General features: G+C 45.0%; 2 protein-coding genes across 3 annotated transcripts; one reads left to right on the forward strand and one right to left on the reverse strand.

Annotated features, from left to right (window-relative positions):
• Nucleotides 1–1,806: 1,806 nt before the first annotated feature.
• On the reverse strand, nucleotides 1,807–52,664 carry gnai1 (guanine nucleotide binding protein (G protein), alpha inhibiting activity polypeptide 1). 2 transcript variants are annotated; one of them, XM_083631989.1, is made up of 9 exons: nucleotides 52,213–52,664; nucleotides 20,217–20,259; nucleotides 17,491–17,632; nucleotides 15,163–15,305; nucleotides 11,544–11,672; nucleotides 9,897–10,026; nucleotides 9,087–9,240; nucleotides 5,588–5,816; nucleotides 1,807–3,028 (listed from the first exon to the last, which is right to left on the reverse strand). In XM_083631989.1, exons 1-8 carry the CDS (start codon nucleotides 52,328–52,330, stop codon nucleotides 5,626–5,628), a joined length of 1,050 nt encoding a protein of 349 aa, XP_083488115.1. In that variant the 5' UTR covers nucleotides 52,331–52,664; the 3' UTR covers nucleotides 1,807–3,028; nucleotides 5,588–5,625. The 2 variants fall into 2 exon arrangements, with proteins under 2 accessions (XP_083488115.1, XP_083488114.1); XM_083631988.1 differs by having other exon boundaries at nucleotides 15,163–15,320.
• Nucleotides 52,665–63,564: 10,900 nt separating this feature from the next.
• cd36 (CD36 molecule (CD36 blood group)) lies at nucleotides 63,565–70,479 on the forward strand (the record flags this gene model as incomplete). The annotated part of the gene is made up of 12 exons (XM_083662557.1): nucleotides 63,565–63,687; nucleotides 64,434–64,594; nucleotides 64,821–64,965; nucleotides 65,808–65,954; nucleotides 66,064–66,155; nucleotides 66,294–66,343; nucleotides 66,466–66,535; nucleotides 68,464–68,648; nucleotides 69,116–69,234; nucleotides 69,910–69,983; nucleotides 70,059–70,113; nucleotides 70,309–70,479. The coding sequence occupies 12 exons, from the start codon at nucleotides 63,565–63,567 to the stop codon at nucleotides 70,477–70,479; spliced, it is 1,392 nt and encodes a 463-aa protein (XP_083518683.1).
• Between the last annotated feature and the right edge of the window lie 1,610 nt (nucleotides 70,480–72,089).

The following is a 72,089-nucleotide window of genomic DNA, read 5'->3' on the forward strand; positions in this document are numbered from 1 at the left end:
CAACAAGTCCATGCATTGGGTAATACTGCAAGCAATTTGGTTTTATAGACACGAGGGGAAAACGCATGCAAGGGTTGTAGAACTGAGAGTGATGTTTCTTGCAGGAATAGATTTGACTCAAAAATCCCTGTTTGGAGATAACAAGATTCCTTGTTCCACATGAGAAACGCCGATCACATCCCTAGACATGTGAACTGGCATGCACAAACAAAAACATAGACATGTGAACTGGCACAAACAAAAAATGTGTATTCTAAAGCAGCTTAAAGCCACGCTTAAAGGAGTTCTTACTGATCAAAGTGGCATCTAATGAAGTGGACTTTGTTTTTGAGATGTCTGGGGAAAGAAAACAGGACTCTTCTGTGATAAGGAAACCCTCTCAAATCCTTCACAGGCGTGACGTTGCCGACCACTCCGAGGTATGTAGAGCATGTGATACCAGCATGACATTTAAATAAAACACCAGAGATTGGGATGTAGAGTAGAATGAAATATATATATGTATATATATATATGTGTATATATATATGTGTACCGGTATATATATATATGTGTATATATATATCCCGCCCAAAATGTCTCCCAAATTGTACTTGGCCAATTCCCCCTGCTGTCCTGATCGTTGCTCCACCCCATTTGCTGATCTGGGCAGAGATGTAGACTAGCACATGGTTCCTCCGATACATGTGCAGTCAACAGCCGCTTCTTTTCACCTGACAGTGAGGAGTTTCACTGTCAGGACGTAGCGCGTGGGAGGATTTTGCTATTCTCCCCAGTTCTCCTCCCCCCAACCAGCGCCCCGACCAACCAGAGGAGCCACTAGACCAGGACTCATACCCCACTGGCCTCCCACCTGCAGACACGGCCAATTGCGTCTGTCGGAAGTACTGCTGCCGAGGATTAAACCCGGGTCTGTCTGCGGTGGTAGGCGAGTGCTTTTACCTCGACACTACCCAGACGCCCCCTGGTGGTAGGCGAATGCTTTTACCTCGACACTACCCAAACGCCTCTAATGAAAGATACGTAAGGGATAATGTATACTGAGCCGGTGATTACTGTGGAAATAATGACCGACAGGTGAGATTGAGCCCGACGCGCAGCGGAGGGCTTAATCATTCACCTGAAGGTCATTATTTCCAGTAATCACCGGCTCAGTATACATTATCCCGCTTAGAACACGGCCTACAACTAAATGATTCAATAATCTTACAAAAATAATTATTCAAATAGATTTTTTAATAGCGTTTTCAACACAAAGTGGTTTCATTCGTAATTGGCACACAAGACACCACAGCTGCAACTGGTTGGCCTAATTAGTAGTGTCTGCAGACAAAATGCTCTTATCAACTGATTAATCCAGGTGTGGCAGAGCAGCGGTCGGTTGTCGAGAAATAATGACCGGTGAATATTGTTGATTGACCAATCAGAATCGAGTATTCGAGAGAGCCGTGTTCTAATAGAAATATAGACCCTTTTCACGGGGGGCATTTTGTGTCGAGGCAGAATAAACACAGGTGCAAGCAAAACACTAATGAGGGTTTCCAAATTCCAATCATGGAAGTTGGAAACCCTCATTAGTGTTTTGCTTGCACCTGTGTTTACCCTGCCTTTTCGACACAAAATGGCCCCCGTGAGAAGGGTCTATTGCACGCTTTGCACGATCCTTTCTAGCGTCCCTCTCTGCCTCGCACCGTGCTTCGTCAGTTCGCCCTTGAGGTCGCAGACGCACGCCTCCCCCATCCTTGCACGCTGCCCCTAGTGAAAGATATTCATATAGCCATAATGATACAGTGACTTTGTGTGGTTTGTAAATGGTTTTTATTAGCAAAATAAGGGAGATGAGTCTACAAAGATTCTCCATCCGCGGAGAACATACACATACATTGACAGTTGTGGCAGTTTCTTTATGTGAGCAGACCCAAGACCGCATTTATCACATTTCTTGGCATAGCAGTGCTGATCCAGAATCACAGACCAGCCCCCCCCTCGACCATCTTTGTTACAATCATCAGAAAGACACACCTGATCCTAGAGCAGCACTTCTACTCAGAAATTCATGATAAATAGGATCTAAGAAAGGTGTTTGAACCCCACCAACATTTAACACCAACTCTTCATTTTAACGACCGTCTCATCTGCAGTTCCGTCTTTCTCTCTGACACCAAAGGCTCCGTAACGCTCCTCCGAATACATTAAAATATACAGTAAAATGTGCCTAGTCTGGTCTTTGTAGTTCTTTTCAACACTTGAGCATAATATAAGCTCAGCGCCTCAACTAACCATTTTCAGAATGGTTGAGAATGGATATTTTGTACACCGTTTAAAAACCAGAACCCCATATTGGCGGGGTAAATGTAGCAATATACACCTCAGTATTGTACTGACTGCGTGGCCATCCGTCGTCATGGCAGGTGGGGGGATGGGATAGGGGATTGTGGGCGGGGCTACATGTCGGTCACCATGGAGACCCATGTACCTTTAGACCAGAGGGAATCTTCCTCCTCCCACTATAGCTCAGTGGTGGTGTGCACATAGAAGATAGTGGGGACACCAACATTATGAAAACATTTTTACCTCTTTTATGTTTGGAACAATTCAGCAGGCAAAAGAACAAGCATTTTGGACTACGACCGCAGTAAAAGGCATGCGAAGGCACAAGTACCAACAAACTGGACTCAAAGTCTACCCCTTCCACCCCCCGAGCTGTAGGGAAGGAGGAAAGGGCGTATCTCCACCAACAGCAAAGTTTCCTTTTCCAGAGATGGCAAAAGGATCAGAAAAAAAAATCTCCTCAAAAAAGGGAAGAAAAGACAAAAAAGTGTCAAAAATTGCGGTGGCGCTTTTACAATGTAATGATACAAACAACCTACACAAATGTTGTGATGCTAGTTCAAAATGTTCCAAGACAAAAAAAAACATAAATAAAGCTGTTAAAAGTGGCATATAGTACAGCACTGGTCCGTGACTGACCCTCCCAACTCTTCTCATCTTCCCCACCAAAAGATGTTGAACACGCTGGCTCCGCAGCCTGAGGAGAAGAGAGAGAGGGAGAGAGAGAGAGAGGGGGGGGGGGGAGTGAGAGAGAGGGGGGAGAGAAAGAGAGAGAGAAGAAAGGAAGAAAAAGAGGTTGTCAGAGGTTTGGGAGAGCTCCGGGGAAGGGGGGGGAGGGGTTAGAGTTTAAATACTTCCATAATATTACATCATGAGACTATATAGTAACCTACCCCTAACAATAATTTTAGAGTTTATAGGCCACATAAATAACATTTCATTGGCCCTTCTACTGTATATTCTTGATCCATGTTTATGATAACGCTACTTTTCACTCACTAATACTCAGATTGTATTATCAGGGTTATTTCCCGCTTTTTTTGTCTTGTCTTTTGATACTTGATGTGTTAGATATCACATTAATTGTCTATCATGACATGACCACACCCACTGGTGGGCCCTAGATTAATTATGAGGAACACCTGAACTTGTTTAATCATTGCAAACCTGACCTGAGGGCTCAAAACTTTGTCATTTTTAATGTAAAATAAATCCGAAAAATATTGGGCGCTACCAACAGTGTTGCGAGTCTTCCTGAATCTCAAGAGCTCGACCTTGCCACTATCATTTCACAAACATCTAAATGGAGCAGAACATCTAATTGTGATTTCAGTGATTAAATTATGCAAGCATTTGATGATGATAGATTACGCTGTGTCCTTGTGGCCAACTGCAGCTATGCCGCAACTCTGCATAATTTCAAACGCTGAAGCAGTGGAAGCACGATCATTTGAAGCTTTAAGCACTTTGAAAAAGGGAAAACAGCCTCTTAGGGCGAGAATGACAGTTTCCTCAGCAACTCCCATTGAGTCCTCATACTATGGTGGACTTCAAGTGACCTCATCCATGATGGAAACTTTAATTGTGGCTCTTCACACTAGGGCATTCATGACTGTTGCATTTTAATAGTCCACGACTACTCCCAAAAAGTAGTCGACTATAGTCGCGGGAGATATATTATATATTTTTCACCCCCCAAAAAAAGATCAATGTTCAGCCCCCCACTTGCTACGTCCTGCTGGTGAAGCTCCCTGCTGTCAGGTGAAAAGAAGCAGCTGGCAACTGCACGTGTCAGAGGGAGCATGGTGCTAGTCTACGGCTCTGCCCAGATCGGCAGAGGGGGTGGAGCAGGGACCGGGTCAGCAGGGGGAAATTGGCCAAGTACAATTGGGGAGAAAATTGGGGGGATGGGTCACACACACAGAAAAAAAAGACAGATACATTTTCATCAAAAAGGTCCCAAATACTGCAGTACACTACAGTGTTAACTAATGTAGTTAACACTACCTGGGGGTAGGTGAAATAGCAGAGTTCTCCGATTGGCTACAGCAGGCCTGAGTTTGATTTAAAAAAAAAATTGGGGTGGGGGACAAAGATCTATGACTGGCCCGGGAGAAGCTTTTTTATTTCATTTTTCCATGTTTGTTACATTACAGTGTTTGATTTTCATCATAATCTGGTTTTCCATAATAATAATAATAAGTTCAGTGTTTATGCCTGTGTTGCTGTCTGTTTTAGTGTAAAACGACTAAAGGGAGAGCAGGTGGTTACATGAAAGTGAGTGAGAAAAGGAGAAGATACTGAATAATGACATCACAACAGTATAATCCTAATGTTAATTTAAAATGAAATATTCTTCTAAATATGGATAAAAGTCCAAAGAACATCAAATTTTCTTTGACGATGCCCGCTACACAGCACCCCCTGTGCACCCCCTTACAGGGGGTGCTGTAAGGGGGTCCTTACAGCACCCCCTAATTAATAATAGTTCCAGCACGGCTGCGAAAATGTGGTGGCGGGTTGTGTCAAGTGTACATATAATGGCTCGGGGTCCGGCCCTCGGCCCCTTAGGTTTCTGACAATGTGGCCCCCTGAACAATTGAGTTGAATAGCCCTGGGCTAGAGGATAAGCTGCGATCTGAGTGGACTAAACCCCAGCAAGCTTGTCTGAGCTGGAAATACTGTTTGATGCAGTAACAACGCGACCGCTTTCTCCGGGGATAGCGGGAGTCTTTCCTTCCTTAAATACCCTAAATTCTGTTTAATTAACATGACATAACGTAGAAATTACTGTTCAAACAAATCTATCTTGTCGTCTGCCTACTTTGTTCACTCTGTTGGCATTTTTGGTTTCTCCTCTGTAACGCCGCTAGCTGTATCTATACGACTACCGGGTGTAGCTAAAAATGGTTATCCATACGCTGGTACTGTTGTGGTACTTTAGGGTAATGTTAGCTTTACATATATTGCAGCTGATAGCATGCGAACGTACAGCCATGTTTCTCTCTGCCTCTTCCTCTTGCTTATTTGTTACTGCATTGTGCTAAACCCACATATGAACGATTAGTCCACGACGATGGATGTGTCAACTAGTGGTTTTGACAGTCGACTATTCTGTGAAACCCCTATTTCACGCATGTGCGCGCACACATGTCCGCCACATGTGAGCCAGGCCAGGGGTGAGGGGGCACGGGTGCGTTTTGGCAGTTATATGTCAGTGGAAAGATTGCGCAGGCGGTTGTAAAGGGTTCCTCACCAAGAAAAAAGTTGTCGTCGTCGGCATCATCGCCGGCTTTAGAAGAGACCGCAGTCCTTCAGGTTGTTCTTGATGATGACGTCGGTGACGGCATCAAAGACAAACTGCACATTCTTGGTGTCTGTGGCGCAGGTGAAGTGGGTGTAGATCTCCTTGGTGTCCTTCCTCTTATTCAGGTCCTCAAACTGACACTGGATGTAGGCGGCCGCTTCCTCGTACGTGTTCGAGCCTGGAGGAGAAGGGGGGGGGGGGTCAGGAAGCGGAATTGTCGGGAAGTCACAACATTGGAAAAGGCACTGAAAAGGGATAATCTTGTAGATTTATAGAGGACTGACAGACATGGGTAGACCGCTTCCTGCCGACTGGGCTTCCGTTCTTTGTTTTGATAAAAAGGTGGAATTATTAACAATTGTGTGAAATTTCTATGCTTTCCTTTCATCATATGAGATTCTAAGACAGGTTGCCATTTCCCATGAATTTCATTCAAACATATTGAGTTTCAGTGATTAACTTTAATGTATAAAACCTCAATAATGGGGCAATATGTCAATATTGTATCGTAATATAGCATATTATCTTTTCCTGGTTTTAAGGGCTGCATTACAGTAAAGTGATGTAATTTTATGAACTTACCAGACCATTCTAGCTGTTCTATTATTTGCCTTTACCCACTTAGTCATTACATCCACAGTACTGATGATGAATTTATCAGAAATATCATTGTGGAAATATTTTGTGAAAGCACCAATAGTCAGGGAAGGAAACCCTGTCTTTGCATTTTATTTTGATCACAGCCTTGTTTTAATAAAAGTGCTTGTGACATCTCACATGTGGCTTTGACCTTATAACTGAACATTTAGCCCACTTTGTAGAAAATACCAAGATAGATATTGTGTGTCGCCATTCAGCCTAGAAATACAGAGATATGATTTTTGGTCCATATTGCCCAACCCTCAGTTCTGATTGGCTGAACGCACACCTTTGAGGCATAACTTTTCATTTAAAGATGGACGACACGCAAATTTACCTGCCCCTGAAACGCACGGATGCAAACTCCCTAAACCCCTTGTTGAACTGTCTAAACGACATCAAAGCGTGGATGGCCTTAAACTTTTTAAATTTTAACGACAGTAAAACTGAAGTCCTGATGTTTGGTCCCAGTGGTTCCCCTCACATGGACTTGGGCCCCCTGGAACCATTTGTAAAACCCACCGTAACAAACCTAGGTGTGAAAATGGACAGTGATTTTAAACTCGACAAACAGATTAACTCTGTGGTAAAATCTAGCTTTTTCCAGCTGAGGCTTTTATCTAAGGTCAAGCCTTTTTTAACCTGGAAAAACTTATTCATGCTTTTATCTCGAGCAGACTCGACTACTGCAACGCCCTTTATGTTGGGGTGAGCCAGGCCTCCCTCTCACGCTTACAGCTGGTCCAGAACGCTGCAGCTCGCCTTTTAACAGGAACTCACAAGCGTGAACACATCACCCCTGTACTGGCCTCCCTCCACTGGCTGCCTGTTCGTTTTAGAATCCATTTTAAGATTTTATTGTTTGCTTTTAAATCGCTAAATGGACTAGCCCCAACCTATCTCTCTGAGCTTTTAACTCCGTATGCCCTGACTAGGTCACTCAGGTCCGCTGACCAGTCTCTTCTGGCCGTCCAGAAGGCAAGGCTCAAGCTCAGGGGAGATCGCGCCTTTGCAGTTGCAGCCCCCAAACTGTGGAACGAGCTCCCGCTGCATGTTAGGCTGGCCCCTACACTGCCCATCTTTAAATCTCGCCTCAAAACTCATTTTTACGACTTGCCGTTTAATTAGAACCTAGTATGGGAGTCGCGTTTTTTCTACTTTCTGTTTTTTGTCACTATTTTAACTTCTGTCTTATTTGTCTGTGCTGAGTATTTTCTTTTGTCACTGCTATTTTTGTTTGAGTGTACAGCACTTTGGTCAACTCTGTTGTTTTAAATGTGCTTTATAAATAAAGTGGATTGGATTGGATTGGATAAAGATGACTGCACTAATCAGAAATCACCACTCATAGTCACTTCAGTCATGCTTAAAGGCCCCCTTCAGTCAGCATTCCTACTGTACCTGTATAACCGTTGGTGTTAGGGATGTCAACGGTTAACCGTTAATCGATTAACCGTCGCTAACGTCGTTGTTCGGTTATTGCTGTCGGTCTATCAGTTAATATAAAAAAAAAAAAAAAAAAAATTAATCTTGAAACATTACAATGTTTACATAAACAGGAAATAAAGCTCTCAAAAATATATTTCCTTGTCATCCATATAAGAGCCAGAATGATTTTGGAATGATTACCTGATCAAAATGTGGCAATAAACTTATAAATTTCAGCAAAGCCAACAAAAAATATAGGCATAATTCTAACACAAAAAACATTAACATTTCAGCATCTAAATAGACACGCCTTGTTTGGGCATGAGCTCATTGAGTAAATAGACCAAAAAATAAAATAATAATAATAATAATAATAATAATAATAATATTAAAAAATTATGAATTAACCGATAGGTTAATCGATTATTAGCGTCGGTTAATCGAAAGTGAAATTAACCGAAAATTGACATCCCTAGTTGGTGTTCTATTAAAACATTTAATATCTATGTATCTTGTATATTTCTACGGCATCTGATTTGCTCCAAATAACTTACATTGATAAGAACCGAAGGCTAATAATTTGCTCCACTGCAACATCATGGCTGCAGCGCTGTTGTAAAAAAAGCAGAACAGCTTCGTCTCTTGCCTTCAATATACTCTTTGTCTGCGCTACAACGGAAGTGACCGGAAACAGTATGGCCGCCCTGTACCCCTGTAAAAAAACATTTGTTTATAAGCCACAATATTGCTATAATATCAACAAACCGGCCAACAAATATCAAAGATGATGGGCTTAATGGAAAGAGCGTGACTTGAACTAGTTAACTGCTATATCAAATTGGGTCATTCAGTGGCGTTTTGAGCCTGGTGAACAGTAGCTAACGAACGTAGCTAAGAGTTAGCTAACACCAGAAGCTAATGCCAGCTATTTATATCAGTATTAATATCAGTCATGACTTGATCTATGACATAGCATTCCATTGAGTCACATGCCATCACTAATTTTTAGCAACAGCCTTTTTCTTTCTTTCTTTCTTTCTTTCTTTCTTTCTTTCTTTCTTTCTTTCTTTCTTTCTTTCTTTCTTTCTTTCTTTCTTTCTTTCTTTCTTTCTTTCTTTCAAAACTTTGAGCACAAAATGAGGTTATTTGCTATATATATATATATATATATATATATATATAGCAAGCACTGGCGACTCAGCAACACATGAGATATCTTCTTAAGAATGACAGAATACACTGGAGGGGGGTTTTAATACCCCCTTGTCACTATTCTAAAATCACTACAAAGCTTCTCGCAGCTTACATGCTTGAGTGACCAATTTCCATCTGCCATCTTCAGAAATTAAATTTCCTGCCAAGTGCTGCCAGGCAGTCTTACCAGCGTACTCTGGGTAGCAGATGGTGAGAGGGCTCTTCTTGATCTTCTCCTCAAACAGGTCCTTCTTGTTGAGGAAGAGGATGATGGAGGTGTCTGTGAACCACTTGTTGTTGCAGATGCTGTCAAACAGCTTCATACTCTCGTGCATCCGGTTCTGGAGGAGAGAGCGAGGCGACATCGGTCACTGTGTGCTTTGCACTGGAGAGGCCAAGTCATCCAAAAACACAGATTCATACATTTGGAATGAGGCCTGAACTGGGCTTCTCCTATTGACCGAATAAAAAGGTTTGTTTACAATATCTTCTCAGTAGTAAATTCCTTTTATGAGGGGTGAGGAACAGCTGAGATAAAGAGAAAATGGTTAATCTAAAATGCATGTTTGGCACTTTCGTTAGTTTGGAGACCTAATTTACCTGTTGGGCCACAGACTAAAGAAAATTTGAACTTGAGTTTACCCAAAACTAGCAGTTACTCTGAGCAGCCTGTCGCTGCTGTTGGGTAGATTTGGTTAATCAAAGAAAAAGAGCACAGCAGAAACAACAGATTGGTTGGCCGACCGTGTTTAACTATGGTATATATCTTTAAACGTTACAGTTACGGCGGACAGAAATAAACAACAAACAAGTTTGCCGATATCTCCGCAATCTACCCTGAAGTGACTGTTGTTGTTAGCCCAATGTCACAGTGATACGGTCTATATTCCTACTTCCTTTACCCATCTCCATTTCAGCCGAATGTGATGTGTTCAATGACAAAAAAGAACAAGCCTGCTATCATCATTCTTCATATCTCAGTGACTGAACCACTCACCATCTCCTCGTCCTCAGCCAGCACCAGGTCATAGTCACTGAGGGCCACACAGAAGATGATGGCGGTGACGCCCTCAAAGCAGTGGATCCACTTCTTCCTCTCAGACCGCTGACCGCCAACATCAAACATTCTGTTTGGAGAAAAGCAGCAGCACAATGTAAACACGGCACGTTCCTCAGTGTGAATATAAGCAGCCTTTGTTAGGCCCAAGGGGGAAAATAAATGGTTGGAAACACGACTGCTGCTGTTAAGGGGGCTTCTGGTCTTGTTGTGGAACATCGTGTTAATGGCACAAACTGATTTCACCAAGTAACAGTTGTTCCTGGACCAACATTTCTTCCTAGTATGGGCTGGGAAAACCCCGTCCTGAACTCATTTGATTGGTCGCTGCAATTGCTTTTTCCTGAAAACGTTCGGCAAGTAAAAAATATGTGGGTAGGATTAGGGTTATCTTATCTAACCCAGTGTAGGAAATTTTAAAAATATTTTGGTGGCATCTTTTGCCCCTACTCTCTAAATTTTTAGAGTCTAAAAACTGGGGGCATTTACAAAATTTTGGGGGCACTTTAAAAAGTAGTAATTAGTGCATAAAGTTGCTAAAGCGTAGTGTGAATAACAGCCCTGTTTGTGTGAGTGTGTTCTTCGTCGTCGACGTTGTCTTCTGTCAACCAGCTGAGTGTGTGTTAGAGATGGAAATTAAATGAATTGAAGGAAAATTATTAAACTATTGGGGGCAATTTTTGCCCCTGGACCATGGTTTTTAGGAGCATACTGAGATTTCTTGGGGGCATTTTTGCCCTTGCTCCTGGCTAAATTCCTACACTGATTTAACCACGTGTGTGGTTTGACCGGGAATCAAACCCCAGGCCTCCGATTAGAAGGCAAGCACCTTACCCATTAAGCCACAGGACCGAGCACACCCTGAGCTGCACTTTTTTCACACCCTAATCCTAATCTTAACCAAATGTTTTACTTGTCACACATTTTCAGGAAGAAGCCGTTGCGGAGACCAATCAAATAAGTTTGGGACGGGTTTTCCGGGCCCGGAACAACTATTCCTTGGTGAAATCAGATCGTGTGGTGTGCACGAGTGAAAAATGGTGTTAGCATACACAGTGGCCAGCCAATGCTTGTGCACAGTGCACACAGATGACTGAGCAATAGCAGAGAACACAAGAGTCAGAGCAGCCGGGGCAGAACTTCACCCTATAAACTACATTTCCCATTTGCTCAGCTAAAAGGCATAAAGGTGGAGCATTTTATCGCCTGCTTTGAAATGTTTGATGTATGGCGGTTCTAAAGGTGTACCCAATTGAAATAGAGTATAATGCAGTCAGCCATGATGCAGATCTAGAAGCTGGCAACTCAAACTATTGAGCAAGGGCATTTTCAAATCAGATATCCATGAGGACAGGGTATGGAGCCTGTGCGACCTAACTGCTCCCACTTCCCGTCTGCGTTGGCCAATGGAGGGCCAGAAATGAAATGAGTCAGCGCTGCTATGCACAGCACCTTGGCAAGTTGTGTCACTATACCTCACATGGGAGTGTGTGAGTCAATAACAGGAAGGAAAACTAATTAAGTCATCCTGTGAAACACTCAGACGCTCTTAAGCGAACCCAGCGGTCACCAGGAGGCAGTTCTCACTTGAAGTGCAGGTCCTTGAATGTGAAGTGCGTCTCCACGATGCCTGTAGTCTTGACTCGGGTCCTCAGGACATCCTGCTGAGTGGGGATATACGTTGCCTGGGATATCCTGTCCAAATCGTTCAAGTAGCTGAGGAGGAGGACACGAGGAGAGAGAAGCAGCGGAGAGAGGAGGGGAGTGAGATAGAGAGCAGGAGAGGAGGTGATTGGGAGAGAGAGTCAACTTGTCAAAGAAGGTCAAGCATGTAACTGTCAGTCAAACAAACAGCTCCCCAACATCTTCTCAAGTATGACAAGATGATAGGGACTCAGAAGGCAGATAAAACCATTCCATATCAGACTGAAAACAAGGGATGTCTCATATTTTCTCCTGTAGTTTATACTACTTTACACTAGCATAAGCAGGCTAACTGCATGTTTCTGCCAGTTCAGTTCGAGAATTCTTTACACCTTTTTGATGGCAGTAACATGTTAGGACTGATCTCCCCCTAAATATCAGGCTGAAGAATACAAAAAGGTAAGGTATGTGAACTCTGAAATTGTATTTTAGATTCAAATGCAGTATTTGAGTGGACTGCATTTAGATGATTCAATCTAAAAAGGGTTTTCAAGCACCTGCAGACACCCCAGAGAGCAAGCTGCTGTGCTCACAGAGGTTACACCACATCACAATGCACACATGAGCCTAGCCTGGTAAAAACCACCCTGATCATCTGATCTCACTTTCTGTTTCACTCAAAGTATCAGTCTGGACTCTCGTCCACAGCGGTTTAAGTGGGTGGGAGTACTTGCCTTGACAGACAACTCCTTCAGCTAAGTGGGTGGGAGTACTTGCCTTGACAGACAACTGTTTCAGCCAATCAGCGTCCCAAAATGTAATCCAAATCCACTTGGAAGAACGCCGAAAACGTCTTTTCCGCCGAGAAACTCCCCTGGTGCATACTCTTGTTCTTGTTTACTTAAAGGAATAAGTCTGGAGCAGCTCGGATCCAATGATGCCTTTTATTTAAGGTGCAAAATAATCAGACAACGTTTCGACGTGCATACGTCTTCATCAGGTCTTCATCGGATCTATTTCTGTGATAACTGCACTTAGGGTATGGCTGTATTTACTAACGTTAACGTTCCCGCTCGTTGCTTCGGGAGCCGCCATAGAGAGCCAAAGTCGACCTCACTTCCTGCTTCAGCATGCGCACCAAGAGATTTCATCCGCAATTTATTTTCCCATAGACATTTCGTAAAATGCTTATAAAAATAGTTTTACTTGAGCAAACTAAGCGATTCAGCTATATTTAGAATCAGGAGAGACCATAGAGCATTTCACTCAGACAAAAAAAAGAAAAAGAAAAACAACTTTTTTATCAGGTCTTTTTTCTTTTTACGTTTTGGTCGGAGTGAAATGTTCTATGATTCTATTGGTTTGACTTAGTAAAACTATTTTTATAAGCATTTTATGAAAAATGTCTATGGGAAAATAAATGGCGGATGAAATCTCTTGGTGCGTGCCTTTGGCTCTCTATACCGTTTTGCCAATGGCGTCCCTGATTGGCCGGTTACGTTGTCAACTACGAGGCAGGTCCGATTGGTGCGTGCACTTTGTAATTTCTGGAAATGGCTTTGGGCGGGCTGGAGGCCAGACTGATCCACAGAATGCAACAGAATGTGAGTTCACGTGATCTGATCAGAATGGTTTACCAGCCTACATGTTCACACCAGTGGCCAATCCCCCCCGGCTTAATGGCCACATGCGGTCAGGGGCAGTAGGCATTCCCCCCATGTTAAAATGCCCGACTTTATAACAGGATTAAACATCTTTTTCCAGTGAGGGGCAAAACATGGTTTTGGTCTATATAGCTAATTTCCCCTTTTCATAACAACTGTAGGGGGGTAATTTTTTATATAACTCGCCCGTTTGGAGTAAAATAGATGATAGAAAAGGGGGTGATTGACAGGTTGCCTGTCCCGTGATCACGCAGCTTGCCAATCACGGACCAATAGCAGGCGGTGCTGCGGCTCTGCACCGTATCACGTGAGCTGCACAAGACTCAACCCATTCCCTCCCGCTCTGCTGACGAAAAATCAACATGGCGACGGCCAACGTTTCAACACCAAACGGGAGACCAAGATCAATGGGATAGATAGCTCTGTCCATATTATTTAGGTCAGTGGTTCACACACTCTGGATGCACTAGGAGTATCCGAGTATGACCCAAACTGAAACCTCAACGTTTCTGCAAATGAAATGCCATGGAAGGACGAGTGACCTCTGTATGCACGCGTGCACACACACGCACGCACGCACGCACGCACGCACACACACACACACACACACACACACACACACACACACACACACACACACACACACACACACACACACACACACACACACACACACACACACAAACAATCTCCCCTTCACTCAAACAAGCCTTTCGTTTGTCTTCCAAGGTATTAGTGAAAAAAAAAAGTTTGGTAATGGTGTTTCCTATTCATGAAAAGCTCCCAGACAGCAGGATTAGAAGAACCAATTAGAAAATGGCCAACAACTGCAGCTCTCTTGGCCAGCGTGGTAACTGGTGATGTTTGTTCTGCAACGGCAAAACAAGGCAAATGGGGTTTCTACCAACAAAAGACAGGAGGTGCCTTGTGATGACATCACTTGTTCCAATGCGACAGCCTCTTGCACAATATGTACACAATACACAATCCAAACTGCTCAAGACAAAGAAGTGAATAGCGCAGCAGGGGAGGGAAAATGCTCCAAAGGATCTTGCTGCTCTTTTGTCTTTGGTGTGATTTATATCTATTTCCAGGCAGGTGACCGTGTAGCAAAATGCTCCTAGCCCTTAAGTGTAAGGTCAGAGATTAAATACTTTGTCCAGCCAACACACTGCAGGCTTGGTAGGAGCAGACAAATATTGACAGTGTCAAACTCAAAGTCCAGACAGAGGTATGGTAGCTTTGTGCTTACTGAGCTTGGCTTGAGGCCAGACGAGCTTGTGTTTGGCTAGTTGTGGTACTGGCTGTGTGTGTGTGTGTGTGTGTGTGTGTGTGTGTGTGTGTGTGTGTGCAATAGAATAGCTCTAGCTGGGACTTTTGGTTCATGTGATGTGCTGCAAATGGACCTGCAAAGTACAGGTACTTCAGGTATGTGTGTGTAGGACTGCTGCTGACTGGGTCTTATGGGGATGATGATTCACAATTTTGGTGTCTTATAACTAGGGATGAAATGATTACTGGTTTAAAGGCCTGACCCAACACCCACCCACCCCCCAGCGACGCAGCAGGAGGCCCAACACCATATCAGTCCCAGATTACAGCGCTTTGAAAAACACAGTAAATATACTGTCCATTATCAACCAAAGCTAGCAACAGTCTTGGTGAAATTATTTCAGTAGTGTATCAGTACTTTTTGGGTCCGAGTTTTCAATATAAAACCTCATGAAATGATTTCAATGAGTGTATCACTACTTTTTGCAAATTCTCAGCACATTTGAACAATATTATGATAATACTGATAACCATGATCATTTTGGTCACTGTAATCGTGATATGAAATGTTCATACTGTTTCATCTGGAATTGCACCTACTGCTTGTGTCTGTGTGTCTGACTCACTATGCGGCCGAGTCGTTGAGCTGGTACTCCCGGGAGCGGCTGAAGCAGGCATGAACGCCACCATCTTTCCACAGACGCTTGATGACCCCGGCCAGCTCTGCCGTCATGAAGCCTTCCTCCGCCGAGCCCGCCAGCACAAACAGCTGCCGCGCGTCGTCCTGACACAGGAGGTGGGTCAGTGTCAACATCAGGAATGAACTAACAAAGTCACTATATCCATATCAGCAGCCACATGGATAGCCAAAATGCCAACATATTTATACATATATTTTGGAGACAGCTGGAGACATTATATGACGTAACATAATAAATCATTTGTGCTTTCTGCAAATTAAACTTATTTGTAAGGCATTATTAATGCCAATTTAAATTAGTAAGTAAAAAAACAAAATAAAAACAACAGTTAACAGTACACATCTGTAATACGTTGGGGTTGTCCTACAACCCAGGTCTTACGAGTGAGAAAGAGGAATTTCACACTCTGCCAAGCTGCTCCCTGCAGCGCACCAACTGGACAATGTCTATTTTCTCAAAATTTACCCCTATAAAACAATCCATTGCGCCTGAAGGCGTCATTGGCATCTGGCTATGAAGGGCCACACATTGGAGATTATACCTGCCAACACTACTGATTTTCACGGGAGTCTCCCTATTTTTAACCCTCTCTCCCATTGTGATTGGTAATTTCTTGTTAATCTCCTGATATAATAGTGATACAAGTCCAATGGCTGTAGCAGATGAGATTTATTAACATAAGTCTGCCTTTTATTGAGTTTTTTCTTCTTTTTTTTCTTTGAGTCCGGCCCTGGGGCCGCATTTTGCCCATGTGTGCTCTAGACTCCAGAGCACACATGGGCCATACTGCCACGGTATCCTCCAGTGGTGCCATGTCCACGTAGCCCAGGTTGGGCTCGCCATCCAAAGCCGACCACACGGCGAACCCCTGGGAAGGGGCCCTGGCCTCTTGCGGGCCTCCCCAGGATGTGCATACGGTGTCCTGTACGTCCGGTCACAGGGGCATGTGATGTTGAGGCTGGCAAGAGGGGGGCTGAAAAAAAATCGCCCACGCAACAGGGAGCTCGGGAGAGGGGGGGGGCCCAGGCGATGCTCAACTTCTCCACGGCCCTGGCCATCACCTCTCTGAACTGCCTCTGGTAAGGCTCACCAGCAGAGGCGCGGGCCTCGTCCTCGGCCGCAGGCTCCCACATGCCCTCGTGGTCCTCCTCGTCACTCAGTTGGACCTGTACGACGAGGTCCTCACGATCATAAATATGATCGTACTCCAGGTTGCCCATGTCAGCCTCGTCTGGCATCGAGGAGTCGCCCCACTGCGTTGGGTGAGACTCCAGCGAGCCCTGAGAGGCAGCGTGGCCCCCGAACCTAGCCGGGCGGGAGGCAACACGCTCCGTGGCCTGAGCGAGGGCTCGGCCTATGGTGGGCAAGCCAATGGGAGGCACCAGCACTGGGCTGCCGCTGCCCAGTCAGTAAGCGTAAGTTACAACGTAGCCAAAGGTTCAGTTCGATTTCACCTGTTAAACCAACATTTGTTACAAAATGAATTAAATCATAACGTTAATCAAATGCTACGGAAACAACCCAGAGCACCCCGGAGTCTGGCTGCTAGGAGCAATCTCCGACAACGAAATTCAGATTTCCGTACAGGCGTCATTTTGATAAACTGACCTCGTAGTGGGAATCTACATGGTTACTTTTGGCGAGACAAAAAATATTAGAACTTAAAGTGCCATATTTACAGAGGTAGAGAGGATTGACTACACAATGCACTGTGTGCAAATCTAGAAACAGCAGCTCTACATAAGAAAGTTTAGAGGGGATAGGGGGGGGGGCTCAGACTGAGGTTTCAACCCAAAAGAGCTACTGGGCAGACTGGTTCTCTGATCTGAGAAGATTTTGCCTTCAATAGACCATACAGGGAGGAGATAGGCACGCTCTCTCCATTCATATATATCTCAATGTTTTATAGGGGTCAATTTTGAGAAAATAGACATTGTCCAGTTGGTGCGCTGCAGGGAGCAGCTTGGCATAGTGTCAGATTCCGAAGTTCGAAACGAAGTAAAACCAGAGATTTCTCACGAGAGACTTTTTCCCTTACTGGGGACAAAGCACTATTTTAAAGACATCTGGAACCCATACTGAAGAATCAAAGGCAATATTTCACCTTATTTAAGAGTTTTAAGGCCTCTAATCTTAAAAAGTTTAAAAAATGTGTTTATACATTTTGCAGGACCAGCAAACACCCTGAAATAACATTGCTGTGATTGCATTCCAAAGTTGAGCTAAGAGATCATTTCCCTCTCCGTCACTCACAGCTCTCGCAGCGTCGCCAAAGTCGATCTTAAGGCGCCCCATGGCTCTGATGATGGCGATGATGGACTGGATGGTGTTGCTGTAGACAACAGCCTTGTACTGCTTACACTCCTCCTCTGAGTAGCCTGCCTCGTGGATGATCCTGCCAAGGGACAAAGGTGGCCAGTGGTCAAGAGATTTTCCTGGTTTCAATGAACTTGCAGTGGAAATCAACCAAACTGTTCCAAAATTATAAATGTTGCAAATAGTCATAGAACACATGTCCTAAATCTGTGTGATTTGGTTAGGGAGATATTTCGGAGATACAGTACAGTAGTTTTGGGGAATTTGACAGTTTTCCCCAACTTTCCCAGAGTCAGAGACAAATAAATGCCTTCAGACAGACCGTTTTTTTATGTATTTGGTGTAGTCTGACATATGTCAAACAGCAATATCAGCCTATCTTGGCTCAATTGAGTGTCTATGGCAGGGGTGCCCAATAGGTCGATCGCGATCGACCGGTCGATCGCGAAGGTAGTGTGGTCGATCGCATGGCATTGAGGAAGAAAAAAAAGAAAAGAAAAAAAAACTTTTTTTTTTTTTTTTTTACTGTTTTTCCACTGTTTCCACTGTTTCCACTGTTTTTCCACTGTTTCCACTGTTTTTCCACTGTTTTTCCACTGTTCCACTGTTTTCCACTGTATACTCAGTGTATATATATATAAATAAATATGTTTGGTAGATCACTTTGACTTGGTCATTTTAAAATTAGCTCCCAAGCTGAAAAAGTGTGGGCACCCCTGGTCTATGGGATCAATTAATATAATCATGATCCCATAGACATCCAGGAATTGAGCGAGGGGGGGTGCCTTTTTCCATGCTTTGTCTGGGGGGAGGCCCACAGCCTCAGCCTTGAAAACCCCTGACCTAAAGCATACATTGGTACCAACCATGTCATGCTAGCTTGTCGACAAGGGGTCTAAATAATGTTCCAAAGTTAAGCACAATCTTTGTGAGGGAAAACAGGCATGGCCATTTTCAAAGGGGTCCCTTGACCTCTCACCTCAAGATATCTGAATGAGAATGGGTTCTATCGGTCCCCACGAGTCCCCCCTTTACAGATAAGGTAGCATTGTTTGATAGGAAGGTAGCCAAACCCTTACTAAATGCATTGGAGTATGAAAAATAGAAATGTTGGTATAAATGAATAAACTTTGATTACCAGTATATACATGTATTTTGTTCTTTTCATCAAATTAGTTGCTATAATTATGTAATTGTGTGATGGGGTTAGTTCTAGAATACACCTCTTGGTGCTACTTGGACACATCATCAGTGATGGACCCAGGGTCATAGGGTGTTTCGGGTTACAGTATCATACTGATGGAAGTGCATGGTCACAATCTGGCCCTCTGGTAGTGGGGAATTTTGTGTGTGGCCCTCTCTATCATCAAAGTAAGTTCCCCATCTCTGTTTTAAATTAGTTAAATACAAATTCAGTTAATCACATTCATTAGCTTTCAGTATTACTTTATGTTTGTTTGGTGTTATTTAACACAACAACATTTGGATTTAAATATTTAAAAAGACAGAAAGTACTTCTGTTTTGCCAGCTGGCATAACGAAGATTTGATATGCTGCAATCTACCCTGATAGAGCCTCATAAAGTCTAAGCTCACAAAATGGAAATGGAAATCTGTCTGCTGTATTATGCTAGAAATGAGAACACACTATATTGCAAAGTATCCCCTAAAAAACAGACGTTCCTATGCGACACACTGGCGTTCCAGTCAATTTGTCACTGCCAGTGCCTACTAGTGTTTTTTTTACCGCTACAGCATGTTCGTCTTTCAGAAGTGAAGAACCAAAAGAGAAACAATGATGGCTCAAAAAGCTGCTAAAAATACAAGAAGCAAAAGCTGTGCTATGAACACGTGTAAGTCTGTTGATTGATGAGACTAGCCAAAAGGTGTTTATGAATAATATAACTCATATTCACAGTCATGACAAACAGTATTGATGATGAATGGGCTTTCACACAGAGTATACTGTCTGTCTTAATGTATTCTACTGGGTGGTCTGGCCTAAATTACTTATGATCACTGATGCATCATGCTTGTTTGTGTCATGATTCACAGAGCACAACATTACTGAGAAATAGAGGATCAAAACACTTGGTGTTTGACACTGTTTATCTTCTGCTAAATGATGAAAATGGCATCTAGTGCAGTGCCATTAATCATATCTGCTGAGAACAGTTCTTGTGGATTCATTGGGAGAAAAGAAAAAGAAAACAAAGTTTATTTTTGTAGTTCGGCGTGTAGAATGAGTAGATGAGATAACGGCAAGAGTGGGCGTCCGGGTAGCGCAGCGGTAGATTCTCTGCCTACCAACACGAGGTCGCAGGTTCGAGCCCCCGTGTTACTGTACCTCCGGCTTGATTGGGCGTCTATCCAGGCACAATTGGCTGTGTCTGAGGGTTGGAAGCCGGATTAAGGGTATGTGTCCTGGTCGCTGCACTAGTGCCTCCTCTGGTCAGTCGGGGTGCCTGTTCGGGGGGAGGGGAACTGGGGGAAATAGCGTGATCCTCCCACGTGCCACGTCCTGCCGGTGAAACTCCACGCTGTCAGGTGAAAAGAAGCGTCTGGCAACTGCGTGTGTCGGGGGAAGCATGTGCTAGTAGGAGGGGGAGGGGGATCAGAATAAAAAATAAAAAATTAGGTAATACTATAGCAAAATCAACTCACTTCATCTGCTTGACAATTGTACTTTTCCCCGACTCGCCAGCACCTGGGGAAGAGACAGAGAGAGACAGAGGGAGGTAGAGAGTGAGTGAAGAGAGAAGTATGAGAAAATGGAAATGTTCCAATTAGTTTATGTTGCCTATAAGTACTAAGTAGCCTGCTGTTTAATTACCCAACTTAGCATCAACATCGTCAGATATTCACTGCATCGAGCGAAGACGGTATGAAACAAAGATATAGCTACTGACAGAGAGACAAAACAATGTCATCAACTTGTGGCCAGTTGGTGGCCTGACAATTTCTCGGCCTGAGATCCTGCTCCTCTGACTCCGGAGACTGCAACTCTGATGCTAAACAGCTAGCCCAGTAGCACAATGAGCCCTCTCTCCATCTCCACATTTCAACAACAGCACTTTACAAAGGACCTATAAAATGATGCGATGTAGCCGAAAAAACATGAGCAGAAAGCATAACACGACAGAGTCTGAGCATAACTAGCCCAGACAGGACAGAACTGAGAGACATGTGTGTGAGCAGCATGTGTATCCCTGCAGGCCCATTTATGACTTGAGTGGTTAAGTCACGAGAGGCTTTAGCAGTCATTAAAGTGCTGATGTGGTCCCAGCTCCGGGCATTTAACAGTCAATCCCAGACTATTGATGATTCACTGCTGATCTCAGGTCAGTGAGCGAGCGAGCGAGAGAGAGGGAGGGGGAGCTAGAGAGAGGGAGAGAGAGAGGGAGGGAGAGGGAGAGAGTGGGGGGAGCTACAGAGAGAGAGAGAGGGTGAGAGAGAAAGAGGGAGAAAGAGATGGGGGAGCTAGAGAGAGGGAGAGAGAGAGAGTGGGAGGGAGAGAGAGGGGGGGGAGCTAGAGAGAGAGAGGGAGAGAGGGAGGGAGAGAGGGGGGAGCTAGAGAAAGAGAGGGAAAGAGAGAAAGAGGGAGAATGAGAGGGGGAGCTAGAGAGAGAGAGGGGGAGAGAAAAGATAGAGAGAGAGAGCTAGAGAGAGGGAGAAAGAGGGAGAGAGAGGGGGACTAGAGAGAGAGGGATAAAGGGGGGAGCTAGAGAGAGGGAGAGAGAGAAATAGAGAGAGAGAGACAGAGAAAGAGTAATCTGCCAATGTACAAGCACAATGTGCTTTTAGAATTTTAGGAGCAAGTACATCGTTCCCTCTTTGCATGAAGGGCTTTGGCCTTAACATGGTGCATGAGCAACGATAAAAGAGTTACTTAGTTACTATAGACAATGAATTACTTAGTTACTATATACAATGCTGCCAAGTGCAAATGGGTATCATGTCACTCCAGGAGGGGAATTACTCATTAATTAATTAGATTGAAGAAAGTGTTGTTGACTTGACGTGACAATACTGCAACGAGAGCAGCGGCGAGAGAGAGAGAGAGAGAGAGAGAGAGAGGGGCGGGTCATACCGTCAGCATGGCATTTGCTTGGCGACCAAACGTCACAGTGCCATGGCAACTGCTGTCGTTATACCCAAGCCATCTCGAGCATGAGGTCACAGTCACCCGAGGAGGGTTTGGGGTTGTGTGTAACATGCTGGCTTCCTGTAGGAGCATGTATTATGCATTCTGCTATGGTCCTGTTCAGACCCATGGGAGTTCTTACCGCAGATAGCTACGCTAACTACGTTACTGCATGCTGCAGATCTCTTTCTGGGTCTGAGACACTTTTAGCTCCAAACTGGTGTCGGAATCCTGGCCAGTGATATTGGTTCCCTCGAAATCCTAGGGGCGCGAATCAGTAACGACTTTAGCGATCAGGCGTGCCCACCCAACCTGACTTATGAAAATGAAGCACTCTCTCGTTGGTACAATTCATTCAATTTTTACCCCTAGACCCACCCTCAAAACAGCAGCTGTGGCTGAGAAGTAGTGCAGACTCTGGTCATATTTGAGTCTGGACTGGAGAGACTAGTTCAGACCAAGCTGCAACCTTCGGTTCTGAAAAAAAAGCCAACGTGTAAGTACCAAAACCTCCAGTTCCTTGAACAGCCACTTGAGGCTGGCTCCAGAAGGGAGTCATTCTCCATACGCCTATTTCACATCCCACCAAAATCAGCCATTTTGTGTCTAAAGCTGGTGACACACCAAAAACACTTGAAAGGATTAGCGGCAACTAGATGCTGACCGATACGTCACCTCATATCTCCTGTGTCGAGGCCAAAAAGTTAGATTTGAACACACCGCAAACACGACAGCCGACTGGCAGCTACCATGTACGTTCTGCACCTGTGTGAGACCTGATTCATGTAACACTAAAGAAAGTAGCATTTGCCTACCTGCCATTTTGCTCGCTTAAAGGGCTTCGTAATATCGCTACTTATAATCAAGAATATGTCTGATAAAAAGTTGCAAATGACACTGGTGTATGTCAGCCCTTGTCTGGTCTTTTGCTTGTGAGAATATCCGTGTTTTGGAATTATCAGAGATGAAGTTGGAGTGTTTTGCGTGTCCTCTCTCCAGTTTCGCTACTCCTGACCAGCCAATCAGAGTGATTTCTCTACTCCTGACCAGTCAATCAGAGTGATTTCTCTACTCCTGACCAGTCAATCAGAGTGATTTCTCTACTCCTGACCAGTCAATCAGAGTGATTTCTCTACTCCTGACCAGCCAATCAGAGTGATTTCTCTACTCCTGACCAGCCAATCAGAGTGATTTCTCTACTCCTGACCAGTCAATCAGAGTGATTTCTCTACTCCTGACCAGCCAATCAGAGTGATTTCTCTACTCCTGACCAGTCAATCAGAGTGATTTCTCTACCCCTGACCAGCCAATCAGAGTGATTTCTCTACCCCTGACCAGCCAATCAGAGTGATTTCTCTACCCCTGACCAGCCAATCAGAGTGATTTCTCTACCCCTGACCAGCCAATCAGAGTGATTTAGCTACCCCTGGTCAGCCAATCAGAGTGATTTCTCTACCCCTGACCAGCTAATCAGAGTGATTTCTCTCACCAATGCCAATCAACATGTGGAATCGGCCGGAGAAAGAGGCCAACCAGCCACTGTCAAAGCAGACTAGAGCACAGTGCGGGACACACCGCAAATACTAGAGTGACAGACACCCAGACATGGCCGACGGCTGACTTGGTGTGTCTGGGGCTTTAAAGGCAGGAAGTAAAGCAGGTGCAAGCAAGACATTGATTAGAGCCCCGGGACTGGACCCATTTATGGCTCATTTCCACCACATGGTACTGCATAGTACAGCTCGTCTCAACTCGGCTTTACTCGGCTCGACCTGAAGTAGTGTCTGCTTCCACCGCAAGTAGTACTCATCTCAATCTGCCCTTCGCCCACAACTGGTCATCATAGCGACACCGCATATCTGCCCTCTGTTTGTAACGTTAAAATGTAATCCCTAGACGGAACTTTTAAACTGGTTGCCTCTATATGACCTACACGAGCAAATGAGGCCATCGGCTAGGAGGAGATTGGATATTTATTTTATTCCGATCCGATCCAATATCGGGTGCCGATATTGGCACTAATTCACGAATCGGATCAGAATCAGATTTTTTTGTTTTTTGCAATTCCAGCGGGGGCCGCACAGGCCGTAATTTGCCCATGTATAATAGTATCCTTCTTTGTCTTGTATATTTTCTTAATTTTGTCTGCTTTTTGCAAGGTATATTTAAAAAAATATATATTTAACTGGCCAAATTTGCCTATATTGTATATTCAAGAAAAATATTGGTATCGGCATAATATCGGTATCTGCGAATCAGGTATCGGAATCGGATTGGATGTGAAAAAATGTGGATCGGTGCATCCCTAATTTCTTTGTTGTTATTTACATGCCTGCGTACCGCACCGCATGGCGGAGGATGGGGGGTACGCTACAGGGAGAAGAGAAGCTGGCTGCTCGGCCAGTAGCCAGGAAAACCTGTGTCATGTCCCGCGAAAACCCGCGTCATGTCATAACCGTCATGTTAAGGCTGAGCAAGGAGATCGATTTTATTTCACAAAAGGCTGAAGGCAGCAAGACAAAAGACTACTGGAAATAACAGGAGAGTTTGGGAAATAACATTACACACAACTGACACAAGAGAAGCTAAGCGTCACTAAACTGGGGTCCAGAGACACAGTAAACACGATTCTGCCTGACCAATCAGTCATCTGCAGTGTTTTCACATCACTGTATGGTACCGGGTCCACAGGCCTGGAACCTCGACAGAGGCGGTACTAGAAAAAGTACGACTCAACCCAAGTTGTCCCGGGTTTTGACTGGTGGAAAGCTACAAAAAAGGGAGTCGAGCGGGCGGAGCCGGGCCAATACCGGGCTTCTCTTATCACGGCTATGCTGATGACACCCAACTTTTCCTTTCCTTCCCCCCCTCTGACACTCAAATCGAGGCTCGCATCTCTGCATGTCTCAAGGACATTGGCGACTGGATGTCTGCCCACCACCTCAAGCTCAACCTTGGTAAGACAGAGCTACTCTTCCTCCCAGGGAAAGACTGTCCTCTCGCAGATCTCTCCATCTCCATCGACAACACCACTGTACTGCCCTCCCAAACAGCTAAGAACCTTGGGGTGATCCTCGACAACCAGCTGTCTTGCTCAGCCAACATAGCTGCGACAGCACGCTCCTGTAGGTTCTCCCTCTACAACATCCGCAAAATCCGTCCCTTCCTCACAAGAGAAGCGACTCAACTCCTGGTCCAGTCACTTATCATCCCTCGCCTGGACTACTGCAACGTGCTCCTGGCTGGCCTACCTGCCACCGACATCCGACCGCTTCAGCTCATTCAGAACGCTGCAGCCCGTCTGGTATTCAACCAACCCAAATGATCTCATGTCACTCCCCTCTTCCAGGACCTCTACTGGCTTCCCATCTCAGCTCGCATCAAATTCAAGACACTGGTACTGGCCTACAGGGCAGTCAGGGGTGTTGTCTACGTGCTACACAGGTATACGCAGTATACACACTGCGAAATGACTCAGATTTGCGTATGCGCACTGGGAAATGCGCTATGATACGTATCGTTTTCAATTTCCATTCATAAAATTCACCCTGTGCGCTCTGTGTGTTACCCTACGTTCACACACAGCACCCAAGCCTTGCCTTTACCCACGCTTTCAAATAGGCGTCCTTTTTAGTCAATGAGGCTGTGTACACAGGGCGCCTCAACGTGAACCTTCCGTGTACCCACGCCTCGCCTGCTGCGCCGATTTTTACGTGAGTTCTATTTTCAAGCCGACAAGGCGCGTGAAGGCAGACTTTTTCTGTCAAGCCAGGAAAGAAAAACGCGACAATATCCGTGGGAAATGGCAAAGTCAACTGAATTTCAAAATAATATTGGTGTTACAGCGTTGAGCAGAGAGAGAGAGAGAGATTGACGGGTGGCTATCACGTGGGGCTTTCTCCCCGTCGGCAAACAAATCTTCAGGAGACAGAATAGCGACCGAAGAAGCAAGATGAAGCTGATGGCTGAAGCTATTCGGCAAATTTGGGGAGGAACAACAACAAAAAATGGGTCGAATATCCGCCCACTTCCGGCCGAAACCACGCCCCCCCCCCCGTGAATATGCCGGGTCAGAGTCAGAGTATACCCTCTGAAAAAAGGTAGACTACACCACTGAGGGCAGAACACCAGTCAGCTCCCCTGTACCTGCAATCTATGGTCAGGTTCCAAACCTCTCACCGCTCCCTTCGCTCCTCCACCAGTGCAGGGCGCCTCGCTCCTCCTTCGCTACGGGCGCTCAAAAGTCGCTCATCCCGATCTCGACTCTTCTCGTCCCTGGCACCCCAATGGTGGAACGAGCTGCCACCTTCGGTCAGGACTGCTGAATCACTGCCGATCTTTCGGAAAAGACTAAAGACTCACCTTTTCAGGCTCCACCTGGGCCCTTCTTGATCTAACTTCTTTCTCTCTCTTTCTATTAACACATTGAATGCCAGCCATGTTTTCATTCCTGTAGGTAAGTTGTGCCAGGGGTGTTTTTGACGATTCTGGCTCATTTTAGAAACAGCCGAGGATTTTTTTCTGTTAAGAATTCATGAACACCAATCATCTAAAAATAACTAATAGAATGTGTGCTTTCTCTGTCTAAAAGAGTTAGTTTGCAGAGTTAGTAGTTATGTAGATATTAGCCGTTGAGTACAGCATGGTTTCAGCGTCTGGAAATTTATTCAGAGATAAATGGCTTTTTGTGAAACAGTCACTTTAACCATTCATTTTTGGCATCAGTAAGACCGTCAGACATTCTAAACAATAGTTTTGAACAGTAATTTCCTCCATAACAACAGGAAACACCCCTCTCATTCAAACTCCTCCCTCCGTGTGTCTTCTCCTCCTGGCTGTACAGCGGGCGTGTCAGAAGCGCTTTTGCTGCTGCCTGCCTGTGTGCCTGCCTGCCTGCTTGCCTGCGTGCAGACGCTCCTTGTGCGAGTCAAGATGGGCCGGGGAATGCGTGGGCGATGGGCAGATGTTGATTCTGGCCTTTCTGAGGTGTTTCAAAGTGTGTTTCACCTATGATCTATTTTGCAAATCGCTCTCCGCTCTCTGTGTGCTGCTGCCGGTGCGCGGCCGCTCTCAGGCAAGACAAGTCTTGAACGGATTACTGTAAAATCGCCACGGCATTTCCTTGAACGGCTTGGTCCCGCGGCAGTTTTTTCTTTGATTTCGGTCGTCTGGGGGAGCACTGTCAACACTTAGTGGGTCGGTAAAATAGATTATACACATTATCTTGCTCCAATAGTGATCTCGAAGATGTAAAAGTTGTTGATTGATGTACCACCGTCAAAAAAAAAAAAATGTTTATGTAAGACGAGTAAACTCGGCTCTGGCACTTAAGCGTTGGATTATGTAAGACGAATTATTTCGGCTATGGCACTTAAGGTGTTAAAAAAAAAAAAAAAAAAAAAAAAAAAAAAAAATCCTAAACTAAACTCATACCACTGTTCCTTCAGGATTTGTAGTTGTCATAGACTGTGCTCCATAGTTGATTGCTCTATTGCTGACAAAAAGTGTGTTATTGTAAGTCGCTTTGGATAAAAGCGTCTGCCAAATGACGAAATGTAATGTAATGTAAATGTAATGTAATACCAGCGGTGGAAATGGCCCATTAGGTGGTCAGGCTTCTACCTAACAAGCAGTCAACTGGATATTACAGGCAACTGAAGGTGTCAAATCCATGTCTTGCTTGCACCTGTTTTACTTCCTGCATTTTAGACACATAATGGCTGATTTGGGTGGGATGTGAAATCCATCTGTTACCTCTAGGGGCAAACCTGAATGACCGGAACCCAACTCAACTCGCCCGGCCGTGCCACTGCCTCTTCATGTTAATTGTATCAGCCACTCGCACTATTATGTGGATTTTCTTCGACCGTGCCTACTAGAGATGCGTGGATGAGCTTTTATGCCACCCTAATCCGTGTGTATGCATGAACTGTCCGCCTGCCATAAATCCGCGCAAATTATTTCGTACTATTTATAGATCCGCGCCCGCTGTGCACCCGACATTTCACAATGCTATAAATGAGCGATTTGGGTAGATTAACTTACTTTCTGCTGCCGTCAGTGCGATCACTGCAGTCAACTCCAAATAAACTTCCCTGCTGTATTATAATCCAGTCCAGCACTTGGCCATGTAGCATACTAGGCTAACGCTATAGCTTTAAGTTTAGATCAAGACTGGATTGACCTGTATGGGAAAATAATACGAGTGCGTCTTCTATTCCAACTATTCAGTGGAAACTCCTGTTTGACGTTTGTCGTTCTGGTGACATCATTGACCATATAAGGAGTAAGAGCAGGCATATCCCCATCGAACGTTGACACATGGTTATTTGTTGATACTGCTTTGGGTCCTTCGGGGGTACTTGCTTTCTGACTATATAGGCGGCTAACATGTCCCTGACTAAAAATAACGTAATTAATATTAATGTTCCTCATTAATGATACATCATTTCACCCGACGCAACCCATCCGCTATTAATCAGAATGTTTATTTTTATGATCAGCCCTGCCCGGGCAGGATATCTGCGGTCAGCACGGTTATAACTGCAGCCCGCGCATCTCTAATGCCTACAGATCTTCATGCAAATCAAAAATCTGTCTTGAGAGACAACTTTACAGCAGAAATAACCATGTTTACAGACTGGTTGAAAAAACTGTTTTGCTCTCTATAGCTAATTTCACCATTCATGACAACTGTACAACATTTTTATATAACTCACTAATTTACAGTCTATGGCTACAAAAAGAAGTCTGATTGCATAGAACTCAATGGGAAAATTACCCTACTTCTCACTTGATTTATTACCTTAGCAAACACTTTCCTAATGAGTTCAACTTTAGGGTCTCAATTGCTAGTTTCAAGTATTCTTCAATACAGCACGGTGCTCATTTCGTAAATTACGGCCCCATTTAGAGTCAAATAGAGACGATAAAACACACTGTGTTTTGGAGTGTGATTGACAGGTCGCCTGTCCAATGATCGCCCAGCTCGCCAATCACGAAGCAGCAGACGGCGCGGCATCTCTGTCTCGCTTTGTCTGTCAAACAAAAAAACAAAAAACAGAACAAAACAACAACATCAAACAAACAAAAAACAAGATGCCATGCCGACGCCAAAATGCCTAACTCCAAGCTTCAACCGGAGTCCATGAACCAACGAGTGATGTCACAGTGGCTCCATCCATATTTATATGCAGTCTATGGGTGAGATGATATCATAGATCTTCTATTACTATCTAGATGGGTCACCGCAGGCTCCGCCAATTCTAACAAGTGGTAGCAGCAAGCAGGGATTCCGTTAGCCGGCAATTGCCGGCTTTTAGCTGGGATTTGTTGCCGTGGGCCGGCAAATTAAAAGGTCACCGGCTCAAGTGGCTGGTTGTAAATATGCCAAATAAATAAATTCCTTATATAAAATAGCCTAATATTGTGTGACCTATAACCTAAGCGATGTTGCCAATAAGCTACAATTTAAATAGAGACTTACACAATATTTTTTCCGCTGTTATGTTGAGTGTTTGTGAAAAAGAAAAATATAGCAGACGCTTTCTTTACTGTAGCGCACCGCTCAAAAGCCGCACACGCAGCATCACCGGCCAGCGCTGGACCCGCTGTGACTTGAGAAGGAGGAAACCCAAATATCAAAACAGACAGGCCAGTCCTTTTTTTTTAATCTATGGTGCAACGACAAGTACTTCAGCCGAGGCCAGCAAGACAGTAGGAAAGCGTCAAGCACCTGCTATTCTTCCTCAAGAAACAGAAGCGTGCCTGCCGCCGTCAAAAGCGAAAGAGTTTGAGACCCGACGTAGGCTGTCAATTTAGCGGAGGTAAAAAACCTTTTTACCTACGTCCGGCGAATCAATCAATCAGTCGCTCGTGCTTATTGCCCAACGCTCGTATGATGAGGAGATGATATGAATCAAAATGTTTACCACAAATAAAGCCAAATGGGACCCGGGAACGAGTGCAGGAGAGTTGACGCAGGTGCCAGGTGTGGAGTGGGAGAGATTAAGGTGAGTAGCCTATTGCTGGAGATTCAAGTTGTGCGCTGTCTGCACTGACACTGTCGCACTTATTAGTTTTAGCTAACGCTACGTTGTTTTTTCATCAAGGCAATGTTCAGAAGATATGGGTTCAATCATGAGTGTCTGCAAATGCAGATAGATAGGCTACAGTAGGAGCATGTATGTTGTCTGTTTCAATAACGAAAGCGTCCTTACCGAGAATGATGTGCCAACCAATTAAATATTCATGCTACAAAATCGGCCTCTTAACACGTTCACTGCCATTGACGAGATATCTCGGCTTACAGAATCCAACGGTTGACTGCCAAAGACGAGATATCTCGGCTTAAAAAAAAAAAAAAAAAATTTGACGGTGGGACGTGGATCCAACCCTTTTACGTCTTTTATACAAATATTGGAGGTATTGAATGTGTATAATCTATTTTACCGACCCACCGAGTGGCGACATGTCTCTCCAGAGTAGGAAGAGGCGAGCCAAAACTGCAGGGAAAAGCGCGAGGAAGCCGTTCTCATATTGTAAAATGGATGGCGAAAACGCTTTCGCTTTCGCACTGACGCACAGCGGTGGCAACGGTGGGGGGTTCCAAGAATAGACTGGGTACACACTTTGAAACACGCAGCATAGATAAGCGCAGAATCGCAAGAGCTTCATCAGAGCTCTCAACCGAAATGCCAAGAAACGAGCGAGCCCCATCCAGCGAGCCCCATCCAGACTGCCAGGCAGCAGCCAGGCAGCAGCAACTCGTTTGTGACAGACCCGCTGCAGAGCCAAGGAGGGCGGAGGAGAACGCCCACGGAGGGAGGAGTTTGAAGCAGAGAGGGGTTTCCTGCTGTTATGGAGGAAATTACTGTTCAAAACTATTGTTTAGATGTCTGACGTCTTACTGATGCCAAAAATGAATGGTTAAAGTGACTGTTCTATCGAATTTCACAAAAAGCCGTTTATCTCAGAATAAATTTTCTGACGCTGAAACCATGCTGTATTCAACTGCTAATGCTTACATAACTACTAACTCTACAAACTAACTCTTTTAGACAGAGAAAGCACACATTCTATTAGTTCTTTTGAGATATTGTGTGTTCACAAAATAAATCCTAACAGAAACGAATCCTCGGCTCTTGAAAGATGAGCCAGAATCCTCAAAAAAAAACCTTGGCAGAAGCTAACTACAGTATTGAAAAATGGCTGGCAGTGAATGTGTTAATGACAACACTGAAATAAAGATGATCGACTATAGAGGCTATAAAGAATAGACTATAGAGAAATAAATGGATTCAAAACGTTTATTTAGGAAACAAGTATTTTATAGCATCCTTTTTTTAATAGTGGCCGGTAAATATTCGATATGGCCGGAATTCTGGAACGTTACCGGCTGCATTGGCCGTCTGAAAAAATGCCTAGCGGAATCCCTGGCAGCAAGTCTCCCAAATGGTCACCTCTCCCCTGAAATGTTGTGAGAGGACTGTGCCTGGTGACGCAGGGTTAGTGCTGACCTAGCAAGCTACTCCACACAAAGCTGCCAATTGTTAGCTCAATACAGAATATATTCCATTTAAAAAATATTTTTTCTAGCCACAGATTTAGCTACTACATTAACGAACTTCAGCTTTAGCTTTAGCTAATCGCTCCCTGCTAACATGAGTTCCTGTTGTCAAATCTCAGTCTATTTTCTGTTCAGGACACAACGATCACACGGACGGTAGCCAGCTGGTTTCGCCTGTTTGATGTTGTTTACTGTGAACATGAAAGCCAGATTATTGCCAATTCTGGGAGCAGCGGAGGTTGAAGATCCCTCCGGGAGGAGAAGAGGTAGAAGTGGAAAAGACGAGCAGCGCGGTCTTCCTCCAAATGTTCAACTTTTTTCAGCTTAAAACGCCCAGAGCGCTCCGCCAAAAGAACTAGACGCCACCAACGTTTATACGCCAGGTGCGTTCTTTGAAAGAGGAGCGTGCATAGCGCGTCCTTACATAGAGAATGAATTGCAGAAAGACGCTGTCAGCTCAAATGAGCACGTTGTGTGTGAACGCCGCTTTAGTGTCAGAATACTCTGGAGATACTGTATGTGGCCTCGGAGAATGGGCCAAATATTTACTTTAATGAATATGAGGGCGAAGGGCTCTGTCATAATCTGAGATCACGTTGACTTTTCCCATTGACTCCAATAGACTCAGACCTGCCAAAAACCTCCTAAGTGGGCGTGTCCGTGGAAGGCCATGGGCAAAATGTGCATGCCAAAATGACAGGAACTGAGTTGAAGATGGGCCATCTTGCTTGAAATCCCATTGTCTTTGATGATATCTCCAGAAACAGTTACTTGGATGAGCCGCTTTGTCGAAACGGTCCCCGAACCAGTTTTAGCCATCTGTGATGTCTTATTATGACCCACATACATTACCCTCATACTGCTGTGCACTAATGGACATTACCATAACCCATATTAGATCTGCTAATGTGCACTCAATGTCCTCATATTACAGCAGTGCAGACTTGGCCATAACCAGGCAATTGGCCGTTCCTCATTGACCTAAAGTTCTCTCACCAGGGGAGTTTTCAAACATTAGGGTTGTCCTACAACCCAGGTTTTACGAGTGAGAACGAGAGCTCTCACTAGTGCCTTAAACGCTGCAACGCAGCCCTATGGAAGACTGTTATTTTGCTCCAAAATTACTTTTCATTAAAACCTGACCACCCACCCGTAGGTGGCGTGGTACCCCCTGGGACTGACACGGATCCACGTGACTACGTCACGTCCTGCCAGCCCAGGGAATAATCACTCACTATTTCTTCCAGCCCGCTGAGATCCGACGCACCCCGTGACGCATCGAGACAGCAAGGCTGGGTAGTGAGAGCTCTCGTTCTCACTCGTAAAACCTGGGTTGTAGGACAACCCTAATGTTTTACTTCGTTTCGAACTCAAGCTCTCACTAGTGCCTCCATTCAACCGACCTTGCTGCCGGGAGCACCCCACAGGGCGACCCGAAAGGCACCGGTGAACCACGGCCATATGGCAACGTTTATGCCTAACCGTCTGACATATTAGAGTGGCAACGATACTACTTTCTTGCCACCGACAGCACCGCGCGCGAACTGCGCACCGGACACATCGAGACTGTAGTAGTACCTGACAAAAGTGTGATGAGAGGACCATGAGGCCGCGGCACACATGTCCTCCACCGACACACCGCGCAACAACGCAGAGGATGTCGCAACACCTCGCGTAGAAAGCGCCTTGATACCCTCCTGGGGAACCTTGCCCACGGCAGAGTATGCCAACGCGATCGCCTCCACTATCCAGTGTGATAAGCGATCCTTGGAAAGGGGTCCGCCCTGGGCCCTTTGCCCAAAGCAAACCAACAGCTGATCTGTAATGCGTAAAGAACGCGTCCTGGCCACATAGGCCGAGAGCGCCCTTACGGGGCACAGCATGAGCAAACGTCTCTCCTCGCCCGTCTCTAACTGAACGGTGGGTGACAGAATGCTGATAAGTCTATGACCATAGACCTAAAGCTGACATTAATAATCTTAGGTTGGTAAGTCGGGTTAGGTCGCAACGTAACCCTGCGCCCATCATTACCACACAGGCCTGCTGCACCGAGAGGGCAATCAGGTCACCAACTCTCTCTCCTGACGACAAGGCCAGCAGCAGCGCGGTCTTTAAAGACAGAACCCTTAAATCGCCGGAGTCCAAGGGCTCAAACGGATGGCCCGTCCAGCACCGTAACCAGGTCCGATTTGGGGGAAAAAACGCACCGCGACTGCGGGCGCAGTTTACGCGCCCCCTTCATGAGGCGCAAGACCAAAGGGTACGCCCCCACGGGGCTCCCTTCAATTCCCCTATGGCAAGCAGAATCGCGGCTACGTACACCTTAAACGACTGCGGGGACTGACCCGCGTCAAGCAGGCTCTGAAGGAAACAGAGAACTGGTCGCACACTGCAGTTCACTGGATCCACGCCCTTACTTGCTGCATAGTGCATCCCACATTATCAGGCAAGCCCTGGGCTAGCAACTGGTCCGGTTCAGGAGCCAGACCGCTAGCTTCCACCTGCCTGGGGAGGGGTGGAACACCTCCCCCTCCGCCTGGGATAGGAGATCGGCCCGTACCGGCAATGCCCAGGGCGGATCTTGCGCCAGGGAGACCAGGTCCGCAAACCATGTCTGCCTGTGCCAAACAGACTAAAACGAGCCGGAGGCGCTGTTCCCTCATCCTGTCCAACACCTGACGGATCAGGGGGGGGGTCGGGGGAAACGCATAGAGCCCCTCCCTCGGCCACGCGCGCGCTTTTAGCGCGTCATGACCTAACGGGGCCTGTCCTCCTGGATCGAGAACCACAGTGGGCAGTGTGTCGCGCGCCGCGATGCGAGAGATCGACGCAGGCGCGACCAACCCTGGCCCAAACCTGTTCCATCACCCGAGGGTGGAGGCACCACTCCGTATAACGGGGATTACCTCGAGACAGCAGGCCGGTCGTAACTCCGCCGTCCCGGCAGATAGACCGCTGACACTGAAAGGAGACGGGGATACACCCACAGGTGAATCCCCGCTATGGTTCAGCGCCCCCGACCGCACACCGCCCTGTTTGTTCAGGTGGGCGATCGCTGCCCTATTGTCCGAGCGAATCAGCACATGGTGCCCATGTGTGAGCCGCTGGAAGTGTTACCTCCGCAGGCCGGGGGGACTGCGGAGGCAACGTTCTCTTTCGAGTCTGGCCGCACGCGGACTTGTCCGGCAGTGCGGTCCCCAAGAGAGCTCCCAACCAACAATGGGCCCACGGCGCCATTGATGGTGGGCTTGTCCTGAGGCAGAGCCCGGCGAATCGCCTTCAGCTCTAGCACGTTTATGTGGCGAAGCTCCTGAGCCTCCCACCGGCCGTTCGCCGAAAAATGCCCGCAAATCGCACCCCCTCCCCAGAGGGAGGCGTCTGTGCGAATCACCATCCTGAGCGGGACAGGGCCCCACCGAGTACCTCTCGAGAGGTAACGGGGGTCCGCCCATATAGCCAGCGCCTGCCAGGCCTGACCCGTCAGAGGAACCCTGCGATGACGGTCCCCGGCCGAGTCCAGGCGAAGCCTGAGAACCATATTTGGACCACGAGAGCATGTGTAGCCTCCCTAGCGGGAGCACATGCAGTGCTGAGGCCATCAGGCCCAACATCACTGTGCACTGATGCACTGACACCGAGGGCACAGACCTAACGTCCTTGGCTTGCTGTCCGAACCGTGCTAGCCTGTCGCTCTGGTGAAAGGCTCGCAGGAAGTCTAGCTCGAGCCCCAGGAAGGTCGCCGCCTGCGCTGGGACGAGGCCACTCTTCTGCCAGTTCACCAAAAACCCTAAGGTTTGCCGGTGATCGGTCACCACCTTGGTATGTTCCGCGGCACAGACCCTCGAGTCGGCCGCTAAGAGAACGTCGTTGAGATATAGGAAGACGCGGATCCCCCTCGCGTGGAGGGGAGCCACGGCTGCCTCCACGCACCCCGTGAGGGTTCGCGGGCTCAAAGACATGCCGAATGGCAAGCCACAGAACTCGTAAGCCTTCCCCAGGAAGGAGAACCTCAGGTATTTCCTGTGTCTCCTGACCATGTGGACATGGAAGACCGCACCTTCCAGATCCCTGGAAGTAAGAAATCCCCCTGTCTCAACTTGAACAGGCGGGGAAGAGAGCATTCGGGATGGGACTTCCTCAGCGTCTTGTTGAGACGCCGAAGGTCCAATTTTGGACGCATGGATCTGTCCATGGCCTCCTCCTCCACGGCCAGATCGGGGGTCCCGTCGAACGTGGGTGGGCAAACTGTAGCGCGTATCCCCTCTGGAGTGTGCGCCGTAATGGGGACGGGGGAACATAGATGCTCCCAGGCATCGAGCCTGTTGGACAAGATGGTCTCTTGTGGCCAACGGAGCGGAACCCGTTCCACCACTCGGATCATACTCTCTCCCTCAATGTCCCCATAGGAGACAGTGAACGGTCATCAAAAGCAGAGAGCATATGAACTGAATCAAGTCTCTCTGCCCGCTTCGCGCTCAGAAAAGAGTATCACCGTCTCATCATCGTGGATAGCGAGACTGAACATTTTTAGAAACACATTTCTCAAGTTAGAAACTATAGAAATGATCCCTGAAATATAGTCATGAGCATACTGCTGGGCACCGGGACCTTTCGATCCGGTGCCCTGATGGGGGGGCGGGACGTGAGAGGCTACGCCCCCCTGCCGCATGGACAGTTCCGTAGAAGCTGTGCATGCTGGGGGAGAACTTCTTACGCACGCTCCGCCTACTGACGCGCTGTTGTATCGAAGTAACCCCCCCCCCCCCGCCGTGCACCTTTCGCAGGCTGGGGGGACTGCGGAGGTAACGTTCTCTCTCGAGACGGACGTGGACTTGTCCGACAGTGCGGCCCCCAGGCGAGCTCCCGACCAGCAATGAGCCGTTGGTGCCATTGATGGTGGGCTGTCCTAGGAGCCTCTAGCCGAGGCCAGGCCGTAGCCATGGACCAAGGCGAGCCTTGATGCTGGGTATGAGACCCTGGGCGAGCTCCCGACCGAACTCGGGCCTTGGGCACCGAGGACGGTAGGTCTAAAGCTACAAGCCGCAGGCTGGAACTAAGCCCAGCCTTGGTGAGCCAACCGGTGGGCTTGACCTGCTGCCAACCGAGGCCAGGCCGTGGCCATGGACCAAGGTGCGCTGTGCCCCCAGCCAGGCTCCCTGCACTTGCAGGGGGCGCCCCAACAAGGGAGTGCGACCCATGGAGAGCTCCCAACCACCCCGGGCCTTGGGCACCAAGGGCGGTGGGCTTGTCCTTAGAGCTACAAGCCAAAGGCTGGCACTGAGCCCAGACCTTGGCGAGCTGTAAGCCCTGCTGGACGCGTAGCGCCAGCAAGGAGCAGTATGTCTATTGTAGCGGAGGTATCTCGCGCCCAATGTACTTAGCACACAGGTACTAACTGCACGGGTGCACGCCAGCTATCTGCAAAACGCTATTGTTCTGTGCTAAACAGTACTAAATATTGCTATCTGCACCTATGCAAGGCAAGCTAGCTTTAACACTTCTTTGAGAGCGGACCTTGGTCAGCTCTAAAGAGCTTAGCTGCGGACAAAACCGAAGGTTCAAGGCGCCTGTGCAGCGTGCTCGTGCCCAAGGCCGAACACGCACTTAACGTGCTGATTCATACTCGGCCAAGTAGTTTTACACACGGCCCATCCCCTCCCTGACCTTCCCTGCTCAGTAGCAAGAGGAAGCAGGAAGCTAACCACTAATAGCAAGCTCCCGCAGGGCGCACCCTATTAGCGGGAGTACTGCTTAAGCAAGCTAGCAAGAAGCACAGGCTAGACAGTAAGCAACCCGGAGGCTAGCGAACGTGCGCGTGCAATGGTAACGTAAGCGGCAATAGCCCATCCCGAAGGGGGGGCACCAATACCCACAACCTGTTAACCCGAGAGAACAGACGTGGAAGCCACTAGCTAAGCTAGCATAAGCACTGAGAGACAAGCGTGCGCTAACACAAGCCTGCGCACAGGCCGGTGCAGCGCGTCTCTACCCTGAGTAACACGGGGAAGCAAGCGTGACCGCAAGCAAAGGCCAGCGGCCCGCGAAGCTAGTCAATCTCAGAAGAAACTCCTCAGCGGGAGTTGCAATCTAGTAGATGCTAATTGCACGAGGCAAGCAACACTTAGCAGACAAGCAAGCTGGCTAAGATGGCGTAAGTACTGAGAGAAGCGGCCCACACAAGGTGCGGGGCGAGCTCACCTAGCTAGCGAATCGCCCAGCTAAAATCTCAGACGCCAGTAAAGCTACACTACACTTATGTAGGTCCCAGCAACGCCTGTGCGGCGTGCTCCTGCCCGCATGCACACATCAAATTAATTGTGCCGGTCGTAACCGGTAGCCTCACAGCTAATACAGCACCTAGCTGTTCCCCCCTCTCTCTGCTAACAGGAAAACGGGGTTACACATCGCTAGATACTGGCTGCACGGGAGCAAGCTAGCTAACTAGCTATTTCACTGAAGAGCATGGCTACTAGCTACTACTCTCGCTTAAGGCGCGCACTACACAGAGGTAGCTGGCGCGAAGTACTTAGCACACAGACACTAACTGCACGTGTGCACGTTAGCTATCTGCCACAATAACCGGGTGCGTTACCCTGTCTGGGGACGCAGCCAGATTGCTACAAGGTAGTCCAAGCTAGCTGCACTGAGCAAACTAGCTAACTATCTAACGCGCGCGCTCTACAGCCGGCGTTCCTAAAGTACCTAGCAACAGAAACAACCGCACGGATGCAGCTAGCTATCTGTGACAACTGTGCTATTTAGCCTGTTGTTCTAGTGCTAACGGTACAAGCTATTCTGCATGTATGCAAACCTAGCTAGAGTTATGAGTGCAGACCTGAGTCATGCGCTCAAGCCTAACAACGTTACCCCGTTTCCGGGGAAACGTTTCAAATCAACTGCACGGCGGCAGCTAACAACAGTTAACTAAGGAAGATACTCTTAGCTTTTTAGATGACTTGTTCCGACGCCGCAGGGTGAAGGGTACAGGGTCGGGTCTCCGAAGCCTGCTTTATCCCGTCCACGCGACCCTCTTGAGGTGGGCAAGTCAGCCGGAACGAGCCTAGTATCTAAAGCTATATAATATAACTCCTCGTTAACCGCGGAGCTTTCAAAAACACGTCTTCACAGCGGCTGGAAGAAAGCGGAAGTGATTATTCCCTGGGCTGGCAGGACGTGACGTAGTCACGTGGATCCGTGTCAGTCCCAGGGGGTACCACGCCACCTACGGGTGGGTGGTCAGGTTTTAATGAAAAGTAATTTTGGAGCAAAATAACAGTCTTCCATAGGGCTGCGTTGCAGCGTTTAAGGCACTAGTGAGAGCTTGAGTTCGAAACGAAGTAAAACCACTGGAGAGAATGGCTCTTCCCCAAGTAACCCCACCCTCCCCTCTCAGCTCTAGAAAGAGAAAAAAGGGAAGTAGGATCACATCATGAAATCTAGCAATATCTGTTACCTCGTGAGTCATGATGATGTCCCTGGCTGTCAGCGGGGACATGCTGGGGTTTGCTGTTGCACAGTTTAGTGTTTGACACATACCACTCACCGTCAAGCCTGCTTAACACCATAAGTAATAGAGAGCCAAAGTGAATGTCACTTCCTGCTTGAGCACTGTACCAGAGATTTTCATCTGCCATTTATTTTCCCATAGACATTTCGTAAAATGCTTATACTAAACAACAAACTTCTGAGAGGAGGGGACAGGGAGAGAAAACTTCTCCAGAGAAAAGCGTATTGGATACACCACTTACAGACTGAGCATCCTAAGGGCTTAAATGAAGAATTATTGCTCTCTTGTTTCTTATAAGTGTTTTGATCCCATGTTTGATATGTGATTGGTCATGCTTACACATTTTGAGATGGGTTATCTGCTTTTGTCAAGCAGGTTTAGACTGAGGGTGCTTTCTTATATTTCTCTCATAGGCTACTTCTAATATGTGTTTTCGGTATTACTTATATTTTCGTGGCAGATACCGTTTATACAGATTGACACTTGTATATATCTACAGTTGTCCATATTTATCTACTTCATTTTATATGTTTGTGTCTTGGTACTTGAATTCCTTTTCACAGATTTATTTATTTTAGGATCTGTGAGTGATTTAATCAGTCATGTCGATGTATTCTGATTAGCTGTGTGGTCATCTTATTTATTTGTTATGTAGGTTCTTGGTACCTGTTGGCCACTCTGTCTGTTCTAGATATATCCTAATGTTTGGGATTGATTGATTGATTGATGCATGCATTTTCAACAGCTGCTTTCATTCAGCTTGGTCCTGGCTTCTACTTATATGGGTCACACCCACTGTCTGTAGTAACACTGAGGAAAGCCTAAAGCTTCTGGCATACTCTTCGCGCCCAGCCAAGCGCATAGGACGCGCGGCGATTATGACGTCATCGCACGGGGCGTGTCGGGGGGCGAGGCCTGAGCGCAGCGCGGTGCGTCCATGGAGATTTTTCTATCAGCGCGTCGGGTTTTGCTGCCTGTGCCTGTGAGATCTCCGTGGTAGGCTATCAGCGGATATCTGCTGTGATTGAGTCCTCACCGTCGTGAAGTCGCCTTCAAAGCATGATGTTCGATTATAACAAACTAGTTGTGTGGCTTAGCCTTCCCAAATGTTGAGGGTCGTTTTTTAGAATTTAATATATAGAATTGGGAACGTTACATTCAATTTCATTCAGACTGTCTGGCACTGATCACCACCATTTCTGGAGCACTCACTATGTTCTGTTTTGGCCCACGCAGAGTGCGCGCGCCCTCCGTGGAGCCCCGCCTCCAGCGCGTGCGCAAAGAGTATGCCAGAAGCTTTAGGCTGAAACGCGTCCGTTTTGCTGCTGCTGTGCGCATTAAAAGTTTGTACTTTGGACATCTGTGAGTGCTGTTTTTGATTTAATTATTGTAAAATGCTTATAAAAATAGTTTTACTTGTTCAAACCAAATGGTTCAGATCGCATAACATGTCAATCGGACCTTCAATCGGACCAAAAGAAAATATTTGTTCTATGTTGTTTTTTTTTGTTTTTGTCTGAGTGAAATGATCTATGGTCTCTCCCGATTCTAAATATATCTGAACCGTTTGGTTTGTCCAAGTAAAACTATTTTTATAAGCATTTTACAAAATGTCTGTGGGAAAATAAATGGCGGATGAAAAATGTCTGCTGTGCTTATTTTATGTAGCCTACTGTGTTAGCGTCTTTGATAAGCCAAATCTACCCAACAGCGACAGGTTGGTCAGACTAACTGCTAGTTTTGGGTAAACTCAAGCTGTCATTTTCTTTAGTCTGTGGCCCAACAGGTAAATTAGGTCTCCAAACTAATGCTCGTGAAAGTGTTGTTATTAATGAGATAGGATTAAAGCCTCTCTTATCTCAGTTGCTCATCGCCCCAAAACACATTGTAAACAAACATTGTGATTCAATGGATCCGGTCTATTCACCTTATTCACCACGCCCACTTTTTCTCTCTTCCGCGTTCAACGCAAACGTATTTGTTCTTCCGGTTCAGCGCTAGTTGCCTTCTGTGGCTTCTGTGGTTAGCCACTAGTTAGTTATGTTATATGGCAGTAAAATGCCACTGAATGACCAAATTGATAATAACTTTTAACCATTTCGAGTAACACTGTTTCCATACGGATCACCAGCGTTAGTTTGTTGTTTATAACGTGGCTATATTCATAACGTTTCTATCTCGGATGCGTTATTTCGAATCGCACATAGGTTACGCTAGTGGGTTTCAGGACGCAACAGCCTCGACTCCACTAACGTCATCTTAACACGTTCACTGCCAATGACGTGTTTTTACGTCAAACAAAATCGATTTTTTTTTTTTGACGGTGGGACGTTGATCTAACCCTTTTACGTCTCCTATACCAATATTGGAGGTATTGAATGTGTATAATCTATTTTACCGACCCACTGAGTGGCGACATGTCTCTCCAGAGTAGAAAGAGGCGAGCCAAAACTGGAGGGAAAAGCGCGAGGAAGCCGTTCTCATACTGTAAAATGGATGGCGAAAACGCTTTCACTTTCGCGCTGACGCACAGCGGTGGCAACGGTGGGGGGTTCCAAGAATAGACTGGATGCACACTTTGAAACACGCACCATAAATAAGCCCAGAATCGCAAGAGCTTGATCAGAGCTCTCAACCGAAACGCCAAGAAACGAGCGAAACCCATCCAGCGAGCCCCATCCAGACTGCCAGGCAGCAGCCAGGCAGCAGCAACTCGTTTGTCACAGACCCGCTGCAGAGCCAAGGAGGGCGGAGGAGAACGCCCACGGAGGGAGGAGTTGGAAGCAGAGGGGGGTTTCCTGCTGTTATGGAGGAAATTACTGTTCAAAACTATTGTTTAGATGTCTGACGTCTTACTGATGCCAAAAATGAATGGTTAAAGTGACTGTTCTATCGAATTTCACAAAAAGCCGTTTATCTCAGAATAAATTTTCAGACGCTGAAACCATGCTGTATTCAACTGCTAATGCTTACATAACTACTAACTCTACAAACTAACTATTTTAGACAGAGAAAGCACACATTCTATTAGTTCTTTTGAGATATTGTGTGTTCACAAAATCCTAACAGAAACGAATCCTCGGCTCTTGAAAGATGAGCCAAAATCCTCAAAAAAAAACCTTGGCAGAAGCTAACTACAGTATTGAAAAACGGCTGGCAGTGAATGTGTTAAGAGCACAATATTCCTGGAATGCAAGTTTAACTAAACAGTTACATATCCTCTGCATTCTACATAAAATTAAGATATTACGGGTTGTTTTATTTTGCATGTTACATACGTATTGGCCAAGATATGTTAGTTTATGGCGGAGTAATTCTGCCAGTTTAGATGCGGAGTGTGCGCAGCCATCTTGCCTGCGGAGTTTTTGGCAAGTCAAAACGGAAATACTATTACGGAATGACGTAATGCGGAAGCGTCCATGTGTGGGCAAAGAATAAGGTGAATAGCTCCAACAGAGCTTTATTTGAACATCAAGAAATAACAAAAAAAAACTGTGTAGCCTATTTCAGTGCATACTATCCTGAATTCTTACAATTCTTCCTGCGAAATAACTGCATGCTGATACTACAGTCTTGGCACCTAACCTTCAGTATAACTGGCTGCGATTCACCTGAGGACACATTATTTTAATTAGGTGTCAGCGACGGCGCTCTGGTGCCGGAGCGCCGTACAGTGCGACTCCCTGTGCTCTGGAGCCAAACACTCAGCTGTGAGAATGCCTGTGGGACCCGTCCCACACACAGATGCCACCATACACTGCTTGACTGGCCCTGGATGGGGTGGCGCTGAGCTGGCAGACATGCCCAGTTACATCCCCTAGGCCAGGGCTACTCAACTAAATTGTTCAGAGGGCCACATTGTCAGAAACCTAAGGGGCCGGGGCCCGGACTGTTCCCCGAGCTATTAATCCCATTATATGTACACTTGACACAACGCGCCACCACAATTTTCAAAAATTGTATTTCACTACATTGCAAAAGTAGCTAAATTTTCATTTAAAAGTGCTTAATTTCTGTGCAACAAAAGTAAACACATTTGAAACAAATCTAAGTATTCTACAACACATGTCAGCCATTTGAAATATAATTTGGTCAATTCTGACCTCTCTTAGCTACACCACAGCATTGTAAACATTTATAGTGCATCAGGAAAGGAAAACTGTAAAACAACATTCTTTCTTGTTTAGAACCTAGCTAGCTGCAGCACACATCTCCTGAAAAACCATTTATAATGCATCTTTCTTGATTAGCTACATCACAGCGCCATCTCCTGAAAAACATTAATATTGCACCTTTCTTGTGGCTACATCACAGCATCTCCTGAAAAACATTTATAGCGGATCTGACTTGTTTAGCTCACTTTAGCTAGATCACATCTGGAAAACAACCAGTCGGGTGTAATAAGTAAATGAGGTTTAATTGTAAAAAAAAGAAAAAGAAAAAGAAAAAGATATATATATATTTTTTAGAACTCATCCCGGTCTGACTTTATTGGCGGGCCGGATTCGGCCCGCTGGCCGCCAGTTGAATAGCCCTGCCCTAGGCCTTCCCATGAGCCACAGCCACTTTACATACCGACACATAAGGAACGCATGAGGCAACCCACTTCAGGCATACTGTGAGCTCAGCTCACTGCAGTTCAGGCCCCTCCCTCCAGAGGAAATCTGGAGGGAGGGAGGGAGGAACTTGATTTCTCAGTAGGAACTTATTTTTTTTCTCCAAAATGCTGTGCTCTTTTATGATAGGCTGCCCTGAGCACTGAGCAGTGCGTGCTGGCTGCCATATGCAAGAGAGACCCCATATCAAAGTGTAGCCAAGCACCGGTGCAGCTCACACATCAACAATTTCATGAAAATATAGGATAATTATTTTACAAGTAGCACACTCAACAAAATAGGCTGTCTAGTTTCCAACTGCACGCTTGAGGTATGCGTTTATGTAAGTGACCTGGCTCTTAGTTAGGGCATTTTAGAAAATGTTCTCACCGTTTGTGAAAAAATTGCCTACCAATAGCTTTCTTCACCAATGTGTTCACATACAGTAGGTGTCTACTAAGACTCTCAATTTATTCCAACCCAAATCCACTGGGAAGATTCTGGGAAACCAATCAAAGTTGGGGTACCTGGAGGGCCTGGGCGAAGAAATTGAAAAGACAAAATTTGCCAATATGAGCTTGTGGGATGAATCGATTCCAACCATTCGTTTTGAGTAAAAAGGACTCCCGCCGTCGAGATGTATTGTAGTCCGGCTATAGTACGTCGGGCTGGGCGGTTCTCACTTCACCCCCCCTTTCTGCCTTTGTGCGAGCGAACCAGGAAAATACGTTTTTAAAAGGCTCTAGGCTATTTTGTAGCTTTAATTTCTCTCTTTTTTAGTTTAGTTTTTGTTTGATATCTGCTATTTCATGCTGATCGCTTCCACTCATATTGAGCGTGTTGAAACTGCTGACTACTGAGGCAGGCAGGCTCTTTCATTGACAAAATAACCGGAGGATTTTTTATTGTCAAGAACAGATATTGTTGTGGAGAAGAGGGTGGTATCAATCTCTGCGGTTTCCTGGTTGAGGATTTGTGGCGTAGAGAGCCCCGGCTCCTCCGAGGAATCCCGGTTGATCGGCCACTCGCCTACGTGGTCGTTGGGCAATTCGCCTAGTTCGTCGTTTCTACTGTAGCATACATTATCTCAGGCGTACACGTTAGGGCACGATGGAGGGCCCGCCTCCCACCCTGCTCACCGAATGGATGGTCTTGTCGGCAAACGCCTCCTGGAGAATCGTCAACGGAGTGGAAGTTGTTTGAGCTTGTATACTTGACATAGTTTTATCTTGCATACCATCGTGAACGTTTACTGCTACGTCATCAGACTGCTAGACACATTTTGCGTGCCTGCTCATAGGGGCTGGTGGCAGCTATGACATCACTGGTGATGTGATAACAATAATTTTTGCCCTGGGGGCATGTTTTATTTTTGTTTTAGGATGGGGAGTATTTTCATAGGAATCTTGAGCCCAAAATGTAAACTCATAGTTTTTCATTACCCTGCACCATGCTCTTTAAGGATGGAAAAAAATAAAATTGTGTGTGTGTGTTTTTCCGCCGCAGCTGACTGGTCCGCTGACCATTCAAACCTTGAAAATAGAAACTGTTCTATAATAGACTGCCATAGCTGCTTAAAAAAAATCGGTGATCGGTAATCGGTGATCACTCGTGATCGGTTGGGCAGATATTTCTTAGGCGATCGGGGATCGGTGGCAAAAAATGTGATCGGAGCACCTCTACTATCTACTGATCCCTGAACCATCTCGGTGCTACGCTAATGCTAACGTTGCTAACGGCTAACGTAGGTCTGGCTGCCTATTGACAATAAGAGTGCCAAAGTCACCCCCTCTCCCTGTCCATGGGATTTCATCCGCCATACATTTTTCCATAGACCTTGCTTAAAATGCTTGTAAAAATTGTTTTACTTCGTCAAACCAAGTGATTCAACTGTAGTTAGAATCAGGTGTTTTTGCTAGAAATGCCCATCCCTAGTCAAATGGGATTAAATACATTTCTCCCTGTCCTCTCAACTGCAGTGATATCATAGGGGTGTGGTCTGTGTCTGTTCAAAGCCTGTAGGCCTGGGGAGCACAAAGCACAGTTGTCCTGATTTGACACATGTACGCACGCACATACGCACGCACGCACACACGCACGCACCTCTTTCGGGACTTATGGAAGCCCAGGCGTGACCTGCTGGCCTCCATGCAGAGTCACACCCACTGCTTTGATACACCCACCCCAAAACAGCTACAGCCTAAAACCACTGGAGCAGCTGTTTTCTGTTCCTAGTGGTTGAAACTATTTTTAAGACAATCCAAGCCAACCCTCCCAGTGATTTTATTTTGTATTTGACAGAGAACAGAGACTCTTCTATCAAGCAGCCACCAACGCATCTTTCCTCTTGGAACTTCCCCTGGGTGATTTTTCCCTTGAGTAGAAAAGGGAGGGAGGGTGAGGAATGTGTGATGATGATAATAGCAGTATGCTAGTATGGAGACACATGTGATTAAAATGGCTAGTACCAAATGGTCTAGATTATCTATAAATGGTCTCCATTTATAGATTGGCCATATGTAATAATGACAATATTATTCTCTGGTTGGGAGGGATGATTAATCGACAATCAATTAATCGCCGATTTGCAGTTAAGAATCAAACATATATTAATTAAACATATTAACCGATTAATTATGTTCTATTTTCAAGAATTTTGCTGAAATGATTTAACACCACAAGGGTGAAATTTAACTTTCACCGCTTACAGAGGAGGAAGAAAGCCAAGCAAGCAGGCAAACAGCCCAGTGTGGGAGAATTACACCCAAAAAGACAACAGTAGTCATTGTAAACATTATAATACAATGTTGAAATACAGCACGTCATCTATAAGCACAATGACAGCTAATGCAGGAAGTTTGCTTGGTTGACTGAGTAGGCCTGGGTTTTTAAATTTTTTATGTCAAAAGTTGTTTTCTTATACAATGATCGTCATCATGACCAATAAACGATTAAGGAAATGGATTAAAAATACTATCCCTAGACTAGTGTAGTAGCTTGCTTGACAAACACAAAAATGTAGTAGAGATGTCTGCTTTGTGAGGCCCACGTCCACTGCAGCTCATGGCTTTGGGGTGGGATCTATGGCATGAGGGCTCGTCCGTCTGGGTCAGCAGATTCAGGGGCTGGACTGTGAGGGGGGCCCATGGATGAGGTCTGTCCCAACAGTGTGATGATGACCACATTAGTAATGCTACAATTAGCAGCATAAGCTGGCACCATCCGGCCGGGCCCACTGTCCCTTCCTTCATCAGTACCCATCAGTTTCACACTTTCATTCAGGGACGTACGTACATAACTTCTTCTTCGACATTCCCTTACATTCCCTCTCTCTCTCTCTGTCACGTTCATTTTCCCATTATGCTTTATCGTCCCCTCCCCCCCACCCCTCTGCCCCTGGGGGAGGATTTAAGTATGAGTCACTCATGAAGGATTCCAGGAACCTCCGAGCAGTGTTCCCCATTGGGAGAAATGACCAAGTTGAATCACTGGAAAGGATCTGCCAGCAAGCAGATCGATGGGGAAAAGATTGTTTCCCTGCACACACTGGCATGGGCCAAACTAATTCAGCATGATGTCTAGTGATGAAACGATATGCAATTGACGTGGCCTTGATTGGCCCATGCTTAATGTGAAGGCCCTCCTCTCAAATAGGAGTAACTCACGCTAGTCACACAATCACTGTAAAATGTTTGCCAATGCCACTTATAGAATCTGAAAAAGATATAGCAGCATGGATCTGTGCAGAAAAGATTAATAAAGAAGTGAAGGCAGTGACAAAAGCTAGGTAAAGGCCAAAGATCATTAATTAAAACCTTTCCGCACAGTCGTAAGACGAGTATAGCAAGAGTAATTAGGCTGAGGAGATTGTCGTCTATTTTAGCAGCTAGATATGAATAGTAGAGTCATTGGAGCCGGGAGACGACGGAAATAAAATGAGGGCCAAGTGGAGAGTAAGAACTGAATATGAAATATGTCTAAAAGATCACCTTGACTATCTGCACAAGACACCTGAGCCTGCCAGCTTGTTCCAACTTGAAAGTGTGCAGGCAGATTCGCAAAGACTCAAATCATTTTCTCATGCAAATGAGGCTCTCTATGTCAGCGTAATGATGACTGCCACTGACACCTCGCACACCTTATTATGCCTGGAACCAACATTTAGGACAGTGCTGCTGTATATTAACTACTAACTAGGCAGGCAGTCAGTCAGCATAAGAAATTACACCCTGCTGCCACCCACCAAATCACCAAGCCTGTGCCATGCACCGCACCGCCACCATGTACTAGGGCTGCTCGATTATGGCAAAAATCATAATCACAATTATTTTGATTGATATTGAGATCACGATTATTTAACACGATTATTCATTGACATTGAGAACATCATGAATTTATTGAACATTGACACTGGCTTTTCTTTTTAACATTGGATGTCTTTGGATTTTAGATATAATTGAAAATAAATAAATAAATAAGTGAAAATAAATAGAAAGTACAAAGATTTAGAAATAAAATAAAAACTAAAATAAATATACAGTATATGTAGCAGTGAACTGCCACAACCAACTGCAACTATAATCTACATTCAATATGTTGGTAAACATCTGAACTAGTCCTTAAACCTCAAATCTAACCAAATGAGAACGCTATTGAGTAACGTCCGTTTACATTACATTAAATTACTCGTTTGGCAGATGGTTTTATCCAAAGCGACTTACGTTTAGGTTTATAATAGGCAATTGTTAATGTTTATCTGTGAGCTCGTTAGCTGTTGAATATGCGGTCGCATTGTAAAGAGTGTCCTGAATCGATGACACTTTGCGGTGGCAGGAGTAACTGGATGGGGCTTTGTCTTTTTGTTCGTTTAGCGTTATTTCTTGGTCATAGACCACTTTGTGAGTGGATTTCAAGTGATTAAACGAAAGAGGGAGAGGTCGTGTTGCAACTCGCATCGCAATTCCGTGCTGTATATTCGCGTCACACATCAGTTACACATCAAGAGCGATTCGAATATACAGCACGGAATTGCGATGCGAGTTTTGACCCACCTGTCAATCACAGCCACAGACTTGGAACAAACAGTGCAAGATATGCGCAGTGGAAGGACCTTTAAACTCGGCGAAACCTTATAGTGTTTCCACCCCACATATGTTGTTTCACCTCTCTTCTCGACCAGCGGCTCTCTTTCTGTGACTTCTGTCATTTATTCTTGTGCTACCACGGAAATAAGCGGGGAGGAGAAACGTCCCGTGGCTCTTCACACGACAGTCATTTCACAACTCGAGCTGGTGTGCTTAGGGGGAGGGCCGAGCAAAGGAAGGGGTGCGCTTGATTTATAACACAAGACAGAACGAGAGAGACAAGAGCTGCAAAATCGTTTGATGTTAATTATCTTGTTTTCATAATCGTGGACAGCCCAAATCGTAATCTAGATTAAAATTTGATTAATCGAGCAGCCCTACCACGTACACACTAGGGGTGTCAACGGTTACCGGTTAACCACAGAGAACGTCTGTGACCGGTTACTCATCTCAGTCAATGGGTTAATTAGCATACAACAGCGTTGCCAATCTGCCGATGTTTTTCCTCCTTCGTGGGAAGCAATGTTAACGTACATAGGCTTGCCGCGGTGGTTGGTGTTACACGGTGGTGGGGCTACACCATAACATACATACATACATAACTTGCTCACCGGCAACACTGTTCATTTTTACGGAGGAAGAAAGAAAAGAAAAAACTCTGCCCGCTTGTGCCAGTTTCAGTGTGCGCCGGTGTCAAATACAAGTGCTCCCTATTTGGGACTGCCTGAGTGTGGCTGTGCTCTCTGGTTATACAAGCGAGTAACATTAGTTATACATGTTGTGAACACAATCCCCCCTCATACACATGTAGGTAAGACCCTTAGCTAAGCCTGGGTGTCTTCTGTTGTCACTGCCACCTCTGTAAATGTGCTTTTACCACAGCTAAAAGTCCGCTAGCATTGATGCTAATACCACAGTCCGCATTGATGCTAAATATAGTTAGCATTGATGCTAGCAGACTTTTAGCTGTGGTAAAAGCAGCTACTTGGCTGCTATCGTCATTGCCTGGCTTAATGCTGCTTGCTGGTAATGTTAATCCCATGTCAGAAAAAGTCTCCAGATTTGTTGCGAACGTTAGTCTCTTTTGAGAAGGATTGCCTCCAGGAGGGTCTGAAAAGTTGTTTCGAGTCAGCTGCAGCCATGAGTGCGTATTCACGTATTGTGAGGCAGCCAGACAGCCTGAGTCAGTGTTGTGAGCGTCCAAGCTAACGTTACACAGCACAGCAGCAGGGGAGGGGCTGACTGACCGTGAGGTAATTAAAAAACAAATAAATAAATAAATAAATAAATAAACAAAATAACCGGTTAGTTACCGGCAATGGGTGTCGGCTAATCGAAAGTCAAATTAACTGAAAACTGACATCCCTAATACACACCTACATTGCAACATCTAGTGGGGCTGAGTGTGAGATCAACACAAGCCTAGTGGTTCTCTACTGGTAGCATACAAAACGTGCCCTGTGTTACTGCCAAACCAGAGATATCATTGAGTTTTGTCTTTGTAGACAGGTTTTTTGAAAACAGAACACCTCAGAATCGCTGAGATAGTACCGTACTTGCAAATCTAGAACTTTTGAAATGGTGTCTTCTCAGCGACTGTTTATTCTCAAGGTAAACAAACCAAACCCCTCCTCTGGCCTCACTGCTTTTCCATTTTTAATGCTAGTCAGTAGCAGTATACTCAGCTTACGAGGCCCTCTGTTCCTTTCTCCCATACTCACTGCCTGTCTGTGTCTGTTACGTATCACTTCTGGCAGTAACCTGAAGAGCCTGTGTGTGTTACCTGGCTACCAAAATGAATGGATCAAACACAAACGTCATGTATAGGTGCCAAAATATCCATCCATAAAGCCACACGTCCTGGCACACCACTAAGAGAACATGTCTCGATAATTAAAGTGCTTTGATGTCGGGGTCCATTAATCACACAACTGTTATAAGATACTACCAAAAGCATATGAATGGTGAATTGAGAGTGGAAAAGCATTCTCCTGACACACACCATATAATGCAATAGTTTAGTGTTCACTAATGCAATGGTGTGTCAGGAGAACGGTTGACGATAACCTGTGTTCCTCCCTGCAGCAACGTAGCAGAAACTTGACCGAACTTGCTTGCTTTGAATCAGCAAGCCCCATTTGGAGTACAAACACCTGAGGAATGCGCCAGTCCACCTATAACAAGAAAATATGTGTATCCTTGCCCAAACCCAACAACACTAACTTCATAGTAAATGTGATTTAGTTCCAAAGAAATGTTAATAATGTGCCATTTCCAGAGCCTCCAGTAAAATATTAGAATCCAATGAACAGCAATAAAATGTCAGTGTAATGCAATTTTGCTGCTGAATTATGGAGAGCAGAACGTTAAGAAATGCTGATTCACTCGCTCCGAGTTAGAAGTTGTTCAGAGAAGCCATGGCCGGCTATTGTTCAGTGGTTTTCTGTCAGGCGCTTGCTTCCCAATGGCATCGTATTCATACTACTTGCCCTGGTAACCCACATCCCATGTGTGTGCATGTCAACATCTCACAAAGCTAGCCTCCTAAGGGGTTGATGGAAAAGTTTTTCAACAACAGTCTGTATTGACAAGGAAAACAGTGTCCACCCCCCTCCCCCATATAAGTAAGGCCATTATTTTGCACATGGATGGCCTCGAAATCCAAGCTCAGGACTATAACATCACAGGACTTACAGGCAAGAGTTGCCAGAAAGCAACAAAGTGACAAACCTCAAGTGCAACGATGTGCAGGAAGTAGAGAGCCAAAGAAGACATCGGTGGTGTAGTGCACCATTCATCACTTATTTCAAAGATAGTTTTGTTCAAGTCAAAATCCTTTTGACAAAATCCAACAATTTTGTGCCTAATGGCAGTCATAGAACCTTAGTGAGGTTGGAATGTTTTTTGGTGGTCGTCCAGTAGTAGGCTAGCCACACACAAAAACTACTGCTATTGCTAATGCTAAATGAATGGGAGTCATGGGGCAACCACAGTATCAGCATTTAACATCAAACAAGTTGATGTCATTGATGTTGTAATTTCACAGACAATTGCATAACACTCAAGGTTATTTAGCTTGTGTGACTACTACCAGGAAACCAAATGGTATTATACTTTTGTTGTTGTCACTGCACACATCAAGTTTGTCATGTCAGAGGAGAATTTTGGCTTATCAATACAAGTGGGAAACCAAAGTTTTCCATCAGCTCTTCAGTTAACTGGGGAAATGTTGACATGCTGGTGTATACGAAAATAACACAATTAACGTCAAGCAGCCTCAAATGCCAGAACACGAACTTTTTAGGACTTTGATGGGTCACATAATTTCGGTCTAAGCCCCTAAGGGCATGGGCCTATTTTCACTGCATTACACTGGACTAGAGGTAGTACTAATGTGCCATTGTTGCAAAGTGTTACAATACAAAGGTCCACAGACAGACTCACAAAGAGACACAACGGAGCTACAATGTAACGTTTGATTTCATAGTTTCAGTTTAGTTGTCTACAGAGCAGAAAACGTATTCAAACAAACCGAATTAAAGGCAGTTTAACGTCATATTGTTGAAAGGTCTGGCCATTGAATTTATTAAGGGAATATGGTAGCTAACTCAAAACTGGACCACCAACACCGACTATGATTTTCTTTTTTGTATCAAGTAAAAAAATTGTCATTAGTTTGGTTTCGAACGCAGGCATATTTCTCCATATCCTACCGCTGTGTCACAGCAAAGTTCATCGATCGCTTCTCTCTGTCGGGCTTACCGAGCAGCAGCAGCTTGACCTCCCTGGCTGCCTTCTCCCCGTCGTCCCGCAGATTCCTGTCGATCATTTTACTGCGCTCCACCGCCGCCTTGTCCTCTGTGCTTAGCGTGCATCCCATCTTCCACCGTGTCCTTCACACCCAGATGGTGTACAAAATATATAAAATAGCCTATATACAATGCCCACATTCAAGGGTTAAAACTGTCTTCACCCCGCACACACGCCCTTTTTTATGACAGGCAATGGAACGTTTCAGGGTAGAAAAAGAAGGAAGCGATTCAGATAGAAAGATGTGGCGTTTCCTTTATCGCCTGAAAAATGTTTAGTGTCAAATTCAATGTCCTCGTTGCACCGGAGCGATATTTCGATAGCAACTAGCAAAACAGTTCCTTGGCGATGTCTCTTCCACACGTTCGCCTCCATTCGCTGCAGCGGCGACTTGTATTGTGAGCTGCTGCTCCCACAGACTACTGCTGCTGCAAAAAACCCTAGCTTCACTTCCTGTTAACACAATAAAAGCTCATATTTGACTTAATTGATCGAGGACTTTTATTTTGACATAACATAATCTACCAGGTTCAGATCCAGATGTGCCATAGTAAATAGCACGACGATGCAGCTAAACTGATAATGGATATAGGGATTTATTTATGTCCACATAAATACAGAGTACAAAAGGACATACACATACACCACACACACACACACACACACACACACACACACACACACACACACACACACACACACACACACACACACACACACACACACACACACACACACACACACACACACACACACACACACACACACACACACAGAGGGAGCCCAGAGGCTACATGGAATTGCAACATGTCAAAAGACAATGGGGAAGGTACAATATTTACCCTATATGCTTTTTTGAGACTAGAAATTTCCTTTTGATTAGCCATGCCGGGAGGTCATGGCATTTTATATTGGCATTTATTTTATATTGGCATTTATTTATTTATTTATTTATTTATTTATTTATTTATTTATTTATTTATTTATTTATTTATTTATTTATTTATTTATTTATTTATTTATAGCCTAGTTGTTGATATGCCTATACTGTCTGTAGGTGCTGACATCACAACAAGGCCCTAAAAGTCTCTAGCCAGACCCTTCTGTTTCCTTGGTGGTGGAACGAGTTACCAAACTCCTCGCAGAGTCCCTCAATCAGCAAGAAAAGGCTAAAGACCCACCTCTTTAATGGACTGTGTAAACAATAAAATAAAATAAATTAAATTGCGTATGCACTCTATGCACTGCCTCATAGCACCTATGTCCTTGTGGACCATAATAGAACATCTTTATGGTACTCACCGCCCCTCCCCTCCCCTCCATCAGGGAAACCTGGCCCTGTTGTGTGCTACCCTCCCCCCCCCCTTTTTTAGGTAGGCATAAAGGTGCACAGAACTTTTAGAGTAATTATGTTTTTTTGTTTTTTTTTGTGGTATTTTGTATGCTGTGATCTATTCACTTTTTTATATATTGTCTTGTTTTCGCTGTACTGACCTTAACAAAGTGAATTTCCCTTGTGGACAATAAAGTACAACTTGACTATCCTGACTAGAACCTTGCATGTGTTAAAAACTCACATGTACCTCACTTCGGACACAGCGTCAGTGCCAAATGGGAAATTATAAATTGTAATTGTACAAGCAGCATGGTTTGAACAAAATGTATTGATTGTAAAACAACAAGAAAGATAAGATAACACAATAAGCTAACAAGATAAGAACACATTGATAGTGTGGATTGCTCAATCCATGGGACTCCTACCCCTGACATTCTGTAGGTTGGTGGTGTAAACTGCTGATCCACTCTTATCACCTTTCCATAACCCCCCCCCCCCCCCCCCCCATGTGGCTTTGTAACGTTTGTTTAGAGTATGTAAATTAGTGGTGGCAACCTTCCATTCGGATCCTCCTACACTGGCTGGAGATTTCCCTCTTTATCATCCAGGACCTGTACAGGTGCGGTGGGGAGAGACCAAGCTGGGTGCATTTAGCCTGGGTAAACCCAGCCCCCACGTGACCTGCTCTCAGACCTGCTCTCAGTCACTACGTGACTAGTGAGCAGGGTCTGTCTGAGAGCAGGTCACTGGGGGCTGGGTTTACCCAGGCTAGGGTGCATTCCCATAGGCAAATAAGTGTGTTTAATTTAGCATAGAAAACACCATAGATACAGATGATTATGCATGAGCTTAGAACAGTTTTCATACCGTGCACATGCATTATGTTCATTTTGGGTGATCGAGTGGTTTGTTGTAACACATTTATATCTAGGTGGCGGTGCAGGGATGTATCAGCTGGCTCACAGTATTTGGCAGGAGTCACTGACTGGGGGGATGCGTTATAAAGAGGGTGTTTAACATTTTAGTAAAATTGACATATGGCTGCCTATATATGCACAAGATTTCCTTCGCTGAGTCATATGACCAAAAAAAAAGTTTACAAAAATACATTTAAATTCCTTATTAAAAGATCTGATCTACTCATAGTACCCTGCATGTCCTGTGGAAGGAGGGTAGGGACTTGCACTGATACTCTTGCAGTTTTTTTTTACATCTATATTTTCACTACTCTTTTACTTGTGCTCCTCACCAGTAGTGCACTGCTACTCCACAAATGGTCAAATGAATGATATGCCAACTAGGTCCTCAGTAGGGAATATGTTGCCATAACAAGAAAGAAGTGCAGGCAGACTAGACATTTAGTGGGCCTTGCCTTTCCAAGACAACAACCTATTCAAAATCTTAAAAGGTTTCCAAGACAACAACCTATTCAAAATCTTTAGCATAGTGTAATTGTCCATAAGCACAATCATTTTTAGACAGATGACAGAATCACAAATTCTGTTTTGGGAATAACTGAGTCCCATGAATAATGTATTGGTTATTGGTTGATCCTATAATGGCAACCAGGAAACGCATCATGAGTTTTCACTGAAAGACATTAGCACATTTAGCAGCGGGCAGAGGAACAGAAAGTCCAGCCTGTGCCACACACACACACACACACACACACACACACACACACACACACACACACACACACACACACGCACACACACAGGAACAGAAAGTCCAGCCTGTGCCCACACACACACACACACACACACACACACACACACACACACACACACACACACACACACACACACACACGCACACACACGCACACACACACACACACACACACACACACACACACAGTGGAATCCAATTCAGTTGTTGCAGTTGCACTTCCAAGAACAAGATGAAGTCAGTCAGGTGTGACACTACTGTTTTGTCCAGAATCTGCTTTAACCCCTTGTACCGTGTTGGTACATTTTGGGCTAGTGCAGTGTAATTTTCTGTGTTCGCATTGTTAGAAATGTGATATAAATGGTCAAATGGCCATGAATTTTGAAATTGGGTGGGGGATTGGGGCATATATCAAGGATTTTCACACTTCAGTGCCTCAGCTCATTTTTGGCCCCGGGAATCAAAAATGTTTACTGCATCTTTGTTATTATCCAGAAATGAATAGATAATTCCCCATTGAAAACCACTATAAAGTGCAAAAAAGTGCTATTTTTGAGCTCCAAGACACTTTTTACAAAAAAGCATTTTTTTTATGACTTCCTCCAGATATTTTGGACATAAGGCTTCAAAATTATGGTTTTTAATATTTTTCAGCAGATTGCAACATTTTCTCATGTATGGCATGCATCTATTGCAATCAATTTAGCTGGTTTCTGTTTGTGCTGCATTATGGACCACTACAGCCCAATGGAATAAATAATTTCAGCTAAAATGGTGTTCATATGGATGTGTGTGTGTGTGTGTGTGTGTGTGTGTGTGTGTGTGTGTGTGTGTGTGTGTGTGTGTGTGTGTGTGTGTGTGTGTGTGTGTGTGTGTGTGTGTGTGTGTGTGTACACACACACACATCCATATGAACACCATTTTAGGGATGGGGTTTTGGGGGGAGGGGGGGACAAAAAAAACGTGCCTATATCGAAGTCAGCTCAAGTTGTGTGTGTGTGTGTGTGTGTGTGTGTGTGTGTGTGTGTGCGCACACACACACACACACACAACTTGAGCTGACTTCGATATAGGCACGTTTTTTTTGTCCCCCCCCCCCCTCCCCCAAAGCCCCATCCCGTGTGTGTGTGTGTGTGTGTGTGTGTGTGTGTGTGTACACACACACACACACTGACACACACACACACACACACACACACACACACACACACACACACACACAACTTGAGCTGACTTTGATATAGGCCAGTTTTTTTGTCCCCCCACCCCCCCACCAAAGCCCCATCCCGATGTGTCCTGATCATGCACATACTAGCACTAGATGAAAAGTGGTATTTTCGTCAGTAAACGCCGTTGTAAATGGCTGTGGAAGTTCAGATTAACAACTATTTGTGGTGATCTCCGGATAACACAGGAAACTCTGAAGGATTGACGGGGATGGCTGTTTTACACAGCCCCCGCAGCCTCCCCCTGGCTTGGGGCCTTTCACATGTAAATAAGAATGAGGTGAGCTACAGAAATGCAAATCAGGGCGAGGGGCATGATGCTCGTGAGTGTGGCGGGGGGGGGACCTCTGCTATTGTTTACAGACAGCTTTTAAATCACAGCCTTACAGACAGCCTTTAAATCATGGGGTACAAAGTTTACAGCAATATCTCTATCTAACAAAAATTACCAAAATGCACAAAAATATCTGATTATCTCTGAAGAATATTACATTTGAAAAATTCCACGTTTTGCTTTGTTTTATTTGTCAGGGTAAACAGAAATCTGCAGATGAGGCGATTTGTTTTTACAAAATATAATCAAAATACAAACAAAACATATCAAAAACATATTTTTGCTAATAATATAATATATTCTGGGCTGTAACTGCTTTGCCTTTGCCCTTTGGTTTGAGGTCTGCAACACAATACACTGAACATAAGTCCTTGGAAACCAAAACATGTGTTTAAGTGTGTCACACCCCAGGAAATTGAGTTATTAACCACCCAGTAAAAATTTAAACTGAATTGAATGTCTCCAAGTGTATAAAATTAGGAGCTGAACATTTGTTCTCAATGCAGTTCAGCTTTTCTTTAATGGATTTGGCTTCACGCCTCCGATCGGCTTCTCTGTACACAGGCTGAGCAGCCAGGCAGATGCTCCTCCCCCCCTCCCCCCACACACCTACACAGTAAAACTGTCAGTGTTATTTTTTCTGTGTTAGTGTAAGTCGTCAGTGTTATTTTTTCTGTGTTAGTGTAAGTCGTCAGTGTTATTTTTTCTGTGTTAGTGTAAGTCAACAGCATTCAGTGTAATTTTAACACTTAATTTATCATAACTAACACCACAAGTGTCCATTGCTTAAAGTGTTGTGGTGGATTTGGGGTGTTTACAAATTCCAACACTCTAGGTGAGCACTTGAACACACCTCCACTTCTCCAGAAACGTTTCACGTCGCCATTTTCTCCTCCTGTTTGGTAAGTTTTGCAATCAAATTTAACGTTTTAAGTTGGTAGGTCGGTTAGATTAGCATAAGTAATATCAGTGAATGTGGTCAGAGTTGAGTTTGCATGCGAATATTTGTCATCAAATCCAATTGTAAAACGTATTTGTCGAAGTGGCCGACTGCTACCATGAGGCCAGTCTGTTTAACCACACTCATGGAGAAAGGAGCTAATGCTAACGCTAGTAATATCTGCTACAGGTTTTAATACAAGTTCTTCTTTGTTTTCGTTTGCAACTGCTAAAGCCTATAACGTTATCTTGGTGGACAACGAGCGGGACATGCAGTGGAGGAGCGAGCGAGGGAAGAAAGGGAAGAAAGGTAACGTGGTATTATGGCGGACTGTTAGCAATTGTAGCTAGTAAACGTTAGCTCAGACGGCATGTAGCCTCAGCAAACCACTTATTGTGATCATATCCCCGCATTCACAGCACTCCCAGTGCTGGCGTAATCCATATAAACCCCCTTCTTGCTTCACCCGAAATGAAATGTCCAGGATTTGTGTTAGTTGGTGGCTCAAAATTAAGCTTTAGGTTTAGTAATAGCTTCGATAGCCAAAGCTTACACTGGCAGCATTGAGGCTAGCTGTGCATTGATTCTGCTTTGTTTCATAAAGCATGGTGTGGCCCTGAGATTAAAACAGTCTCATAGACCAGTTCCACAGTGGCCATGGCTCTGACTACAAACAGTGGCAGCAGCAGGGAGCCATAGCGCTAGTTTTTGAGCCACGTTTGCCATGTTTAAAGGAACAGCTCACCCTAAAATCCAAAATACCCTTTGTTCCAACCCGCAGATGCTGTGATGCTTTCCGCACATGAAAGATTACTCAACTGATTTCTGAAATGACTGCCCGCAATATGCTGCCGCTGTGTTTTGTTTTCATCACCATGAGTTTGCTGAACAGGTAAATAAATAAATATTAAATAATTTAGATAGAAGTAGCCTAGATGTTGGTTTTAACTTGAATGATTTACAGTTGCACACATTGTGTGTGTGTGTGCCTGTAATCACGAGCACACACTAAACGCACACTTGTCCACATGATCACGTGTTTTACTGCCATTTTATTCAACTGCAAAATAAATCTTTTTTCAGATTCAATTAGATACCAAATACTAAGAAAAATGGTGCAAATCATAACAATTCAGCGCAAATAATGGCTTTCACGTCTGTGTAAAAGTGATTTGTGAAACTACGTCTGTAATGCTGGATAAAAAAAATCCTGAATACAAATGTTTTTTTTCTCTCTCATTGTAAAGTTAGTAGCTGGGCAAAAAAAAATCAAAAATATTTAAAATCCAATGCAAAGGTTTGGCAAAGTACAGCACAGCATAGCTTTGACTGATTTTGTCTGTTTATAGCTGTGGACAGTGTTTTGACTGATTTTGTCTGTTTGTAGCTCTGGACAGTGTTTTGAAGACAATGACTATCATCGGAGTCATCCTCTCCTTCCGCTCCTTGGCTCAGGAGGATCTGAGAGACGTAAGACACACACACACACACACACACACACACACACACACACACACACACACACACACACACACACACACCCTCACAAATATAGACATGCAAGGACTGTTAGAACACACAGGCACAGTTGAAAGGTAAAACGTCAAAAAATGTATCTGTGCCAATCAGAAAATGAACCTGTCCCTGTTCCTAAAAAGTCTGTTTTGTCTCTTGTCTCTAGGTTTTGTCTTGTCATATTCCATTCCTGGTCAGTTCAGTGGAGGATTTCAAGGACCACATCCCGCGAGAGACAGACATGAAGGTAACACACGCTGAAAAGACACAAACCCTGGAAACACACTGGACACAAATAGTGGAAACAGTCCAAATTGCGTTCAAACCTGTTGTCTCTGTGTAATTTGCTTTCTCTCTCCTCTGTGTGTGTGTGTGTGTGTGTGTGTGTGTGTGTGTGTGTGTGTGTGTGTGTGTGTGTGTGTGTGTGTGTGTAGGTGGCAATGAATGTCTATGAGCTGTCATTGGCAGCAGGTTTACCCTGCGAGATCGACCCTGCACTGTTGGTGGCGCTGTCTTCACAAAAGAGTGGTAAGATAAACACAGACACACACACACACACCCTCACAAATATAGACATGCAGACACACAAATAATGCATGCAAGGACTGTTAGAACACACAGGCACAGTTGAAAGGTAAAACATCAAAAAATGTATCTGTGCCAATCAGAAAATGAACCTGTCCCTGTTCCTAAAAAGTCTGTTTTGTCTCTTGTCTCTAGGTTTTGTCTTGTCATATTCCATTCCTGGTCAGTTCAGTGGAGGATTTTAAGGACCACATCCCGCGAGAGACAGACATGAAGGTAACACACGCTGAAAAGACACAAACCCTGGAAACACACTGGACACAAATAGTGGAAACAGTCCAAATTGCGTTCAAACCTGTTGTCTCTGTGTAATTTGCTTTCTCTCTCCTCTGTGTGTGTGTGTGTGTGTGTGTGTGTAGGTGGCAATGAATGTCTATGAGCTGTCATTGGCAGCAGGTTTACCCTGCGAGATCGACCCTGCACTGTTGGTGGCGCTGTCTTCACAAAAGAGTGGTAAGATAAACACAGACACACACAACGAACACACACAAGTGTGTGTGCGGGGGGGGGGGGGGGGTTTGGGGCAGCAGAGACACAAAGAAGTTATATTATGTTCTAATAATTTCCATCCATTTAATTATCTCCACTATAGGCATCTCCACTCAGCAGGGGACCCCAGCAAGGTGGCGAGGAGGCTGCTGCTTCTGCTGATAAAGATGACCGTGACGGGCCAGACGAAGAGGACAACACAGCTTCCACTTCCTCGGCTGAATCCATTCAACCTCAACCAAAACGGAAGAAAAGTTCTGTGCTGGACTTTTTTGGGGATGGCTATGGAGAGCATGCCATCCCCATTAAGATCGTGACAAGCTGGAGCGGTACTGGCTGGAAGCCTGCATCCCAGCAGACGAGGAGGATCCACTTGTGTGGTGGTGCGAGAAGGAGCGATCCTTCCCAAAGCTATCTCATCTTGCACGTCGCTATCGGTGTGTGCCTGCAACATCTGTGCCAGCGGAGAGTCTTTTCAGCTGCTGGACTCATAATTAACAGGCTGAGGCCTGACACCAGAACATGTTGACATGTTGATTGCACTGAACAAAAATTCCTCTTTTCACTGATGCAGCAATTTCATTGTTAATGTAGCCTTCCTAGTAGTGTTTCTGATGGCGATTTATTTAATAATATTTTCTGTTCTCTGGAATATGTGCAATGTTCATAATGCACTGGGAAAAGTGCCACCTGCATTTCAGAGCACTTTTTTTTAAGTTATTGATGGTGGATTATTTATTTTTATTTGCTGTTATTAATGTGTGCAATGTTCATATAATGCACTGGGCAAACAAGGATTTTTTCAAAATGTCTATGGGTGAAAATTAATGGGGAATTCTCTAAAAGTATGTTAAATAAGCATTTACATTTTGCAATAACTGCTAATCCTGTTTACATTGGTTAATGCTGCCTGCACATACTAAAACCATGCTGATACCCAAATCTTTTTCTTCTTGTAATATTTCAGTCTCCTCTCCTTTGATGCTTTTTATCTTATATCTTAATTGTTTATCCACCCGGCCACATGTACATGTGTATTTTGATTTGCATTTGATTTAATAAAACTTTACTATTCACGATGTTCCTCGCAAATGTTCTTCCCCATTCAATAAATAAATATTGATGGCATTCATTGAAAGTGTAACAATAACGTGAATTTAAGCACACAGCATTGATTTATTATTATTATTAGGGAGGGGTTTAGCCAAGCATGACCAAGTGATATTTCTCTGTGGCTCCATCCAATGAATGGACAAGCTAGCGGGTTAGTGACAGCTCTATCCACCAGTCACAAGCCATCTTGTATTGTAAGAGTGAGCTGCTCTCATCCAATGAATGAATTCGTTTTTCGTTAGAGGGCTGAGCTTGCTGCTATTCACATTCTAATTAGGCGCACTGCAAGGTGTGAAACATCTATTGTCGCGGCTGAAAGTCCCCCCCCGCCCCCGCCCCCCCGTGCCGACACCCGCGGATGCGTTTTCGGCGATCAGCGGACAAAACAAACGCAACACCACAGGTTTTGTACTGCCGTGAACTGCCAGGAATTAGAGAGGTATGTGGCCGTATGTGGCGATCTAAGGGGACGGAAACCTGGCTTTTCGTGCAGTGTAGGCTAGACAGAGTCTGTTTATGACCTGCATAATCAGAATGACAGAATGCACCCTTGGCCGGTCAAGGAAATGGTCAATTACTAAAAACTGGCATTGAAAGGGTTGAAATTCTGAAAAGTAATGAACATTGAGACATGAGATTGAGCAAACATGAGATTGAGCAAAAAAGGAAAAAAAGATTCTCCCCCTATTTTTGTTGTTGGCCAAAAATGGTTAGTACTTGCCCAGAAGGACTCACTCTAATTGACCAAAAATGCTCAATTAGATGGTCTAAAAAATTATACAGTGCATTTTTTTTTAATTGTCACTGAATAAAAAGTAAGAATGGAACAAAATAAATATTGGTAATAATCTTTTACATAGACCCCACTGTGATAATCCCACCCAAAAACATTCCCTTTGGATTATATTTTCTGCAGAGATTGTGGAAATCTGAAAAAGCAGCAAGTGAAACTGTTTATAGTCAAGACAAACTGGCTTATAGAGGGTTACATTTCTGAAAATGAATAAATATTTTTGGTATGTATAGCTTCATCTGAAGGTAAAATGTTTGGGGGAAAAAAGAAAAGAAAAAAAAGATTTTTTTTTACCTTTCTTATCATTAGAAAAATAATTGACCAAAACTGGACAATGGGAGGGGCATAAGATTGAGGGGTAAGTATTAGTTAACAGTGTATAAGGGTTTTAAAACAGCCAGACTGAGGCTGAGATGAGAGACATTCCAACCGTTTTCTTACTTGCAACATGAGGTGAAGGAATAATGGTTGTGCTGCCCTCGAGTGGTAAAAAAAAAAAAGTAGGCTGACAGTGTCACAGAGGAGGGGGTGGCAGTTTGGGGCTGGGCCACAGGCACAGCACTATATTGCCCTGTGGTCTAATATTACATTAACATTTTAAAGTCCATAATGCCTGGAGGCGTGCCTAGAACAGCTCAGCCATCACAAGGACATCCAGTCTTGTTTTGCACACTGGCAAACCCAAATGAAGCTAACTGCACGTTGTGCCGGTCTGTGCAATTATTATTTCAAGGAAGGGATAGAGTGCAGAAAGGATAGAGTTGGGGGAAATTAGGTTTGAACAATATCCCTCAACTGGGAATGGTGTAGGCCCTACAACACATAGGCCTATTGACACTGACACAGAGGACTTTGACATCTGTCAGACGTCACATATACAACCCCCAATAAAGTGCTAGCACTCAAATCTGATTTGAATCTGATTTACAGTATGTTGCCGGGATGTATCAAGATAAGCCTGATTATCCCAGAGGGAAAAAAACATCTCCACAAGGCAGAGAGCAATTAACTTTATGACCCCCCTGCCCCCTGCAGCACACTGTGACCCAGCATGGCTGTTATCAACTCTCAGAATAGTGCTTACTGATTGATACCTATGGGGGCACAGCGCCATCTCTCCTCTGAACCTTCAACCTTTTCCAGCTATATAAGGAGTCCCTCGGGCAGGTTTCAAAGGTGTGTGCACCTTCTTTACCTGGCCTTGTCTGGTCCGGCATCTCCTCTGACGGTACTGCTGCCTGCCTGTGCTGCTGCCAGAAGGAGAACAGACCACGGGAGGGACGGAGGGAAAGGCACACCGCCATGGGCTGCTGTGACATAAAATGTGGGCTGATCGCCGGAATGGTGGTGGGGGCGGTGGCAGCCATCCTGGGAGGCATCCTCATCCCAGTGGGGGACGCCATCATTAAGGCGACAATGGATAAGGTATGTGATGTGCTCACCCTGGGTCAGTACAGAGGAGTGGCAGTGTGTGTGTGTGTGTGTGTGTGTGTGTGTGTGTGTGCACGCGCATGCGTGAGTGTGTGTGTGTGTGTGTGTGTGTGTGCACACGCGCATGCGTGAGTGTGTGTGTTTGTGTGTGTGTGTGTAAATGGAAGGAGAGGCTCCAGAAAGCAGCATCTGTGATTTTCAAGGATACTTACAGCAAGGCTACAAAACACAGTAGTGAAAAATTTGAATGGTTAAGTGCGTGTGTGTGTGGGGGCGGGTACATTATAGGACATAATTATAGGGTAAAAGGGCCAAATTCAACTCAGCTTCTATCAGCAGGTATACACTGAATGTCGATAATATATGTACAGTATGTTTTTTTCTTTCTTTTCCTTTCTTTTGTTTTCCTGTGTCTAAGCCTGTTTGTTTGTCCTGTTTGTGTGTTGTTCAAAAAAGTTGAAAATACACACACACACACACACACACACACACACACACACACACACACACACACACACACACACACACACACACACACACACACAGACACACACACACACACACACACACACACACACACACACACACACACACACACACACACACACACACACACACACACACACACACACACACACACACACACACACACACACTTCTATCAGCAGTGGGGCTGCTGGCCTGCTGGCAATTTTGAAGTGTGTTTAAAAATAGATTGTCTGTGTGTCTGTGGGGTGCAGGAAGCTGTCATCGAGAACGGAACGATAGCTTACGACAACTGGGCGGGTGTTCCGCCAAACGTGTATAGGCAGTTCTGGCTCTTTGATGTGCAAAACCCTCTGGACGTTGTGTCGCATGGTGCCAAACCAGTGTTAGTGGAGAGAGGTCCTTACACCTACAGGTAAGGTTGATGCATTACTCTCGCTTCACACGTTTTCTAAATTTGATTTGAACACTAATAATGAGGAACCAAATGAGGAAGTGGACAACATTTACCTACCACACACATGTTGTCCACTTCCTCATGTGGCAGCTGTAAAACCAATCATTTTCAAGTCATTTGGTTCATCCATTCTAATTTCATATCATCTAAGGAAAGTGTGTCACTCTCGCTCCTCCTCTTTCAGGACAAGGTTCCTACCCAGAAGTAATATCACCTCCTACCCCAATAACACTGTGTCCTTCCTGCTGCCCAATGGTGCCATCTTTGAGCGGTCCATGTCAGTGGGACCAGAAGAAGACAATATCACCTCCCTGAACCTGGCTGTGGCTGTGAGTGTCACCCCACTGTGTGTGGTGTGGTGATGGCTCATCTTCTATACCTGGCTGAGTGGGTGCTAGTTCACTCCACTGCTTAACTGTGTACTGTTAATAGTTACCTTTTGTCAGCCAAGTCAAGCTGAGCTGCATTGTAGTAGACAGCTTGGGCCTGCAACCATTCACCATTATAGCAGTGATTCTCAAACTTGTTTGGCTTCAGTACCTCTTTTCCCTGATTTCTGAGTCTAAGTACCCCCTTTACACGACTACAACATTTTACTTAGAAAAGTGCAAGAGGAACTTGCAAGTTGAAGTGAGAGAGAAAAAAGCGTGAGATAAGAATTAGCTGTGTCAGAATAATTCAGCTTGAATTGGCAAAAATACAAAGCAACAACAGCCGGCCATATTATGTTTCAACCATAGACTGTAAAAAGGTTTCAACATAACAAGGTTGATGGTGACTGGTGGTGTAACAACACTAGATGCTGGTGATAAGATTGACATAAAGGCAGTTAAAGTCTAGTCATTGGAAATAATTGCAGTTTGTTTATGGATACAGTGTACGCTCTTCAGAAATGGATAAGGCTCAAATGGCAAGACGTAATTGCATCACAAGCCTCTCTCTATTTCCCAGTAATTATGGAATATATTTTCAGTCATAAAAGAGGATTCATTTTTTTGCCATTCCCTGATACCACAGCAGTAGTAATTGTGTGCGCAGTGGTTTTACAATGTATCATTACACTACAATAATGTTGCCTTTTTTATTTGACATCGCCAATAATAAAGTGATTATAATTTGATGACTTTCAATGTCTTCCAACATAAAAGATCCACGTTTCTGGTCTTCTCAGGGTGCATATTCGCTGCTTCCCGGATGGATGCTGGAAGCAGCGATCAGGATAACCAAGTCCTCCTTGTTCCAGCACCGCACAGTCAAAGAACTCCTGTGGGGTTACCCAGACCCCATACTGAAAGGAACTGTGGGCCTTTTTGTACCTGTAAGCTATTATTATACTTCCATAATACACCATAGAAGAAGATGTGCACAATTACATTGTAATCACTTGCCATACATACATACAGTACATACCTGTGTGTTTTCTCTAGTACAATGGTACCTTTGATGGCCTCTACAATGTCTACACTGGAAAGGACGACATCTCAAATGTGGGAATTATTGACAGGTGGCAGGGAAAGAGGTGAGTCTCATTATAATGAGTCAATCAGGTTGTATAGATTTCGACCAGTGAGGATCCAGGAAGAGTTAATTTAGGCAAATGAGGTGAAATGAGCCAAGTGATAAAAGGTTGTCTGACAGGTCTACTTTGGTCCAACAGGAATGTGACTTTCTGGAACAACCCATACTGTAACATGATCAACGGAACAGGTGCGGATTCATGCAGCAATGCCTACTCTTTTTCGAAAACCATTATAACATACGTCTATATCTCTGACTTTACACTCTGACACTACCTTTATTCTCTCTCTCTCCCTCCCCCCCTCTCTCAGATGCGACATTCTTCCCTCCCTTTGTGGACAAGAAGAAGCCTCTCCGTTTCTTCGTTTCAGACATCTGCAGGTGATGAAGCGTTTCATTCTGTGGGAGTAATGTGATTTGATGTGTAATTATGGCTCTATTACCTGAGCGTTGTGAACGTTGTTTTGGTAATAGTGAAGATAATTCCCATGTACAGCCAGTGCTAACAATCAGGTGCTGGTTGGACAGTTGCAGGAACATCATGAGTGAAGATCTATTCCGGTGTCTGTTTTGGTAATGTTAACTTTCTATTGTTGACAAACTTGAGCATTGTAACCCTTTGGACATCTTACTCTCAGTAACCACTAGAGGTCAGAGCTGGCCAATAACAAAGCCATAGCAATGGACTACCATTCTACTGAAATGAGTCAGTCTGCTCCGATGTATAGAGTATGTATATATTATCTATTAGAAATGTACTAGAGAAGTTTCAAGATTGAAGTTTCAAGATGTTTATTGTCACTCTGGTTGTACAAGTATACTTGTGTGAAATTCTTAGGCCGGGAGGCTCCACAGGACATAAAATCTAGCTAAGACGAGGAGCAAAAAGGGCAACATGTAATAAATATGAAAGATAGCATAAAATGAAACAGAGAACACACAAGAGCAAAAGAGATATACTTTGAAATAGAGTCAGAAAGCAAAAACAATGGAAAAGAAAAACTAGCAAGTGACAGTACACAGGGTGCTACAATGGCAATGAAAGATACACTTACAGTTGTATCTTGTAATTATCAAAATATTGCACTCAGTCAAATATGACTATATTATTAGTATCATATATGCTGTGGGTCAGGAGGTAGAGAGAGTCGTCCACTAATCAGAAGGTCAGTGGGGGGGATCCTTGGGCAATACACTGAACCCCAAATTTCTCCCGATGGCTGTGCCAGCACCCTGTGTGGCAGCTTGATGCCTTCAGTGTATAGGTACATTAGGTTGATTGATACACATCATGCTGGTTGGTGGAAGATTCTTGAACTAACCTCTCTGTTGCACGCTCCTCAGGTCTGTGTCTGAACTAACCTCTCTGTTGCACGCTCCTCAGGTCTGTGTCTGAACTAACCTCTCTGTTGCATGCTCCTCAGGTCTGTGTCTGAACTAACCTCTCTGTTGCACGCTCCTCAGGTCTGTGTCTGAACTAACCTCTCTGTTGCACGCTCCTCAGGTCTGTGTCTGAACTAACCTCTCTGTTGCACGCTCCTCAGGTCTGTGTCTGAACTAACCTCTCTGTTGCACGCTCCTCAGGTCTGTGTCTGAACTAACCTCTCTGTTGCACGCTCCTCAGGTCTGTGTCTGAACTAACCTCTCTGTTGCACGCTCCTCAGGTCTGTGTCTGAACTAACCTCTCTGTTGCACGCTCCTCAGGTCTGTGTCTGAACTAACCTCTCTGTTGCACGCTCCTCAGGTCTGTGTCTGAACTAACCTCTCTGTTGCACGCTCCTCAGGTCTGTGTCTGAACTAACCTCTCTGTTGCATGCTCCTCAGGTCTGTGTCTGAACTAACCTCTCTGTTGCATGCTCCTCAGGTCTGTGTCTGAACTAACCTCTCTGTTGCATGCTCCTCAGGTCTGTGTCTGAACTAACCTCTCTGTTGCACACTCCTCAGGTCTGTGTCTGAACTAACCTCTCTGTTGCACGCTCCTCAGGTCTGTGTCTGAACTAACCTCTCTGTTGCATGCTCCTCAGGTCTGTGTCTGAACTAACCTCTCTGTTGCATGCTCCTCAGGTCTGTGTCTGAACTAACCTCTCTGTTGTATGCTCCTCAGGTCTGTGTCTGAACTAACCTCTCTGTTGCATGCTCCTCAGGTCTGTGTCTGAACTAACCTCTCTGTTGCACACTCCTCAGGTCTGTGTCTGAACTAACCTCTCTGTTGCATGCTCCTCAGGTCTGTGTCTGAACTAACCTCTCTGTTGCATGCTCCTCAGGTTTGTGTCTGAACTACTGTAACCTCTCTGTTGCACGCTCCTCAGGTCTGTGTCGGCCGAATTTAAGGGAACTGCGGATCTGAAGGGGATCGAGGTGTATCGCTACGCCCTGCCCCGCTCCACCCTGGCCTCCCCTAAGGAGAACCCAGACAACCAGTGTTTCTGCACAGACCCAACGGTCTCCAGGGACTGCGCCATGGCCGGAGTCCTGCCTGTCGAGACCTGTCGAGGTCAGTACCTGCAGCTAGAACTTGTTTGCATTTGGTTTGTGCATTTTAAGCCTTCATTGAGGCCATTTACACCTGGCATTAACATGCGTTTTCTGTCATCAGATTGCATTCAGATAGTTTGACCACATTAGCCTGATTTCATTTACACCAGGCACATACGTTTTGGGTGATCAGATTGCAATCTGATCACCCAAAACAGGTGTCCTCTCAATCCGTATACAGTTGCTGTATCCAGATTGAGAGGACACATTGCATTTACACTTGTGTTCAATGTGTACACATGCGTCCCTGACCACCTCCGGAGGTGGTTTGGCCAATCAGATTGCAATACGTCTTCAATGTGTTTTGGGGGCGTTTACACCTGTACTTTCAAGTGGTCAAGCACAATCTGATTGCAATCTGATGACAGAAAACGCATGTTAATGCCAGGTGTAAATGGCCTCATTGTTCCCTTGCTGTCTAAACAGGAGCCCCCATCTTCATCTCTCTGCCCCACTTCCTTCACGGCAGCGCCTACCTGATAGAGGATGTGTTGGGCCTCAGTCCCAGTGAGGAGCACCATGTCACCTACCTGGATGTGGAACCTGTAAGAGTCTATGACCTTTCACCTTTGCAGTATGGAGATATATTTGATGAAATGAATTACAAAAAGTTTCAGTTTTAAACCTGCAATGATATCAGATCATGACCGGTCACACACGTGGGCCAGCTGTGTTGCTGTTTTCCCCTCTTTTCTAAAGCGTGTTGTCTAATTCTGCTCTGGGATGAAGCTCCTTCACGCTCCCTCCCGTAACTCTGCACGTTTTTAGCTGCATCCAGCAGCTCTATAGGTCGGTCTGTCGGGCGGTTGGTCGGGTGGTCCACAAAAGTTCCCCACCCTTGGCACAACTCATACTAGTTAACTTCTGGGGCGGCTTTAGCTCAGGAGGTAGAGCGGGTCGGCCAATGACGCAAGGGTTGGCGGTCGATCCCCGCTCCCTCCCAGCTGCTGTTGCTGTGTCCTTGGGCAAGACACCTAACCCTCCTTGCTCCCGATGGTGTGTAGGCACCCTAAAGCGCTATATAAATGCAGGCCATTTACCATAACTGCTGCGGTTCCGGGTGGCTTATCTGGGTGTCGTGATGTCATGCTGTTTCGTCTTATAGCAGCTTTAATAAGTTTCTTTGGCCCTACTGCATTTTCCTCCATGCGGAAGCTGCCTCGGCTTTCGGCTCCAGCAGTCACCATGCTAACGTGATTTTGTTGGTACTTTTCCATCAGACAACTGGGTTCACTTTGGGGTTTGCCAAGAGACTGCAAGTGAACATGATGTATGGACCATCAAACGTTATCACGTAAGTTGACTTTTCAGAAAGGTTTGAGGTAGAATCATGCACTGAATGCACAAATAACCAACTCTTTCCATCCAGGGTGCTTAAGAAAATAAAGGATTACACCATATTCCCTGTTGCCTGGCTGAATGAGGTAAGATATAAAAAAAAAATTAAGCCCCGCAATAATTTATGGTAATTTAGATTCATCTGGAAAGTGCATGCTACTCATTCTCTCTCTCTCTCTGTCTCTCTCTCTCTCTCTCTCTCTCTTGCTCTCTTTCTCTCTCTCTCTCTCTCTCTTTCTCTCTCTCTCTCTGTCTCGCTCTCTCTCCATCTGTGGAACCAGACGGCAGTTTTGGATGAAGCCACAGCAGAAATGTTTAAGAAGGAGCTCATCGGTCGTATAGAGATGCTGGAGACGGCACAGTACACACTGATCGGTGTGGGTGTGATCGTCTTCGTGCTCAGTGCTATCTCCTTGTGTTGTGTGAAGAAAAACCAAAGCAAGACTGTGTGAGTGACTCAAGCCGAGTTGCGAGCACACTGGCCTCGCCCTGCTATCCGACCTCTGACCTTTTGATATTGACTTGCACTTTTTGTAACGTCAGTGTTATTTATGTTTCTTTCTTTCTTTGATACCAAGTGTGGGGAGGAATATTCTGATTTTTAAAGTTCGAGAGCTGAATTCCTTTGGCAATTATTATTTCAATTATTGCAATGTAACATTAAAAAGTCCCATATTATGAAAAGTTTTTCCTGGCCCATACATGTATACGTTAGTCAATCCTCAACCTAACAACAACCCACAGAATGTGAAAGGTGAGTGCCTCTGCATGCATTGTTGCCTGAGCCTTCTTCCTGCTTCTACAAGCTGTTTTGATTTAGCTCAGGTTGTAATTTGCATATTTGCGATTTGATTTTCTTCTACAAGGTGCAATGTTAGTTCTTGAGTTTCTCTACAATTGCACCATCCCCCCTCACCCAGCTGATCAGGCAGCCAATCAGAGCAGTGCCTCATTATCATAGCATCCCCGCCCACTCAGAACAGTGCACAGTTAATGAGGGGAGAAACAGAGGATTGAGATGCCACAGACCCCAGGATAGAGAGGATAGAGACCCCTCAGAGCCTGTTTTTTGGGGGAACAGAATTCATAATCATAACCTTATTTTAAAGACCACTGAGAAATGTTTTAAACAGCTACAAAGAGGATAATATCAGACCTTTAAATCTTAATCAGGGACTTCGAGAGCAGGCGGTGACTCCTCTGAACTGTAAGGTGATCAATCTCCACACAGAGAAATGGGTTTTATGCTACATCCTGTGAAAGAAATGTACGTCGACATGATAGCTCAACTTGAATCGCACAACTGAAATATTAATATCCTGTGCTGAAGTGGCGCTGCTTCCTTCAGAATGAATAAAAGGTGAAAAGGAGATTCTCATTGGGTGCCATATACTCCTGTTGGTCTCAAAGGATTGTTGCAGTCTAAGGCTGGCTGAAACAAACCTCTCTATTGTGCATGTTAAAGAAAAACGATTTGGTTTCCCTTTCACCTTGAGCGGCCCATAAATCAAAAAGTGAAGTGCCGGGCGTGATTATGCTGTGGTTATGTGTGGTGCTTTGGGTCTGTTTGGTTAGAAAGCAGTATTTCTTCCCAGCAGGAGCTCTCTCTCTCTAGTTCGATGGGTTTTAAATGACGCTCTGCAGCCTCTTGGCTTGCTTTGATTCCACATCTGAGTCTGGAGCGTACAAGTATCACATATAAGGAAGTGTTTCATTGAGACAACGCTTACTCGTCTCTCTGGGATTGGGCTATTTGCAAGCCTTGGCTTCCCAGGTTCTGTAGGCCGTACATTTCCCTTTGAATGTATGGGGTTGGATGGCAAAAACCCGAACCCACTTGAGCTACTGCATATTATTAAAGCCATACATTTACCAGGCTAGCAAAATTCCGCCCATCATGTATCATAAAGGAACAGCTCACGCTCAAATAAAAAATATATATTTTCCCTCTCGTGTAGTGCTATGTATCCATCTCGATCGTTTTGGTGTTGTCGAGTTCTGGAGATATCGGTCGTAGAGATGTCTGCCTTCTTTCGAATACAATGGAACTGGATGGCACTTG

Source organism: Poromitra crassiceps, assembly GCF_964638095.1.
Source record: "Poromitra crassiceps genome assembly, chromosome: 2".
NCBI lineage: Eukaryota > Metazoa > Chordata > Actinopteri > Beryciformes > Melamphaidae > Poromitra > Poromitra crassiceps.

Bases quoted from the DNA above. Each gene is read 5' to 3' on its own strand.
- gnai1 (XM_083631988.1), bottom strand. From the start codon at position 52,330: ATGGGATGCACGCTAAGCACAGAGGACAAGGCGGCGGTGGAGCGCAGT. The intron at 17,633-20,216 runs GTGAGTTGATTT...GTCCCTTGGCAG, and splicing joins ACAATTGTCAAGCAGATGAA to GATCATCCACGAGGCAGGCT. The intron at 10,027-11,543 runs GTGAGAACTGCC...TTCTCCAAACAG, and splicing joins TTCAAGGACCTGCACTTCAA to AATGTTTGATGTTGGCGGTC.